The 72,089-nt window shown below is 34.6% G+C and overlaps 4 protein-coding genes and 1 pseudogene across 4 annotated transcripts; 1 reads left to right on the plus strand and 4 right to left on the minus strand.

Moving 5' to 3' along the window:
• Window positions 1–6,652: 6,652 nt before the first annotated feature.
• LOC134248312 (probable E3 ubiquitin-protein ligase HECTD4) lies at window positions 6,653–8,243 on the minus strand. The gene is made up of 3 exons (XM_062730721.1): window positions 7,753–8,243; window positions 7,439–7,580; window positions 6,653–7,279 (listed from the first exon to the last, which is right to left on the minus strand). Exons 1-3 carry the CDS (start codon window positions 7,953–7,955, stop codon window positions 7,265–7,267), a joined length of 360 nt encoding a protein of 119 aa, XP_062586705.1. The 5' UTR covers window positions 7,956–8,243; the 3' UTR covers window positions 6,653–7,264.
• Window positions 7,969–10,733, minus strand: LOC134248311 (uncharacterized). The gene is made up of 2 exons (XM_062730720.1): window positions 10,486–10,733; window positions 7,969–8,550 (listed from the first exon to the last, which is right to left on the minus strand). Exon 2 carries the CDS (start codon window positions 8,425–8,427, stop codon window positions 7,969–7,971), a length of 459 nt encoding a protein of 152 aa, XP_062586704.1. The 5' UTR covers window positions 8,428–8,550; window positions 10,486–10,733.
• A 3,437-nt stretch (window positions 10,734–14,170) lies between these two features.
• On the minus strand, window positions 14,171–20,632 carry LOC134248308 (acetyl-CoA carboxylase-like). The gene is made up of 11 exons (XM_062730717.1): window positions 20,520–20,632; window positions 20,358–20,414; window positions 20,008–20,049; window positions 19,733–19,893; window positions 19,278–19,355; window positions 18,873–18,962; window positions 18,473–18,544; window positions 18,083–18,174; window positions 17,847–17,958; window positions 14,437–14,584; window positions 14,171–14,301 (listed from the first exon to the last, which is right to left on the minus strand). Exons 4-11 carry the CDS (start codon window positions 19,757–19,759, stop codon window positions 14,171–14,173), a joined length of 750 nt encoding a protein of 249 aa, XP_062586701.1. The 5' UTR covers window positions 19,760–19,893; window positions 20,008–20,049; window positions 20,358–20,414; window positions 20,520–20,632.
• Window positions 20,633–20,866: 234 nt separating this feature from the next.
• On the minus strand, window positions 20,867–28,495 carry LOC134248309 (acetyl-CoA carboxylase-like; annotated as a pseudogene).
• A 30,488-nt stretch (window positions 28,496–58,983) lies between these two features.
• Window positions 58,984–60,300, plus strand: LOC134248310 (uncharacterized). Its single transcript, XM_062730719.1, has one exon. It carries the CDS (start codon window positions 58,984–58,986, stop codon window positions 60,298–60,300), a length of 1,317 nt encoding a protein of 438 aa, XP_062586703.1.
• Window positions 60,301–72,089: the final 11,789 nt, after the last annotated feature.

Below are 72,089 nucleotides of genomic sequence, written 5' to 3' on the forward strand. Positions count from 1 at the left end.
TTATAACTGGAAAATTATTAAAGGGAAATGCAGTATTTAATGCTAAAACACTTGGTACAGATAGAACTTGACACTGAAAAAAAGTTGGTCACTACCCCCCCCCCCCCCCCCCCCGAAACTTTGGGCATATTCCTTTTATTTTTGCAGATGAGTGAAAAAATTCTCTAGCTGTCCGCCACTCCCCACTTTCAAAAACGAGGCTCTCCATATTGCTTTCATAAGTAGCAAACAACTTAAAATTAATGTTTAAATTTGTTCGACGTCTTCATAATTTACTCTAATGAAATAATTACCCCTCACCCAAATGTAAAAATGTAAACATTTATATATATAACTTATCATGATTATAGGTTCTATAGATATTGATTGCATTAGTCAGGCAAGCTTTTTTGAAAAGCTATTACTTATCTCTCTTAACAACAGGTGCCCCTACAGATTCACAAAGTCCTACATCGTCTCAAGCCGTGGTTCGGAGTCCGCTCTCTCCTAGACGGTCAGACTGGGAGAGGATCATACATTTTGGCCGTGGTTTGCGACGATGTGTAGCCTATAGGACATCTTCTTGTGGAAATAGTTCTTTTATTTCATAAATTACAATACGATCCCTGAAAGCAATCATTTATTACATGTATCTTGAGATCAAAAGGGTAAAAAGGGGTAAAAACTATTTATTTTGAGATTTTCAATCTTTTTCATGCAAAATGTTGTTTGGGCAAATTCATTAATTTTTTTTTATTCTTCAAGGTTTTTACACAGCAGTCAGATTTACACTAAAAGTGGCTGTGATCACTGCAGCTCACTAAATGATATACTAGTACATGTATATCCCCACCTCCAATATAAGGCAAAATCCATGTATTGTTCTCAGAGTGAACCCTTGGAGGGATCCCTCGTATTATATTCTGAACCAGAAGTCTCTGTCGAGACTGTAGCTCTTCTGGTTTGTACTTATAACAAAGGATGAGAAAAGAGGCCATCAGAACACACAACTGTAGAAGGAGTAGCTTTTTAAAGGAATTTCACAGATATTTTATATTTTTAGTAACCATGGCAACACCGTTCATCAAAATCAAAATCTGATGCACTATTCTATGTATCTTAATGTAGACTACTTGTGTGCCAAGTTATATTGAAATCAGACCAAAACTATAGGAGGAGTAGCGTTTAAAAGGAATTTCACAGAAAATTCTATTTTTAGTAACCATGGCAACACTTCATCGAAATCAAAAACCGATGCACTATTTTATGTATCTTTGTGTAGTCTACTAGTGTGCCGAGTTATATTGAAATCAGATCATAACTGTAGGAGGAATAGCATTTTAAAAGAATTTCACAGAAATTCTAAACTGTACTAGGAGGAGTAGCATTTTGAAAAATTGTTTACAGACAGACGGACAGACAGACGGACGGACGACGGACACCTTTCTATCGCATAAGCTTTTCTGGTCTCTGACCAATAGAGCTAAAAATTAAGCTTTAGAAGTTTTGTTGGAATGGCCTGTGTGTCATAGACATATTCTTATCAAGAAACCGATGAACTTCTAATGGATTCATGAGTTTTATTCAACAACGAATGACTTTTTTATAAAAGTTTAAGAAATATTGAATATTTAATGACAAATTTGGTGTAGACAAATGTAAAAGATAAACCAAATGAATGCTCTTTAATATTAAATGCTTTTTTAGCGGACAGTATATAGGGAACTTATACTGCCTCGCTAATGAGTTAGCTTTTCGAGTGATGCGGTAGAGTTTCTCTCTATTTCAGGCAAGTTTTAAAGCAGTGGCGAGTCTGTTTAACCCTTGGATGGGTGACCGCTTCACGTTACACTTTTGTCTAAATTCTCATGTAACTAGTTTGTTGGAGTGCACCAACACAGTTTTTTGGGGTGGGTGGGGTGTTTTTTTTTGTTTGTTTGTGTTGCCATGACAACAGGTGCATAGCTATCCCCCCGCACACACACTTTTATTGCAAAGATAGACATAATATAGGCATTGAAAACTATGGCTGACCTTTTTTGTTGGTTAAGCCCCACCCCTCCCCCCAAGTTCAATATGCCCCTTTCAATCTGCCTCCTATGCGGGATAATGCCTATATATTTTGTCAGAAAATTCCTTTAAATATTATTGTTTGAAATTTTTTTAGATATAGAAGCTTTTCTCTTATCTTACTGTGATTTCCATGGTGACTCGTAATTTGAGTAAAAATAATAGTTTTGTTGGTCAAATATCATTTTCATATAACCATGTAAACAAGTGTAAAGGGTTTTTTAAAGTGGCAATAACTTGTTACCAATCCCTTTGTATGAAATATACAATAAAATAAAACAACAATCCTCTTCTATTTCATTTACAGATTTTTTCCTTCAATCTCCAATCTGGAATGCCAGGGACGTAGCATCCAGGGGGCGGGGGGCTGGCCCCCCACTTTTTTCCCCAACATAACCTTTACTATAGTAAATGTTCATAGATGAGATGGTTGCCCCCCCTCCCCACTTCATAACCATAGTATAGTGAAAGCAAGGATTGTAAGGAAAAAAATTGAGGTGATAGTAAGTTGGCTTTGAAAAAGTTGCAATAACTTGTTACCAATCCCTTTGTATGAAATATACAATAAAATAAAACAACAATCCTCTTCTATTTCATTTACAGATTTTTTCCTTCAATCTCCAATCTGGAATGCCAGGGACGTAGCATCCAGGGGGCGGGGGGCTGGCCCACTTTTTTCCCCAACATAACCTTTACTATAGTAAATGTTCATAGATGAGATGGTTGCCCCCCCTCCCCACTTCATAACCATAGTATAGTGAAAGCAAGGATTGTAAGGAAAAAAATTGAGGTGATAGTAAGTTGGCTTTGAAAAAGTTGCAATCCCCCCCCCCCCCCACGAAATAGGATTTTCGAGTTTGGGCAACTTTTATGTTTGTTTTTTGTTTGTTTTTTTTTTTTGCTTGTCAATTTTTCCAGGTAAGTGAAAAAAACTCAGGTTGCCCCCCCCCAACTTCAAAAACGATGCTACTTGTCTGAATGCTAATTTAAGAATTTCAACAAGGTTCCAACTTTCTATTTTTTTTAGATTCGAGAATTTTTTTCTTTTTTACATTTTCATTAAGATTATTCTATTAGTATTTTATAACGCCTTGAAGACTATAAACGGAGATCAGAATTACTATGTTTATTAATGACTAGATTTCTTTTTTCCAACCATATGAATCAAAAAGTTGTACATTTGTCTGATGTTAAAGGATAAATATTTCCATTTCTACATTTTCTCTCTGTGATAAATCTTTAAAAGTTACTGGAGTTAATTTCTTGATAATTCTACCAGAATATAAATTAGGCAGGTCAGTATGTCATGAGCTAAAAGGCCTACTATGCTTGCAAATCTCGTGCGCATCTGTTTCTGAGTCTGACACTACACAGCAAACTTTTAACTCGAAAACAACTTATTTGGATATAAATAATTTTTTTCATTTTCTTCAAAAAATACAAAAATAAAAATCATATAAAATAATTAAGAGCTAATGTTGACCTTTCAATGCTGAAACCAATGTTAAAAAAGGTTGTCTCAGAAACCTATAAGAAATGTTGTGGCATTCCTCCTTAAATTAGAAACTTTTTTTCTATTTCAAAAATTAGATGCATATCAAATTAAAAGAATTTATAATATGAAATTCATTTAAAGTCTGTTCTCTTTAATAGCCATTAGACTTTGAATTACAATCAGAACATTGTACATCTTGATCCAATTCAGCTCTGATACAAATAGGTCCACGATATTGAGATACTGGTATATCACCACTTGACGTTGGAGGACTACAAATTTGAACTTCATTATACTGGGCACCCAGTGCCTGGCCTGAAGGACTGTTCTTTAATATACCGGTATGTCTCTTGGGGGATACCCCAGATTTAAACCTGAGATATTTTTAGGAACAAGTCCTAGTACTCAGACATTACTCTACAACAAATGATCCAACCACTGTGCCATGCTGCTCCTATGTATAAAGGCCTATTAGTTTCTAAGGCATTTCATGATAGACAAGAAATGTCCATAAAAATTTATAGAACTAATAACAAATTCATCAACATATTTATTTACATAAAAAATTGCAACAGATAATTACAGCTCTGACATATAAATGATGGAAATAAATTGAACATACACAAAACCCTGGAATACCAGAGCATCTGAAAACAAAGCCTACGGTGGATGTACCCCATGAGCAAGGCTGATTATTGACTTGCAACAAAAGCAAGTTATGATGAAATAGTGTAGATATAGGTCAGATGCAGTAAACAAAGCATAAGACTACCAACATATAAAGCATAAGGCTACCAACATACAAAGCACAAGATTACCAGCATACAAAGCATAAGGCACAAGTGTAAAAAGCATAAGGCTAACAGTATTCAAAGCATAAGGCTACCAGTATACACATCATCTCAAGCCATGGTCCGGAGTCCGCTTATATAGCTCTCTCCTACCCGTGGCTGCTTGATCACAAAAAGTGTCGTTACCTTGAATATTCACGCCTCTCTATTGTGACGTCATATTCAGTCAGTGGAAAGTTTTGTTTCCATCGCAATCGAAATCAACAACTGACGTCAACAGTATACAAGAAATATTTCCTATACTGCGACATTGGATATTGAAAGGTCGCGATAACGTTCATCATCCGACTATGCTTTACTCGCATTGGTCAATATTTTAATGAGCTACGAAGAATTCTCTCCTCGTTGAACCACGGCCAGAATGGGAGAGGAGCGTACATGTTGGCCGTGGTTTGCGACGATGCAGCATACAAAGCATTAAGATTACCAGTATACAAAGCATAAGATTACCAGCATACAAAGCATAAGGCTATCAGCATACAAAGCATAAGGCTACCAGTATACAAAGCATAAGGCTTCCAGCATACAAAGCATAAAGATACTAGTATACAAAGCATAAGATTACCAGCATACAAAGCATAAGGCTACCACCATACAAAGCATAAGGCTACCAGTATACAAAGAAATTAAAGCTACCAGCATCAATATGTGTAGGTGAACATATGCAAGTATGATTTCTAGAATATCAGGTACATTAAAGCAGCCTGCACTGTACTATAGTCTTTGTCAAGAGCACACTTATAGATATTAAGAGTGTCAAATGTAAGCATCCAAATATGCATTGTAAAGTGCTCTGCATAACCAATTTAAAAACAGTTCTAAGCCCTGAAAAGAATTAATTAATTCTTTTCAGCAAATGCATACCTAAAACAAGTTGGTCAATATTTTTTTTCTTTTATCCTACTTTAGGAAATACTTGGGGTACGTGTAAAGAGACCATGACAAACATTATTGACAATTTCATGTTTGCCTGCAAAATTCATTACTGTTACTATCTATACATACATGTATGTCAACAAAATGAAAAGAAATTAACAAAGCAAAATCTTTAATACTTATATTTAGATAATTTCAAAATAACATATTGCTATGGTTCACTTGCCACCCACTACCCCCCCCCCCCCCTCTTTCACAGCCACCTCCTTCAAAATAAGCAAATAACATCGGACACCTATAATGCATCCAGAAAAGTGTTAGAAACAACAACTGTAATCTCCTTACAAGAGATATTAGCTAGAAAAAATAAGTGTGTATATAATAATACTGCTAAGAATTTCCAAAGCTAGTCATATAATCCCAGATCACTTATGGAAAATGTCATGGGCACAATACAAAAATCTTTAAAATATGTCAAAGATAAATCAGAGAAATGATATTTGTGTTAAATAATGCAATAAATCCATAACCCTAAACAAAGTCGCATATTATATCCTTAATAATGTATGACAAACATTACTCAAAAGCCTACTTTGAAAAGTTTGCTTACTTATAAAGTTAAGTAAAATTCATTAGAAAATAAACAGAGCAACCTCACTGTTAAACTATTTCCATGCAAGTATCAGGAGAACTGGATTATAGAAACTACATGTACTGTATACAGGGCTATTTTCACCCCGTCTTATTTTTGCCCTCAAACGCTTGAAAACAATTTCGTCCCATTTTAAACACGCCCAGCCAATTTTTTTTTAAAGAAATTATACTGTATTTTTTGAATTTGCTCCATTTTAAACTCGCCCAAAGGAGGATAGGGCGAAAGGGGCGAAAACAAAATGGGGTGAAAATTTCCCTGTATACAGTATTAAGTATACAGTTCTATATTTAAATCTATCACCTCTTTAACCCAAGATATATGACACAGAGAGTAAAAAGTAAACTACATGTATACAAAACTGCATGAAAAATCCCTATATAAACCCGTGTAACAAAAGATTATGTTAATCATAGATACATAATCAACACTGCATGTATGAAATTCCCATTTATACTTCAATTAACTCAGGTATATATAATTCTGAAACTATACAGACTATGCAAAATTATATGAAATTTCTAATATCCCTAATAACCCCTGATATACCATTGAAACTGTAAAGCATACAATACACATACATGTATTACATGAAAATTCTCATAGCCCCAATAGCACCCCAGAGGTACCATAAAAGCTATTAAGTTAATACCTTATACTAAACATATATACAGTAATTCCCATATCCTCAATTACCCCCAACCCACCCCATTCCCTAAATGGACCCGGACCACAATTAGCTTACATATAGACTTATATAGTAAAAAAATGTGTTTTATTTTCTTTGTAACTTTTTAAAAAGTCTTTGCTTCCAAAATATCTTTGACATGATAGAGCAATGTGTCAGATAAATATTCACATCCAGAAATAGGGGCGTTGAATGTGGAATTCCCTTGTTATTAATAAACTTCTGACATCATGACCTCAGGATAGCTTTCACTCGGCAAAAAGAGTGTAAACAAACCAAATGAATGCTCTTTTCAATTCATATTTCTAGGCATAATTTTCGCTTGAAATGCACCTTGCTTAATATCATTGTAAACTATAGACACTATACTTTTATTCTATACCCAAAAAGTATCTAAAACATGTGAGCTATTTTCATCTTTATCATTGAAAGGGAGGCATATGAATTTCCTACATGTGTTACATTTTAGCAATTTGACCTTCACCCTTTAATTGTGGCCTGGATCCAAATACCATGGAAACAATAGAGTAAACATTACTACACAAAGTTCCTAATTGCCATAAATAAAATATCTTTACTTTTCTACAACTCCCCAAACCACTTTCTCTTTGGAGACCCTTGGAGACTTTTTAGGTTTCCCTTTTCCAGGCTCATCAGCATTTGGTGACCTGAAAATTATATATACAGACATTAGACTATGTTTAAAAGAATAGTCACTGTAGTGCTTATTTTTCTTTTTGAATGAATTCCAAATATTACCAGGTAATACATAATGTTTTATCTTTCAAATTTCTTTTAAAAAAAACATGAGGATCAGAGTATTTTACTGTGTTGAGGGAGGTACTCGGAGGAATTCCTGTGATCACCAGCATACGACTGGACACAGAGGGGGTACTCAGAGTAGTGGCTGCTTCTGATACAGTGTCATTCAGAAAACGTCTCCCATGCTTCTCCTTGAATCCCAAGCACCTGTAAAAACACACTTAGGTTTACTGAAAAGGAATATATTTTTCAACTTTTGATTTAACTTCATGAGAAAATCGAATCCATAATTTTGAAAATGCATATTTTTCCTTTAATTTTAACCTGAATCAACAAAACTATTTTAAACTATTTTAAACACAAGCTTTAAAATAGCTACCTGAGGATTTTGGATACAGTGACAGCTCTGTGTAACCACAGCATATCCTCCATTTTGACATTAGTTCCACTAGGATCCCCCTTTCCAGGATCACTCCCGGCAGTGGCCATGGAAGTCCCAGAGGTGGAAGGGGAAGCAGAGGCCGCTGAGGCCGAGGAAGAAGACGGAGTCAAATCCGAGGAAGACGCGGGGCTCAGAGACATGGAGGAGTCGCTCTCACTTGTACGCTGAGCAGTGGTGGATCTCTTGGGCACGGCTCCTCCGCTGAGCAGTGGTGGATCTCTTGGGCACGGCTCCTCCTCTGAGCAGTGGTGGATCTCTTGGGCACGGCTCCTCCGTTGAGCAGTGGTGGATCTCTTGGGCACGGCTCCTCCGCTGAGCAGTGGTGGATCTCTTGGGCTCCTCCGCTGAGCAGTGGTGGATCTCTTGGGCACGGCTCCTCCGCTGAGCAGTGGTGGATCTATTTGGCACGGCTCTTCCGCTGAGCAGTGGTGGATCTCTTTGGCACGGCTCCTCCTCTCTCTTTATCTCTTTTTGCTTTGAGTTTCTTCCTCTTGGCAGAAGATGTGGGACTGCTGAGGGGATATAGAGAAGAAGAGGATGCAGTCTCCAGAGTTGAGGATGAGGAGGAGGACTGAGTTCTGAGACTGGGAGGAGGTTTGAAGTAATCCTCATATCGCAACTCTGCCATCGCCAAATTAACCTCCATCAGAGCTTGGAAATATGTGGAGAATCTACCTTTGTCTGATACACCAATAACAATTCCTGTTCCACTCACTAAAGTACCGGACTGCCGTCCTAGAAAAATAAACAAATCTTCTTTCCTATGTGATATGAATAGTCCTCATATGTATCTTCATATCAAAAAAGTTTTAGATTTTTTACAAACAGCCATGACAACATAAAATATACAGTATAATCGAAAATTTTCATATGTACACAATTATGATTCATAAAAGTCAGCCATTTTGGCCCCACCCTAGCCCTGGGGGTCATGATTTGAAAAAACCTAAATCTAAATCTACCTGAGGATGATTTCACATCAGTTTCATCTTTCCTGGCCCAGTGGTTCTTGAAAAGAAGATTTTTAAAGATTTTTCTAATATATTCCTATGTAAAACTTTGATCGGCCATTTTGGCCCCACCCTAGCCCCGGGGGTCATGATTTGAACAAACTTGAATCTACACTACCTGAGGATAATATTACATGAGTTTCATCTTTCCTGGCATAGTGGTTCTTGAGAAGATTTTTTATAAATGCCATTAATTTTTCTCTAATTCTGCTTGGAAAATGATGTGGACCTTTATTTGAACAAACTTGAATCCCCTTTACCCAATGATACTTTGTAGCAAGTTTGGTTGAAATTGGCCCAGTGGTTCTTGAGAAGAAGATGAAAATGTGAAAAGTTTACAATGATGACAACGACGACGACATAATGACAACAGACGATGGACAAATTTCGATCAGAAAAGCTCACTTAAGGGGGCCGACTATAGTTTTTATTGCGCAATATTTCGCGCATCATAGTAAAATGAAGCGTCTTTACTATTTTAATGCAACTTTTTTCACTTAATTATTAAAATTAAACAAAATTAAGAAATTATAGGTATAAAAATGTAATTACAATTTGATATAACTGATTTTTAACCGATTTTGCAATTGATAGGTAGCTTGACGTCGTTGCAGTGTGTTTTTGACGTTATGATAATCTGTAGCGCTTAAAGAAAGGGGTAATAAAAATATTATTAAAGAAAAAGTAATTAACATACGCTCTTGAAATTTAAAACATAGAAATTTGAGGATATCTCTAATATTTTTATTATGTTTTCATGTGAATCCATTGTGTACGTCATATTTTGTAATACTGTATAAAATAGTAAAATTTGCTAATTTTTTGCATTTTGAGATGCCCCTCTCTGGTAACAAGACGGTAGAATTTAGTGTTTCTTACATATATTTAAGAAATAAGATATCATTTTTAGAGTTGCATTGGGGTATGACATGAAGTCGGTCACGTGATCAAATTCTATAACGCCCGAAGGGCGCTATAGTAAATTTGATCACATACCGACTTCATGTCATACCCCAATGAAACTCTAAAAATGATATTTTATTTCTTATATTTATATTTTACGTTTTCATTCATTTTACAAACAAATATAGGCATTATTTAGATTTAGATTTTGAAATGCAACGTAACGTTACTATGACGTTATGTGACGTCACAGTCTGAACTTTCCAAATCGCACGTGCAGTTTGTTTTCCATACGTAAGAAAGTCTGATCATGTGACCGACTGCATGTCATCGAAAATTGAATTTCATTTTTTTAGTATTGTCATATAAGGAAAGACATTGGCAAATGTAAATATTGTAAAATATAGTATTACTTATCAAATATTATAGTTTGAACAAAATTTCTATTGTAGCATTTGTATAATTTGCTCTAAAGTGCTAAAAATTGGCATTTTCCTATATGCTATAGTAAATGTACCTGTATTTTGAGACGGTCCCTTAAAAATACCTGGATGGTAGATTTCCCTCAAACTTTGCATGTACACTGAAGTTAATGTAAGTTATATATGGTATAAAAATGAAGAGTTTCGCTATTGTACAGTAGTTTTCACACAATAAAACTATAGTCGGCCCCCTTAAGTCTTTGGCTCAGATGAGCTAAAAAGTCATTCAATTCATTGAAGAAAATAAGATGTAGCAATAGCGAAAATGTGCCTACTCTTTCTTTGTAACCTTGGAGTCCGTTTTACAGGACACCACCAGACACCGGGCTGCACTGGAAAGTGGAGGTCTGTGTTAACCTTGACCTCTGTTACAGGAAATTATTCATAGGGAAACATCACAGGGGCAGTCTGAAATAAAAGCAAACAAGAATCTGTAACAAATTATACTATCTTTTTTAAAAAGTATCAGCATTATGTGCTCTTTCACCTCCATATTTCACCTGGACCTGTCCTGAAGTTTTGTCATTGACCTTCAGTTTGCACAAAATAAAAGGCTCTGTGAAAAAAATATGAATTCATGAATTTCTTTTAGACTATGAAATATGTTTACAATTTAGATTTCCTTAATGAAATACATTAAAGGTGTTTAAAAAAAAACCTGGAAGCATAATTATGCAGATCTGGGTTGTCAATTCAATCAAATAATCCTCTCCTTGACTGGCAGTTCTAGCAATGGCGACAGCCAGCTCTCTCTTTCAATATAGGGAAAAGAGTAACAATTATTTTCCCATAGAACTCTATACAAATCTTAGGCCCTCTCAGTACTTTACTTTGACAATTTCAGAAAAATCCTAAATCTTAGCATCATTTCAAACTTTGTTCTAAGCCCTAACAAAAAATACTGAAAAAAATTTATGGTCCCATGGCGTTTATAGGTCAAAATTGCAATTATTTTCAACTTATAGAGATCCGCAGTAAATAACACATAGCATAAAAAATCAACACCCACTCCTAAAATCTTCCCTGGTAATTCTATACTTTCTGTAATATTCCCTCATCCCATCATTTATTTCAAACGTCATTAATTTTACTTTAAAATGAAAAACAATTAAATACCTGATTTCAGCCAATGGCGTAACGCCTACCCCTTCAGTATTCGGTTTAATGTTCCATAACAAACAAAGCCATGTGTGCATCCGGGGATTTGGTGCTCTCATTCCTATACTTACATACTTACCTGTCCCAGAATTAGTCAATTGTGGTTATTTCAAAGACTATACACATACCTTTGAACATGTATGAAATTTGAGTCCTGTGACTTCAGTGTATTGGATACTGTGTCCATCTCAATAGGTCACACCTTACTGCTTCCACCACAGTTCAACAGAGTGAATGACTTTCTGACCGGTGATGATATTTGGATATATTTATGACTGTAATAAATAAAATATTTGTTTAATGAAATGTTTGTGTTTTATGTTATTAATAAAGTGATATTAAGTCAAATTGAGTCAATTTTTTCTGGATTCTACCCAGAATTTGAAAATTGCATGAAAACCTAGCAAAAAAGGCAATATACAAAGTTTTCAAAAGGTCACAAATTAGCAAACTCTTTGTTGATTATTAAAAGTTAATCATTATTGACTCTGATAAACAAAAAGATTCTTATCTGTTCCCCTCTGCTGATTAAGTATGTTCGAAAAGTTTCACCTCCCCATCTAATGAAGCTTTAAGAGAAATAGCAGGTGCCCCCTATATCATCTTTGTTTACAATTAATTTAGACAAAAGACCCCCCCCTTCCCATTTTGATAAAACGGTAGACTTCAGTCACTGTAGCCTTAAACAGCATTAATTACTATTTGTCAAGTTTTTGGAATTATAAGCCTAAACAAGGAGAATTTAAAGCAATGCCAAAATTCAAAAAGGGCATAATCATGGTTACAAGCCCGAAAATGTCACATATAATAAGGGGGTGAAAAGTAAAGAGAAGGAAAACTTAATTACACGCATCATACAGTAGACTGTCCAAGGAGATGAATAAGATGGTTTCAGACATTCGAGTGCGGAAAAAGAGGAAATGCTTGTGCAGGGAATGTGCCACCCTCCTCTGAGTTTGCCCAAGGAAGCTGAGAGATGAAACCCCATCACAGTGCTTAAATGAAAAGGTTTCAGTGCAGTAACTAACAGTAAGTCAAATTTTGTATTAAATAATAATAATAATGCAATATTTTTCAAATATTCTTACAGATTAAGCATTTATATATCAGATATCAAGTTAAAAATGTAAACAAGATGTGTTTGTGAAACACTATGCGCCCGGCGGTAACAAAGTTCAAAAAATCTATTTTTAGCATATTGGTCACAGTCAAGGTCATTGACCATGGTGTCATTTGAAAGCACTTAATGGGTGGAGTATGCATCCCAAATATGAAGTCCCTAAGTTCTCCTATGGTTCAAAAGTTATGGCAAACCTCTAAACCGTGCTTAATAAATGCGAAAGTGTAAAAAGCTATTTTTAGCATATAGGTCACAATCAAGGTCACAAGATCATTGACCTTGTCGTCGTTTGAAAGGACTTTATTAGTGGAGTATGAATATCAAATATGAAGTCCCTATCTCCTATGGTTAAAAAGTTATGACAGACAGTGTAAAAGGCTATTTTTAGCATATAGGTCACACACAAGGTCATTGACCTTGGTGTCATTTGAAAGCACTTTATTAGTGGAGTATGCATACCAAATATGAAGTCCCTATCTCCTATTGTTAAAAAGTTATGACAAACAGTAGAAAAAGCTATTTTTAGCATATAGGTCACAGTCAAGGTCACAAGGTCATTGACCTTGATTTCATTTGAAAGGACTTTGTTAGAGAAGTACGCATACCAAATATGAAGTCTCTGTCTCTTACGGTTTAAAAGTTTTGGCGAAGGTTAAAGTTGACAACAGACAAACAGATAAACAGACAAACATGATGAAATCAATATTTTGGAGTCTAGAAATTTTAAAATAATCTCTTATGACTTACTGTAGTCACGAAGTTTGAAAGTCGGGTGAAAATTTTACAGACACGCAAATATATCTCTTAAAAACAACAATTATTTACGATGTGTTAATTATTAGATTGAACTTTTAATTTTTATTTAAAAATTTACGTTCTCTCCCCAGGTTTTGTTGAAATGCGTAGGACAAAAACAATATGCGCCCCGAAAAAATTCGGGCGCATAAAAAATTAAGTTTCTAAGGGGGGATTACATGTTATACACAATTACATGTAGATACATGTAAATACATGCAAAGTAAAATGTGATACATGCAGCTGAACTACATTTTAACATTTACAAACAAATCATAAGACTTTAGTGTTAAGTTGAAACAATTAAAATTACATGATGCTGAATTTAAGTTCTGTATGTCTAGTCAGTAGGTCTAAGGGAAATAACTCTAATAAGTACTCTCATGCTCTTCTACCCGTTGACTGTTTCACGCAAATAAACTATTGTGACCTTACCTAGGCTGGCTAACCAAAATTCCCACAGACTTCTACACTTGGGGAAAACAGCTGAGATGTGGAATGAAGTTGTCTCACTGCACCAGCTACAGACATCCAGCTGTGATGGACCCCTCACGTGGGACTTGGCATCTGAGGATAGGCGTGGTCTCGCAAGTAGAATGGGCCTCCACTGCACAAAATGTCTGTTTGTGTCCCAGCGGTACAAGTTATACGAGGAGGTTGAGACCAGATCCCCGGGTAGGAAAGCTGCCACATTGAATCACGTCCTACAAAGTGGCCTCAGTCAAACTCCTATAGGTATAATGATGGGATGAGGAAAATTCTTCTTTCGACCAACACTCCCCCTCCTACTCGAAATTCCCTACAAAAAATGTCAAATAAAATTATGCCCATGATTGAAAATATAAATGAGGGTGACATGAGTAACCGGTGTCGCCAGCTGGTGGATGTCAATACTCTAAGGGAAGTGACTCCCCACATGCCATCCCCGTACAGTGAGATGGCATGTACAATAATGCCCTGTACTCGGGGGTGGGTGAGACACCCTTCCTGCCGGCGACACATACAGAGAACTCATTTGCTGAAAATGTTACATCAAAACATCAAATAGTTAAAATGGTTAGTAAAAATAAAATTTGCTCAAAACATGGCCACTTACTTGATGAGGGCACTGCTCACCATCAGTGTAGTCCTGGGGTGTGTGGGGCAAATCTACCAATGTCCCGTACATGTGCCATTGGGGATGAGTTCATTTGGGCTAGGGAGGGGATGGCGGAACTCCTCTGCAAAGATGGCCTCGAGGTAAGGGAGGTAACCACTGACCCGGATAGCTCAGCTGGTCGAGCTGCAGATTCCCTCCAGCTCTACAAGGACAGTCTGCTACAAAATAAACAAGTTTACTACATTGACACTCGATCAACACTTGTCCAAGTCAATCAGAAAGGCAATTAAACAAGAGGCCCAAGGGCCACATCGCTCACCTGAGCAATGTGGCTTGGAAAAAAGCAGAAATCAATTTATTATTGAAAAGTTTAAACCTCATACTGGTCCAAACCAATCCTTAAAAGGGAGAGGGTATGATATGAACAAACTTGAATCTACACGTCTAACTAAGTATGTTTGCATATAGCTGCAGAACTGTAGCTCTCTGTTTGAGAAAATTAAGAGAGATAAAGCAGAGAGCTACAGATCCAAGCGTTGTAAAAACCTTTGATTTAAGCTGACGATTTTTCGTCGCTCACTACTGTTATATTTTCTTGTATTTTATAATTTCCACAGCTTTGATATTAATTTTAAATTGTACTTAATAATTAATCATACATTAAACTTCAATTCCTGATGATTCACTTACCTCTAAACAAATGCTAAACGCTAAAAAATGGCTGTTTGTGGTCATGGACGTCGAAAGGAAACTCTTAAACCGACATTACAAAACTATATACAGGACTGTTCGGACCGTTAAAAGGCAAATAAAGTGTGAAATATAAGAGTTAAATATATGAATTATTATAGAATACCATTCTAAAAGCCAGAGAAAGCTTAAACTACACGAAATAAATACCTAAGGTAGCGACGAAAAATCGTCGGTGTAAATCGAATGTTTGTACAACGCTTGGATCTGTAGCTCTCTGCTTTTTCTCTCCGAATTTTCTCAAGCAGAGAGCTACAGTTCTGCAGCTAGTTTGCATATTTCTTTGACTACCTGTGGCTTTATTGCCTTTAAATTTAAACTTACAATGAAGTCCTGCCCTACCTCCAGGGGTCATGACTTGAACAAAATTGAATCTACACTACCTGAGAATGCTTCCATATGAATAGGACTAATCATTGAAAAGAAGATTTTTAAAGATGTTCCATGTTATGGCCCCGCCCTACCCCAAAGGGTCATGATTTGAACAAAATTGAATGTCAACTACCTGAGGATGCTTTCATATAAATATTATCATTCATGCCTTTGCTATTCTTGAGAAGATTTTTAAAGAATTTCCCTATATATTTCTATGTAAAACTTTGATTGGCCATTGTGGCCCCACCCTATCCATGGGGACATAATTTGAACAAACTTGAATCTACACTACCTGAGGATGCTTCCCTATAAGTTTCAGCTTTACAGGCACAGTGGCTCTTGATAAGAAGAATTTTAAAGAATTTTCCTTTATAATTCTATGTAAAAATTTGATTACCCATTGTGGCCCCGCCCTACCCCCGGGGGTCATGATTCGAACAAACCTGAATCTTCACTACCTTGGGATGCTTCCTTATAAGTTTCAGCTTTCATGGCACAGTGATTCTTGAGAACAAGATTTTAAAATCATACCATCAAATTTTCACTATTTCTGAATTTTCTCCCCTTGAACAAGGGCGTGGCCCTTCATTTGAAGAAACTTGAATCCCCTTCACTTAAATTACTTTGTATCAAGTTTGGTTGAAATTGGCCCAGTGGTTCTTGAGAAGAGGACGAAAATGTGAAAAGTTATCGACGACAACGACGACAGAAAAACGGACAAAGAGCAAGAGCCATGTTATACATAAAATGGCCCTGTACTTATATCAATTAATTAAATATCACCCTCTTTCCCATTTCATATATCAAAATAAAATAGACACTTGGTGCTTTAATTTTCTATAATAAAATTTTGTTTTCAAGAATCCACAAATTGGAAAACAGGTTTGAGAAATTGCAATGTTCTTGAAATTTGCAGAAAACATGCGTATTTGACTACATGTACCTTCAGCAAAGAAATAAAATATGAGCACAGTCCACGATCCAAAAAATAAAACATGTTTTATGATCTTCAGAAATAGGCCTTTCATTATGTATTTGCATATTTTGGATCAGAGGTTGTGCTCTCTATGAAATATTGTAACAAGAGGCCCATTGGCCACATCGCTCATCTGAGCACTGTGGCTAGGAAAAAGTAGAAATTGGTTTATAATTAAATACTTTAAATCCAAAAGTAGTCCAATAACCAATCATGGATTTGCTATTCTTGGTAAGATGATTTTTTAAGAATTTTCCTATATATGCCTATGTTAAACTTTGATTGGCCATTGTGGCCCCACACCAGGGCTCATAATTTGAACAAAGGTGAATCTACACTACCTAAAGATGCTTCCATATAAATATGATCAATTATGGCTTTGTAAGTCTTGAGAAGAAGATTTTTAAAGAATTTTCCTATATATTTCTATGTAAAACTTTGGTCAGCCATTGTGGTCCCGCCCTATCCCCCTGGGTCATGATTTGAACAAACTTGAATCTACACTACCAAAAGATGCTTCCATATAACTATAATCAATTATGGCTTTGTTATTCTTTAGAAGAAGACTTTTAAAGAATTTTCCTATCTATTTCTATGTAAAACTTTGGTCGGCCATTGTGGCCCCGCCCTACCCCCGAGGGTCTTGATTTGAACAAACTTGAATCTTCACTACCTGGGATGCTTCCAAATAAATATGATCAATTATGGCTTTGTTATCCTTTAGAAGAAGATTTTTAAAGAATTTTCCTATCTATTTCTATGTAAAACTTTGGTCGGCCATTGTGGCCCCACCCTACCCCCGAGGGTCATAATTTGAACAAAGGTGAATCTACACTACCTAATGATGCTTCCATATAAATATGATCAAATATGGCTTTGTTATTCTTGAAAAGAAGATTTTTAAAGAATTTTCCTATCTATTTCTATGTAAAACTTTGGTCGGCCATTGTGGCCCCGCCCTACCCCCGGGGTCATGATTTAAACAAACTTGAATCTAAACTTCCTGAGGATATTTCCCATAAGTTTCATCTTTCCTGGCACAGTGGTTCTTGAGAAGAAGATTTTTAAAACATATTGCAGGTATGCCATATTCTTTTGACATGGTTCATATTAATTGTCAATACAATAATTATTTAGATGTAGAAAATGTAGCTGGTAGGCAAAAAATACTAAAAAGAATTGCTCTTAACTTAATTCCTATACCAAATAGTAACAGCCATCTAATCTACATATCCTATCCTTACTCAGATTTAAGTTAATATCTTCAGATTTAATTTTGGTACAAATTAACATACAATGAACATATAGAACATGTCATTGAAATGAAAGCAAAATCAGATTGGAAAAAATTGAAATGACATACTTGTCCCATATTTGGATCTGTGACCTCCCTATATATGCTCATGTCCAAGTAATATCCACTCTCATTGGTCAAGAACAGACGAATAGGAATGCTTGTATCACTGCATGCAAACCTAAAAACATTACAAAATACTTGATATATGCCTAATGTCTTTTCACAATTTTCATCACCAAAGTAAAATATCCATTGTATGTAGCTGATAGAAAGTTTGATGGAAGGTCAAGAAGTAGTCTTACTTTATAGTGAATTTGAGCTCTGCAATGAGAACTCTAATCTTCATGAGACGACTGCCGTATCTCATCGCCATGGCTCTGACTGTCTCCTCCAGCTATTGAGATATAATTACACATGGTAATGGTGAATTGACAATGGTAATAACCAGAAATGGCAAGAAAACCAGTGATATATACATACAGACCATGTTTGGACCAACTTAATAATCAAAACTTTGAGATATCAATGTATTGAAGATATCTAGGGTGAAACAGCTCAAGAATCAGTGTTTAGGACTTCCACATCACTTCAAATTTTCCATGGTATTTGAGATATATATCAGTGTTCAAAGTTCAACTGTATAATTATCAAAATATGAGTATAAATTATATGTATACTGCTGTTGATTTTACCTTGCCTGGTTCTGGAATGGTCAGAGTTGGTGCAAAATTCAGGAATATATGGTTACAGTCAGTCTTCTTGGACTGGAATTATAACACAAGATATATTTAGTATCATGAATGTTTATTCCGATACAAACTGAAAGCATCATTATGGTCAAATTTGAAATACTCTGAAATTGCTAATTCCTATAGGGAAGAGAGGGTAGGGGTTGTCTTTTTAAGGTACAAGGAGATTTTTTTCTTAAATTGTTGTCCTCCAGAAAATTGAACCTTTCAAACTTCAGTACCATATTTGTTTACTTTAACCATGGAATTTAATCCCCATGAACCAATAATTTTTCTGCATACCAATAAAATTTAAATCAATGAAAATAAGCGAATTTACAGGACTTTATCAACCCTAACTCACCAGTGGATGGGAGAATGCCACTTCTAATGAATCCAAAGTCTCCAGGAGGGTTCTCTCTGCTTCATTTTGTAGGTACTCAAAAGAGGCCTCCTAATGAAAAAAAACATCAAATTTTATCTAAAGGCCTGTCTTTGTTTGAAAAAGAGTATAAATAGTTCAGATGATGCCATATACAAACACATAAATATAGGAAAACTTTGACAAGGAACACTTTGCTTCACTGGATTTTTTGCTTATTGTAGAATTTAGAATATAGGGGAGAAAAATAAAGAAGTGCAAGACACAAGTACACAAGATGGTACAATCAGACAATATCTTGTAACTGTTTTTGCATCCAAACAAAATTTTTTTTGGTTTTTTTTTAGAAGAATAAATCTTGTACCTATTCATTGTGTGCAATGTTACCTTGGTGACGAGGTCGGAGTGCCTGATGATGACTCTCACAAAGAATCTGTAATCCGTCACTTCCTGTCCTGTTGCCACCTGTTAGACAGTAAACAAATAAGTTTATGATGCAGGTAACCCTGAAAAACGCCAATTTAAGATTGTCCAGACACTAAACAAGAACATTTAGAGGACAATTTACAGAGTTATGTCCCTTTTAAGATTGTTGGACACAATCAACTTTGTTCAGAGTCTGCAACGTTATTAAATTTTTCAATCAACTTTTAACTTTTCACAAATTTCTGTAAAGCAATAAGCTTAAAATAACGTGATTTCAAGAAGATAAGACATATTTATTAACTTATTTTCAGAACATTTGAATTGTTCAGTAATATATAACAGGAAGGCTTTTATATGAATTACATCTTATACTATAAGAGTTCTCTCCCTTTAATCAGAACTGAGTTAAATTCTACCTTAGCTTTTCCCAGGTATAGATGCATCTTGTAGTTGTTGGTCTGAATTGCCTCCAGGTCAAAGTTCCTCAGTCTGTTGATCTCCAGCTGGAAGGCCAGGGCGGGCTCTAAATGTCGGTAAATCCTGTCCTCACCAATTGTGATTTTTAAAATATCACAGTCTGAAGCATTAAAGGGAACTATATATAGACATTTCCTGGAACACATTTACTTGTTTTCATGTACGTGTTTTATTTATATCAATAATGTTAATTACCATGTTGTCATTTACTTACATCAAATTTGGCACGATATGTGAAATATTTTGGGGAACTTCTCTGAAAGAGAAAATAAAATCCAAGTTAATAATAAAATTTAATGTAAAATACACATATCAACATTCACTTCTGTACACATACAAAATTAAACTTGTAAAACATTATTTTTTAAGTTCAATCACAGTGAAAGCATCATTCTAGACCTACTCAACAGCCATCATTTTGAAACCAACCCTACAGAAATAACAACGAAAAAGTTGGTTTGAACATATTTTATTGTTTTGATGTTATAACAAAAGGATTGGACACAAGTTCTTAAAAACTTATAACGTCCTCTCCTTAACGAAAAAGCTCATTTTGAGACTTACCCTACAGTAGACTAAGAATGTGATTCTTCTGATGGCCTTCTCACACAAGTACTGCTCCTAAAAATATCACAAAACATGACTTTCAATGATCTCAAACTATAGCCATAACAGATGTATAATGGAGAATTGCAGCTTTAAAATTTTTTTGATTTGAGTCCATACCCTCTCTTTACAAAAATCCTGGAACTTGACAGCAAGAGCGTTGTCGTCATACTTCTCCTTTTTGCTGAATTTAATTCCCACGTTGATGATCGATATGAATAGGTTCATCTGGATCTGAGGAACTTTGTAGAGAAAATTTATTGACATTGGTTCTCTGGCACCTTTATTTGATAATTAATTTTCATCATTTATTGGACACACTATGAAGGATTTCATAGAGCATGATATTGTACTGAAACATACGCAACAGGTAATGGCAACTCAGTAATTTGTTTTAAGCTTTTTTAAATTATTTTCTTTTCTACTTTTTTTTCTTATCAGAAGGTACATTAAGTAACACTGACATGAAGAGAGATGGAGTCTTCGTTGCCGGCGGGACTCTTGGCCAGTATAGTGGGACTGCTAGGTGGGCTGTCTGACTCCACTGTAAAGCACTCCAACACCTGCTGAAAGTGGCTACAAATAGGAAATTAAAAAAATAATAACCTTAAATCAAAATCAAACAAAGATCTAATTTTTTTTTTTTAAAGATGCTGATTTATCAGCTCACAAACTCTAAATTCATATATTTTTGTGGAGGCACACATTAGTAATTGGAGGAAAAAATATGGATTCATGGGGGTTTAATTTCATGGATGAAGATAACTGGAATGGATGATTAGTTGATTAGTTAAATGAAATTTTTATAAAGGAGACATGAACTCTCTTCATACCTCCAAAACAATGATTGAATATTAAACCGTCCACAAAACTGAGGATGAAGAGTAAGATTTTCTTTCATTCTTCGGTATTTAGTCAAAGACTACTCACATTTCGAATTCATCCATGGAGTTAAATGAGGCCATGATGCCCATTTAGGCCTATGCTCGGCACTTACGACCTTAGAGCAGGGAGGGATCTTTATCTTGCCACAACTGCTGTGGTACGGGTCTCGGTTGATATGGTCTCATCCGAAGGACCGCCCCATTAAGTTGCCTTTTACGACAAGCAAGGGGGTACTGAGGACCTATTCTAACCCGGATCCCCACGGGGATTATGAAGTTTAAATTCTTGGCAAATTTAAGAAGGTAGCACAATCATGAAGTTTGTTTGCTGTAAATATTTTTAATTTTCACAATTCTTTTTTGGTTGTCTTTCTTTAAACAGAGAGAAGAATTGGTAAGCATAATCTCTCTTTAATTCTTAAATTCGTTAAGAAAAATCTCCATCACTGATTTTTACCTGTTGATTGGAGAACTGACTGAGTACAGAGGTGATATTACTGGAGTATGACTGAAGCTGTTTTTTGATGGCTTTCTCCACTTGTAGGGGAACTCTCCCAGAAATCATGGCAACAAGATCCTGAAAAATAAAATTAATGTCTCACTCACAATTGCCAAAGACTTTAAGCTGAGAAACACATTCAATCTCTAACTACAACAAATTTAGTGTTTGAAAATATTTACAGTCTATAAACCATCGTCGGAAACCCACGGGTGATCTCGAGCGTGTTTACTTATCACCCGTGGGCAAATTCCCCGAAAAATCATCGTATGTTATTAAATATGCATGGGTCATTTGATTGGCTGCATTACAGGGTTGCGATGCGTAACAAAGAATCACAGTTCACGTTACGTATGCAAGTTCGGTATTGTTAAAAACTCATTCCATAGTTAACACAGCTGATAAATCCCCTGACAGGTGCATTTTGCAGTTAGAAAGAGGTACTCCTTCATAATATCTGACGGACATTAATGTCAGTGACCTGTACGAATTTCATTGTTTTGATTCAAACTTCCCACGTTTTAACGAGCGTCAAAATATTTACCATAAATAGCAAAGTAATAAACGTATTTTTCAAAATTGAAAAGAGTTCCTACTTTCTGATTGGTTGACTAAAAACAACAAATTAGCATATTTTACGGCGATATTTCAGCGAGTTTGCCCACGGGTGATAAGTAAAGACGAAATCACTAGTGGGTTTCCGACGATGTCGATAAACAAGCCATCATCAATTACTTGAAAATCAGAATTCATGATGATGGGAGATTGACCAGAAAAATCCGTAATTTTTGATGATTTATAAGGACAAAAGAAAGCCAGAAATGTAAATTCACATAACAGTCCCAACATGAAAATCTTACCTAACTGCTATCATTATAGCGAGCGCAGCGAGCTCAATAGACTAACGTTTATGAACAGAGGAAATTCGGATTGAAATCTGTACATACGTCAGCCAAATTTCTCTGTGCAACATTCCCAGAATTCCTGCGCTACCCAATGTCCTTTGCGCGAATAAATAAAAAATAGGAAAAAAAATAAAAGGAACATTGTTTCTTACCGAAATCTTAACGAAATGATGCCTTACCTTATTCAAAAAATATCCCCATGCCACAACACCGGCCTTCACCTTGCCCTTCGGAAATGATGCAAATGACGTCACCGGAAACATACAAATTTTGACGAAGTTATGTCAGTTGCTTCCGTGAAACTTGGCTAAAACATAGCAACAACTGACATGAAAAGAACGATTTAATGCAATCTCTTTTCCATAAAACTAGAGTTTGCGTTCTATGTCAACAGAACTTTTTATCTCATTCTGACGTCAGACTTTCGTTACTTCAACGGTTCGGGTATTTCTGATTTCGTCAGAAACTTCCGAGAATTTTCGAATCTTGATCCCGATGCTTGGGAAATGATTTCTTTTTGTTGTTTTGTTTTATTAGGTCTTTCCACCTTTCTGTGGAGAAACCTCTTGAAATGCTTCTGTTTTTTATCTTACAGTCAATTCTCGAATTATCGCCATTCGATTCATCGCCATTTTCGCAATACCGCCATGATTTCCCAAGAACGTTTTTCCTGCTATATAAAATTCTCTTTATAACGCCAAAACACAACAAACGTCCATTTTTAAGTGTCAATTATCTTATAAATGCGTGCTAATTGAAGCGCGGCTAATTGACTGACACTATCCCTGTTGTAAAGTATGCAAAGCAGACAAGGTACATGCAATTTTAAAGTAATTAAAGAAGAACAAAATAAACAATAATTTTAACATGAACTGTTTTCATAATTTTGTTTTCTGTTTAAAAAAAATCATTTAGTCACGGCTTTAAAGTATGCCGATAACTATAACTATATTATTTAGATGATCTCTGATTTAAACAATGCAAAGGTTGCTGAAAAAATAATTATACAGTATATATTGTGAACGTTTAATTAACAATGTTGCCATAAACAATAAATTTATTAAGAATTTAATTTACTTATTATCGGCAATACATCACGACGATCGACCCAGCATTTTTTTTTTTCAGTAGAATACCTGCAGATTAAATGCACACACCTGTACTTGTCTTTATTTCATAACTGCACACTTCGTTTTAAATAGCGAATTTTAACATTCAAAAAATAACTTGAAGTTTTTCAATCAGTAATAGGTTTTTATATACATGTACATGTAATAATAAGAATAGAAACGCTAAAAGGTATTTCTAAGAACGGTAACTCTACTTCTTGTTTTCCAGAAGATGGGAAATTCAATTCATCGCCAAATTCGTTATACCGCCATGATTTCTAAATTACAAAAGGTGGCGGTTTATCGAGAATTAACTGTATTTCTCACCTTATGTTTTGACACCTTAAGACTTAATCTTAAACTTTATAGTTCATGATACTGTATATATAAAGTTATTCCAAAAAATGACCCCCATGATTAAACTTAAACCCATTATGCAGTTATTGCCCCTTTCACCGTAAGGCTTGTTATGGCTACTCCTCCGAAACCATAAATAATAGAGATGCAGAACGTTCACTAGCGTCTTCAACTAATTTAGGAGACTTTTCAATCTATTCATTGCAAAAGTTTTCTTTCACCCCTTCAATGAGTAACTGCCCCTGAAAGTTTATAAATTTTATAAAAAAACAAAAAAATTTCAAAACGAGGAGTCGTAGAGACATGAAACCAACTGCATTAGTTTCATTGACCTTTGGCCTTTAAATTCATTTCAAGGTCGAAGGTAAAGGTCATTCCAAATATGAGGAATAAATTTCTTTTAATAGCTCCTATATCCTTAAACATATAATATCTATCTTCTGTCTGTAATATGCACTCTTCATACTCTTTCGAAGATAACATTCTTGTCCCCTAAGATTGACCCTTTTAAAAGTTATTGCCCCTTGTGTGAATAACCTTGTTATCGCTACTCCTCCGAAACCATAGACACTATAAACACCAAATCTTCACTAATGTCTTAAGGGTCTTCAGGCCAAACTTCAGTGTATAAGTGCAAAAGGATCTGGTGACTCCTTATATGAATTATTGCCCTATAACATCTTTGTACTTACTATTAAACGTTATTACTTGAAAAGTATAAGTCGATGAGGCATGGGGTCAATTGCATTGTGACCCTTGACCTTTGACCTTGAAGATTTTTTCAAAGTCAAAGGTCAAAGTCACTTCATTTTTTTTTTAATTGTCATTTCTTTTTTATTTATCTTTTTAAGACAAATTTTGTTTTCTTATTCATGGAATTTAATTTTAAGGAGTCAGATATAAAACAGAATTGCAATTCAAAGAAGGTGGAAAGACTTCTTATTGTTCTTTGAACAACAAGTCTCCTAGTTCTTTTTGCTTTCTTTTTTTTGAATGATAGACAGTACATGTGTAGGTTTATGATAATAAATAAACTGCGCTCGTCCCAACGGTCACACCGTAAAACATATTAATGATATTAAAAAATGATATCATAATATATTTTTTAATTAAATCTGAAATTAAAATAAATGTACTGCCAGTCCTTTCTTCTTAAATTGAATTTCCCTATTTTTACCTGGAGTTCCAGCAGAGGCAGTGACGGATCCCTTAGGCACTTCATCAGTGTCTCTATGGAGGTCTGTAGTTTAGGTTTGAAGTAAGGATGGGGCAGCGTGTACCCGGCCAGGATGTTCTCTAGCTCCGGCGAGGCCTGGGGCTGGGGGAGTGTCCCTTTGAAGCTCTGGGCCTGCTGGACACGACTGGGGTCATCCAGGTCAAGATGAGCCACGATACTGCCCCCCTCCAACACCGCTCCCGACCTCTTAACGTAATGAACACTGTAACATGGAGAAAGTTGCGTGAAAATTGTGAAACTTATTTACTTTCAAGGAAAAGCCAGATATATTGGAAAAATAAAGCTATAAGGCAACAAATCCATGGACATAAATACATACCATGGTACAGATGTACATGTACTTCAATTCAGGCATCATCTTTTATGTGACATTTAAGTTATTTAATCATTTCATATTCAATTTTTTAAATTTCAAAATACAGATTTCCAATCTCTCTTTCTTTTTCTTTATTTTATTCATCACTTAGAGTCATTCAATAATCCAAATCCTCTAAATTCCTAATTTCTATTCTTTACCATCCATTCTCTTTGACCCTGAGTTCCATGACCATCTTCAGCACTGCTATCTCAGCATACACATCCCCGGCAAACACATGGCCTCCATCATCTATCATGTAATTCAACAGCTTACCAGCAGAGAGGGATCTTCATAGAAAACAGACAGAAATTTTACAAACTTTAGGATACATGCAGGAATATAAAGACTACAGTAAAACTCATTTACTCCGAACACAGATATTGTAAATTCACGGATATGGTGAACTCATCTTGCATCCCCAGCTATATGAATTTAATGAATTTCGTATACGGTTATAAGGAATTACGAATATAGCGAAATAATTTCATAGGTCCCAGCAACTTCATTATAACCGAGTTTTGCTGTATCTACTAAAGGGAAATTTTCACTCCAATTTTATTTGTGTCATCTTTGAATTTAACAAGAGTTATCTGTCTTTTAACACATCTGTGTCTGGGGAGTTTAAAATTGAGCCAAAATATTTGGATGCAGTCACAAAAAAAAACACCTTGTATCAATTTAATCTTTTTAATATTTTATATTTGATAGTATCAGTTCTAAATATGTATGCATTTCATAATTATCCCAGTTTCTGTGATGTTACATTTCTTAAAGTAATATAAGCCGTATGGATGCCGATTTGTATGTGAAACAAAATGATTAAATGATTTGAAACACATAAAGTGTAATGAAAAAATAATATTTCCACAAAATTTAACTATAAAACTCGTTGTAATAACAGAACAATAAAGCAATATCTGCAATCAAGAATTCAGTCTTTTCATGAATATTGATAAAGTAAGTGCATAAACAGTAGGTCTAAATATAGACACTTATGTCCACGGGAAATTATAAACAACGAAGCACGTTGCATTTTGACAACGACTATTAATAAAAGGTTAATATGCGTCATAACAGAGTATAGATGGTTGATACTGATTACATTTAAAGATAATTTATATTAATAGTAACACGCCATCAATGTCAAAAGTGAGTTGTATCTCAAAGGGCTTACCTCGTTTTCTTAACGCCGTGTTTGTTTATCAATCTAAAAGTAGCGACGGCGTCACGTGGTGGATTTACTTAAAAATAGACATTATTCTCCTTGCAGGATAATAAAAAATCATAATTTGATAACTTTATAACAAATTTTATTTAAATGATTTAATTTACAGCATTTTCGTAACTTTTATTGGTAAACAAAATATATAAATTTCCAGCCGTATTTTAAAATGGCGCACATTATAGCGTATATTACTTTAACTAAAGCACAATGTCTTTGGAAGTTTTTGATTTTGTACCAGAGTTTTCTCCCTTTATACAGTTTCCTATTATACCTGAGTTTGGTAGGATCATTCTCCTTACGAAGAAAACAGGTCTTGTTTCCTATAGTAATCCTGTAACTGTTTTATACAATACCTGAGTTTGGTGGGGTCGTTCTCCTTATGAAGTACACAGGTCTTGTTTCCTATCGTAATCCTGTAGCTGCTAACTTGGTCCTTCATGTAAGTAGTGAAGCTGGCTCCATCAAACGAGATTAACAAACCCACATCACTTAATCTGTAAACAAAAGTAATTAAAATCAACTTTTATTAGTGTAGGAGAAATTTTCGTGAAAGCCTCGTCATTGGGAATATTTCTCACCATCAAGCGGTCCTTAAATAAAGTCTCTGTGTCTATTAACAATGGATCAAAAAAAGATTTGATCGCAAAAAATAATTGTCCCAAACTAGTTTATCCCCAGTATATAGCGAAATAAAGTCGTCACAAGTAATCTTACAATTTATATATAAAGTTTCTGTAACTTTAATTTTCTTAATTTGCCTAAATACAGGTACATTATTCTTGATACATGCATCAATCATGGTTGAAATTTCACACATTTGTCACTGAATAATCAAACTGATCTGTATATCACCTGTGTGCCTCCACTTCCAGCATGGAGTCATTCATACAAATAAAGTAGTTGTTTGTCCCCGTCTTTACCACCTAGAAAAACACAACAAAAAATGTATTCATGGGAATTTAATAAAAAAAAATTGTAAAAAGCATTACTTTTTACACTTACTGAACTTACTGAATTTATTTGATGTACATTTTTTTCTATTGTACAGTATTTATACACATACAACCTTACATTCAAGAAATCCAAATTTCCCATCCACAGAAAATTAAACTTGGTAAAAAGGATCAAACATGTTCTGACCTTGACCCTTACCTTGACATTATACTTGATGCCCACGCTGATGAACTCCACGTCCACGTGGTTCTTGAGTGACGTTGCCAGCAGGATCTGTCCACGCTCCAGCGAGGTCTGGAACATCTGGAAGCACTCCAATCTGGTGGTCCCCGATGTAGAGCGCTCCGGATATCACTCCCAGCATGACGTCTGGCTCCTCCGCCTGGACGTTCTCAGATATCAGCTTGTCCAGCCAGCCAGTCGTTATCTTGTTGTTCTGGTATTCCTCCGTCTCAAAGAGTTTAATGAGCTCCGTCTCAAAGAGTTTAATGAGGTATTCCACCGTGGTTCAGAAGTCTCCACGGATCGAGAGCTCCTTCGATGCCACCACTTGATTCCTGTAATTCATTAGAAATGAATTTTAAAAACCTGTGCGGATTCCGTGTCTTAGCTGTGCCCAAACCGTGCCTATTCCGCCTTGAACTTTGGTACAGGATGATAGATGAATACCGATCCCAATCAGAATTAAGACGAAGAAAAACAGAAATAAAAAAAATCGAGGCGGGGGTTTAAAATCGGGGCGGGAGGGGATGAGAATCTAGGAATATTTTTATTATGGCCTTATTATATATAAATATATTTTCGAGGCATTTATGCAATAGAAATTAGCTTTTACAGTATTTAAATTCCCACTTTGCAGAGGAAATTTTTTTAAAATTTTAAATTCAATATAATTATAATGGCATTCTGTGAGTTGTAATATAGTTGAGTGTACATGAATATAAAAATTTAATGACTTCTATGAAAGAAAATTTTTCCTGGTAGTGCTCTACCTGTTGTGGAACTGGTTGGTTGGCATAGATCATCATCAGGTGCCCCTGGGTAATCCACTTCCTGTGCTGGGGTCACCAAGGAAGGTCACTCCAGTCATGGTATTCCTAAGAATACTGAGGCACGGACTGGGGGGGGGGGGAGGAGGGGGGGACTGACTGGCATCCAGCAACATTTAATTCTGTACAAAACACAGTTTACAATTTTTAACTTGACAAAGTATTATACTATATATTTAATAAACACTCATTTTTTCAGATTCACAAACATTTTACCTCACTTATTTAATGATGCTGCATTTGAGTTTAAGATTGAGTTCTTTGTAAACAAAGCTTTACTTTAATTTTGCTTAATCCAGAAATTTTTCATTTTTACTCATTACAACTTACTCACAGCCCGACTATCAAGCTTGCTGGGTAGAGATAGAGGTTTAGCAAAATCCTTGTGTAGTAGCCTAAGTCTGTTGCAGTCGACTTCCACAACAGCTACTCTACCTCCTGTAATATAAAAATACAATTTTTAGTACATGTAAAATGTCTCAGCTAATCATTTGTTAATAAAGATAAGTGAAAAAAAAATGAGTAACAAGATTTGACAGAACTGACTTACAATCCTTTGCCATGGACTTAAGAATATCAATAGTGGATACACAATGCTGAATGAACTCCTTAGTGAACTCGATGTCCTGTAGATACTGAGGGAGCATTGTACAAGCTTGGGTCTGTAGCTCGGCCACCACACGACACACCTGATTACTGAGACTGTTACCATCCCCTGTCACGGGCAAAGTCTGTTGGAGGGGGCAAGTCCCGTCATCCTGGGGGAGCAGAATGGCTTTGATGGCCGTCACCAGGGACTCTCTCACTGGCACATTGACACACTGGCAGACTTGTAGATCTGGACTAAAATAAAAAAAGAGGCCTTAAACATTTAGCTTTATAATGTATTCAAAATTGTCCACTTTCCCTCTTCTTGCATTATATAAAAGTAAATCTCTAGTATTTATCAAATACAATAATGCTGTCAACCCTTTCTCTACCGGCTCATTAAATTTTCTTAAGCTTTCAGATATAAGTGAAAATTTCATATTTTATGGAACAATGGTGTTCTGACACATACCTGAAGTAACAGAATTTTCAAATGTTTTAAATGATCGTATCAAAAGAGTTTTTCTCATTAGCACATGCATGGGTCGATCACAAAAACGTTGTTTTCGAGGTTGCGCAACCTGGACATACAATTGCTTATAAATACATTACTAATTTATTATAAAATAAAATTTATTATTTATGGTTTATACTTAAGATAGAAAAGATGATGCTAACTTGTTATTTTAAAATTCGTTGATTTGCCTAAAACGGTTTTAATTTTATGAAATTTAGTCCACGAACTTTTTGATTATCCCTCTTATTCTATCAATTACTTGCCCGTGGGCAAGTGACTCAAAAAATCAATTATCAAAAATAAAATCAATATGTGTGCCAATATTCTACTTAGTATTTTTTATATATATTTATAAATACAACTTATAAGTTAATGGTAGGGCAGGCAAAAATTCAGGTAGGGCAAGTGAATTTTGACCATGTACTTGCCCTTGGGCAAGTGCCTATAAAATCTATTTGTCAGCCCCTGCAATTTTTCTATATTCTAATATTCTATGTTATCATATTCATAAATGTAATTCAGTTGTAATTTTTCATGCCTTTATTTACAGGTTAAACTTCAAGACTATGACATTGTTTTATATAGCATTTTTATCATTAGTAGATTCGCTTTCCCGTATGAAAGTTCGAGGCGGAATAGGCACGGCTTGGGCACAGCTAAGACACGGAATCCGTACGGGTTTTTAAAAAGCTGCACAGGTTCTGCATGTCCAAGACACGGACACGGCTTCCGTGTCTGAAAGTGAGGAATCCTCACTCACAGAAACCTGTGTGGAGACACGGACTCCGTGTCCCAGGGAGACGGTTTTTAACTGAGGCGGGTTTTGCTTCAAACTATTTTTTTTATATCTCACGGCTTTTTACTGAGCATGCTCAATCATAACTTCCTTTATTTGAAAATTAAATTGGAGGGATTCTTGGTCATGAGCTAAGTCAGTGTGTTTTTTTGCTCTATTTAAAGGATATTTAACCAATAGATGTCAGTTGGAATTGTATTTATGACAGTCAGAGATAATTTCTTCACTTTTTAACTAAATGCAGAAAGTGTAATCTATAAATTAGTCATTTTTTCAATTTTCATGATCTTCCTGTATTGCAATGTTGACAATGAACATGATGAAATAGTTTAGGCTTATTTGAATGACTTTAGTTGGAATTTCACTAATGTGACATCACTGTGCTATAGAGTGAAAGTTTTATTTATACTAAATTCTTTCTCAGATTGTGCAAACTTATAGCTCCTAGATTAAATAACAATTGAATTGAATATTGTACATTATCATTAAAATCTTAATTAAAATCTAGCATGAACTTTAACTGATAAAGTTAATCTTTAACAGAAAGTAAATGTACACATTCATATAAGATTTAGAAATTCTAATTAAAACTTAGCATAAATGTAAAGCAATGTGAAGTTAGTTTGGTTTCAGTCACTATTTTGGCATTCACAGTTACATCAGGACATTCTATAAAGGTCATGACCTAGATCTAGACGAATGCACAGATCCCGTGACTCCTTATATGGTAAAAGGCACGGCTTTTTTGATACGGGTTTAAAAAAAACCGTGTCTCCATATATGGAAAAGGACACGGGTTTCAGACACGGGTTTACAGAATCCGTGAGTCCATATATGGAAACAAGCACGGCTTTCTGACACGGGTTTCGTAAAATCGTGTGATCTCATTTAAATAATTCGGCCAATATCCCGTGCCGTGTCCATGCCTCGACCACTTTTAGGCACGGCTTTCCATAAATGTTTTACATAGGAGCACGGAATGCTAAAGCACGGGTTTCAGGAGACGGAATCCGTGCCTGAGCCGTGTCTAAGCCGCCCGGACTGTTTCGTACGGGTTGCTTCATTTTAATATTGTTTAAATACCTTTTCCAAATAGATTTGAAATCATAATTCACTTCCTGAGATGTCCAGTGTCATTTTCTTTAATTAGGCCCTTGAAGATTGGTTGTTTCTTTGCTTTTAATCCTTTTGTTGGGACAACATTTGAACATTTTCCCATTGCTCCAAATTTAGACGTACTATGCATCATTAAATAGTGGCATCTCTTTTCAGACAGCATCTTCTGCGACACTGGCCAAAAGTTTTTATTGTCCCTTTTGAAGGAGCGTTTTCAACGTTCCTCGTTGGTATCTAAACCTGCGACTTAAAATTAGCCACTTACGTCTCAACTCCAAAGCAATATGCTCTAGAACCACTGCAAATCTAATGGCCCTCAAAAAAGTACAATCACTGTCTATAAGCACTGGAGGATGATTAAAGGTTTGAAAAAATATACTCGGATGTCCAGTCTTTGCGTATTTGAGAATCTTGTCTTTTTTATTTGATTTATATAAATGTACTCTGGCGTGAGGTATTTCAAAATTCATCTAAATCACAGTCGTGAATAAAGAAGTCGGTTCATGTTATGCATAAAATGGCCCTGTAGAAATACCAATTAATTGATCAACACTTGATTTTCTATTTTAAGCATTAAAATAAAATAGAGACTTGGTTCTTTCATATCCTATTAAAAAAATTCTCCACTAAGTCCAGGTCTTGGAGAACTGGCTTTATGAAATTGCAATGTTTTTGAATCTTTAGGAAAACATGTATAATTGAGTACTTTCAGTGAAGAAAAATAATATGAGCGCACCCTCTGATCTAAAAAATAAAACATGTCCATGAATCTTCAGAAACAGTTCTATCATTTACTAGTTGCATATTTTAGATCAGAGGTTGCGCTCCATATCAAATATCAAAAAATAACTTTAAAAAGAAGAAGGTACAGTTTGAGCTTTATTGTGCCCTAAAAATTTAATGTTCTCAAAAGGTTATGAAATTGGCTTTAACAATAGTTGAGTAGTTTAATATGATAAATCATGAAAGAATATGGAATAAAGGAGGACCTTTCTGGAAGTATGACGTCATTAATTTGGTGCATTTCTATGTTTAATGCAGAAAAGCCTCAAAATGACTCATTTCTGTGCGAATTTTCCTTTAGAAAATAGTGTCTGCCACCGTCGCCCACTTTAATTTTTGGATATTTTATGTAAACTCCTATGAAAAATCACATATCTCAAAATCATTCCGGGCGACGGTGGCAGAGTATGTTTTCTTGAAGAAAATTCCACTGAAAATTGATGTCTTCTACAACTTTTTAAGAAAATACGGGAAAATGCACAAATTAATGACGTCACAATTAGCATTAAGGAGGTTATATGAGAAAAACGACTTGTATATTCTTACTGCAGGTAATTCCTATGATTAAGAAAGAATGAATTTTGATTTCTTATATCAGTTTCATATTTTAGAAAAATATCGGGCTTGATTTGTATTGAAACTGTACCTTCTTCTTGGCCGTTTTTGTAGACTTTTTCTGAATATGAGGAAATTGACGCATTTCGTGACGTCATAATGCATTGACTAGCCAGATAATGACGTCATTCTTTATAGGATCGGAGTCACCAAATATCTAAGTGACATTTTAATGCATTGTTAACTAAAAGTATGCGGTTTCAGTTTTTCAGAAATTCACAGGGCCAAATAAGGCAAAAGTGAACCTTATTCTTAATCATGAAGTTTGCTTTTAAACTGCATATGTATGATACTCAGCATTGTGTTCACAAATCACTTTCTTTTGTACTTTTCTTATTTATAAATGTAATTTTCCATTAAATTTTAGAATATATTTTCAAAGCTGCTGTCAGAAAATAAAATTGTTTACCTACCTACCGACCCAACTTGAGAATTTAGGGTCGGGTTAGGGGAAACAAAGATATTTTTAATTCCGGCCTAGATATACATGCCATATACAGAATATCACACTGCTGTTTTGATCTCTACCCGGGTATCAGTCCGAGGGTCAAGGGTATCTTTCTTTACTTCGATGCTCCTGAAGATGTTGCTTGACGATAAATAATCATTGCCTGGTGAGTGGTCTGGTTATCAGACCTGCCAACCAAAATTGATGCTGTGGGGGGTCATGACCCAACATTCAGAAATGAAATGTTGGGTCATAGCGCGTGACGACATTTTTCGAGGGTTGAGTAACAATATAGTCCCCAAATTTTTAGACATCGATGTGAACACACACATGTATTCATTACATTTTATTTCAGGCTTAAATTATAATCTTTACATGCCAGTTTTGCTGCTTTAAGCACACTTTCAGATGGAAAGTATTCATAACAGTCATGGTCTTTGTTCTGTTTTGTACATAGCAATGAGCAAACTGTGTCATTTTTGAGTTCAGATCTGCATTCTGTGACAATTTTTCTCATTATGGAGAACATTCTCTCAGAATCTGCATTAGAGATGGGGATTACAATACACATTAAAGCAAGTTTGCTCAAACAAGGAAATCTTTTCTGTTTTGTGAATATGTCCTGCATTTTAGCTATTTCACCCCAATAGCTCTCCACTGATGTTCTATCTGGCAGTTCATCATCTGAATTGACCTAGTTGCATGGCGTTTCACATCGTACAATGCACCAGAAGCAATTGAAAAATTAATCTGACAGAGCTTGCAATAAGCCCAATCTTCTCCTAGATTGCACTTTTGAATCCATTGGAATGTACTTTGGTATTTACAACTGTATTTTTTACGTTTAGTAGGAGTCAGTGTACATGGCCCTGACATCGATCGTTTCCTTACCGAAGACATTTTCAAACTGATTGTGAACTCTTTATCAAAATAATTACCTGTTTTCTGATGATCACAGCTCATACATCGTTAAAAAAACATAGCCGCTGGCATTATTCATGGTCTTGTTTACACTTCCGTTTCCATTATCAAAGGCGCCGTCTGGTGTCGAAAATTTAAAATAAATTAGAGTTATCTCTCTTCGGATTATTTACCGAAAATTGGGTTAAAAAATGGGGACAATCGATTTTGCGGGTGAAAATGATGACCCGCCGCGGGTCATTACGAGTGGGGGGGTGAGAGGTCAGTTTTGCGGGTGTGACCCACCGAATGCGGGTCACTTGGCAGGTCTGGGTTATGAAAAAGAATAGTCCTGGTGTTTTGAAACATTTCATTTCAAAGCACATTAGATAACAAAGATTTATTAGGTCCCAAACTTAGAAATATTCTACTTTAAAGAGGACGGAGGTCAAGGTCACAGGAATGTGCAAGGTGAAGTTTTTGATGCAATTGAATAGCTCCCACTAAGTTGTAATACACATCAGGAATATTATTAGATTTGATAAAAATATCTTGAATGATTTATAATGAAACTTAGCTTAACACTTTTTTTACGAAAAAGAGAGGTGAAAAGAAAGGTTGGGGTCAAAATATTGTTGCGGTTGAAAAGTTGACATCAATATGAATTTCTTTTAAACAAATGAATTTTGATAAAAGTATAATTAATGGTTTATTTAAAACTTAGATAAACACTAATTTAATAAAAAAAACAAGAGGCCCATGGGCCACATCGCTCACCTGAGAAGCTTTGATCATTCTGTTCTTTACCAGATTTCCCCCTTGTTATACATAATGCATCCCCACCCTACCCCACTGATAAATCATAATTTAGACATTTTGAAATCTACACTACCCCATGATCCTTCCATTGGCACATATGTTTTAGCTTTTTTTGCACATTGGTTCCTGAGAAGAAGATTTTCAAAGATTTTCCCTATATATTTTGTGTAAAACTTTGATTCCCCTATAATGGCACCGCCCTTCCCCCGGGTGTCATGATTCCTACAATTTAGAATTTACACTACCAAGAATGCTTCCACATAAGCTTCACTTTTTCTGGCCCAGTGGTTCTTGAGAAGATTTTCAAAGATTTTTCCTATATATTTCTATATAAAACTTTGATTACCCATTGTGGCCCCGTCCTTCCCCCGGGGGTCATTATTTGAACAATTTAGAATCTACATTATACCAGGATGCTTCCACATAAGTTTCAGCTTTTCTGGCCCAGTGGTTCTTGAGAAGAAGATTTTCAAAGATTTTTCCTAAATATTTCTATGTAAAACTTTGATACCCCATTGTGGCCCCGCCCTTCCCCCGGGGGTCATGTTTTGAACAATTTAGAATCTACACTACCCCAGGATGCTTCCACATATGTTTCAGCTTTTCTGGCCCAGTAGTTCTTGAGAAGAAGATTTTCAAAGATTTTTCCTATATATTTCTATATAAAACTTTGATTCCCCATTGTGGCCCCCCCCCCTTCCCCCCGGGGGTCATTATTTGAACAATTTAGAATCTACAATATACCAGGATGCTTCCACATAAGTTTCAGCTTTTCTGGCCCAGTGGTTCTTGAGAAGAAGATTTTCAAAGATTTTTCCTAAATATTTCTATGTAAAACTTTGATACCCCATTGTGGCCCCGCCCTTCCACCGGGGGTCATGATTTGAACAATTTAGAATCTACACTACACCAGGATGCTTCCACATAAGTTTAAGCTTTTCTGGCCCAGTGGTTCTTGAGAAGAAGATTTTCAAAGATTTTTCCTAAATATTTCTATATAAAACTTTGATTCCCCATTGTGGCCCCACCCTTTCCCCGGGGGTCATGATTTGAACAATTTAGAATCTACATTATATACCAGGATGCTTCCATATAAGTTTCAGTTTTTCTGGCCCAGTGGTTCTTCAGAAGAAGATTTTCAAAGATTTTTCCTAAATATTTCTATGTAAAACTTTGATACCCCATTGTGGCCCCGCCTTTCCCCCGGGGGTCATGATTAGAACAAATTAGAATCTACATTATACCAGGATGCTTCCACATAAGTTTCAGCTTTTCTGGCCCAGTAGTTCTTGAGAAGAAGATTTTCAAAGATTTTTCCTATATATTTCTATATAAAACTTTGATTCACCATTGTGGCCCCGCCCTTCCCCCGGGGGTCATGATTTGAACAATTTAGAATCTACACTACCCCAGGATGCTTCCACATAAGTTTCAGCTTTACTGGCCCAGTGGTTCTTGAGAAGAAAATTTTTTAATGACCCAACCCTATTTTTCTCTTTTCTTGATTATCTCCCCTTGCAAGGGGATATGTCCCTTCATTTTAACAATTTAAATTCCCCATTCACCAAAGAATACTTTGTACCAAGTATGGTCAAAATTGGCCCAGTGGTTCTTGAGAAGAAGTCGAAAATGTGAAAAGTTTACGGACGGACAGACGGACGGACAGACGGAGGGACGGACAGACGGACGGACGGACGACGGACACAATGTGATCAGAAAAGCTCACTTGAGCCTTCGGCTCAGGTGAGCTAAAAAAGGTGAGGTAAAGGTCAAAGTAAATGTCAAGGTCAAAACAAGTTGATGCATTAATAGCTCTTAGCAGTATGTATCAGCATATGAAGTTTGATAAACAAATCTTGAATTATTTATTCAAAACTGATCTATACATTAATTTTAGAAAAGTGGGGTCAAGATCACAGGAAAGGTCAAGGTAAAAAAGAGTGAAACATTGTAAAGCTTACATCAGTATTTCATCATGTGAAGTTTCAATACACACCTTGAATGGTTTCTTTAAATCAAACTAAACAGTCTAATTTAACAGTTTAAACATTGTTAAAAGAAAGTTAAATGAAATAATTTTTTTTTTAGGAAAGTAGGTAAAACTTTATGGTCAAGATCTCACTTGGGTTAAAAATTCATAGTATATTTAGAAAGTTTTGTGATAATAAATGCATGTGAAATATGAAAGCCCTATCTCTTATTATCCAAAATCTATGACCAAGGTTAAATGCATTGTGACAGATGCACATACTGTCAATAAGATGGACAGACTGACAGACAAATGAGATTTAATGTCCCCTCCCTTTCCCAAAAACGAGGGAAAATAATGCTTCTGCTGTTCTTGAGAAGAAGATTTATGATGGAGAAAATCCCATTCATAACGTAAATCAATATTGTGTTTTTCATGTCATATATGTTCCTTCTCCCTGAATTTTTCACTCAGGCCAAAAGAAAATATTCTCTTGTTTCCTGTCCCCTGACCAAAATAATTAGGGTAGGTAGGTAGGGGAAAAATTTTATTTTGAAAACTCATTGAATGCAGAACATATATCATGTAATAACAAGAAAATTATATGTTTCACTTAACAGTTTACAGACGAGTTTGTTAATCAAGATTTATAAAGTAAAGGTATCCTGTAACAGTATTCACTTTTGATGTATTAGTTCTGTAAATATTTTTGGTTGACTTAACCCTCTGGCTGCGACGTCAGTGTACAGAAATATATAACGTCACTGCGAGAAAAAACGACGTCACAATTCCGTTGTTATTATTTTGCGGGCTTTTCAATATTTCGAGTTAACGCGAAGTGCGCGTCTTTTACAGGAATGTGTACAGGGGGGAGGGGGTATTCATTTGCGATATATGAACAAAACTAAGAAGAAGTTCTTTATTTACACAATTTGCGCAAATTCTAATTATTATATTTAAGATTTTTTCAATTAGTTTTTTAATGTCATTCAATTTTAAAAAAAAAATTGTTAAAACGAACGCGAGAAATAAATAAACATCAAATTCAGACGCAAAATCAAAACAGTTTGATATACAATGATTATCATTATTTCTAAACTTTTAAAAGTGATTGTAAGTATAATTAAGTAAAGATGAAAAAAATATATAGACCAATAATAGTATTTTATATTCTTTATTTTACATGTATTCTTCATCTGCATGCATTGATATTTCTCATGTTGTGCGGTCTGAAAAAAATAATAGAAATTTGAATATTTGATTCTGTCTCTCGGCGCACGGATTGATCGCTTTCTTCGAAAATTAACTAAAATCCAAAATTGACTTATCCAAAAACAAAAAAGATTTTATTTTTAAAGAAAAATTTCCTAACATAACAATTTTGACCAGTGAATTTAAATTAAATTTTATTGAAAATAATTCTATAATTTTTTTTAAATGATTTAGAAATAAAAGTGTTTTGTATATTGGGAGCAAAATTCAACAGTGAATACTTAATGAGGATTTCCTTTCTTTTCCGGGCTTTATTTTTCGGGACAAGTTGACACGGCTTATCATTGACATAAGGGACATTTTTTCTACATCTTTTCATTTTGATTTAAATAAAAATCAATTTTTAGTTGAGTATAAATGATGATGTAAAAAAAACATGCACACAAATACAATCCTCTGTTATTAGAGAAAGTGACAGTATTATGATAATTCAAAACGTAATTTAAAACATCTGACGATCTAAGAAGATAAGTAATCATAATGAATGGGAAAAAAAAAGAAACTTAGAAAGCTACTATTCGTAGTGTCTTGTAAAGAGAGAATTCATTTGACAAGCGCATCTTTAGTCTTTCTACAAAATATCGTATTGTTTCTAACATCGAATCGAATAAATGTTTTGATCGTGTTTTTAATTTCAAGTAGGCATAACAGAATAAAATATGCATTGGATATGCATTGGATAAAGACCCAGATTAAAACTTGTATTAAACCGTGTTATTGTTGCAGATAACAGTTCCCCGAAGTATATTCATATTTTACAGAATATCTAGCGTTTGTTGACACGATGTTCAAATCGTATATACAAGGTTAATCTAAAATTGAAAAAAAAGTTGAAAAAATAAACGCACATATTTAGAACACAGTGCGAACAATTACCATGCACATCCAATTTTATAATCCCACTCCCCAAACCCAACCCCGGGGTCTTATTTACAAATCAATCACTTGATTGCAATTGCAGTGTTTCATTTTTATAATATATTAAAATGGATTGGTATCCCCTCTTACCACCCGCACCTAAAATATATATTTGCGTATGTTTTGTTTACATGAAAATAAAAATCATAGTCGTTTAAATAGCTTTTTAAAACAATTTGTATCAATTTGGAATTTCTCAATCTATCTTTAGATCAATGTAGAGGAAATAAATCCTTGTATTGACCTGAAACGTCACGTGCAGGTCAATACAACGTAATATTTTTCTAACATAGTTGGATCTCAGCCAATCAGCGAGATGGAAATTATTCAATCATATGATATTAAAACAATTATTGCTGTTTTTTCGGGTTCGGTGAATATTGTACTCCTCAGATGGCTAAATCATTGCATTGACCTAAAAAAACAGCAATAATTGTATAATATAAATTGGATCTCAATTAATTTTTATAGTAGAATTGCTGGTAAAGTTGGGGTGCATGGGTTACGTGAATTATGAAAGCATAGATACTGACAATACATAAAAACTTTGTGTGGTTATGTTAGTGATATATCAATGGCTTCAGAAGTTTAATTTACATTACGAAAACAAGAGAGTTTTTTTTTAATTTGACAAGTTAGTAAAAAAAAGTTCATGCCTTGAAATTTACATTTATCTTTCGACAACGATGAAAAGGAGAAAAAGGGGGGGGGGGGGGGGGCGACCGGCAGCCGAATAGACAGGATACCATAGCAAAAATGCAATATATATTCAGACAAAAACAGGGGGGGGGCAACATTGTATCCTTTTTCAGGATCGCCTAAAACGAGTGCATATTCATTACGATGCTAACTCCGATATTTAAAAGATTTTTATAGCGTAGACGAAGTAGAAATGTAGAATAATTTTTTATTTATAAACAAAATCTAATGGACTGGTGCGTTTGGACATGCCCAGGGGTCTCGCACTGAGTCATTGCAATGGAGAAACGCTACTTGAATTGAGTCTGGGTTCATGTTGCGAAAGTAGAACCTGCTCAGCTCTGCAAAGGACTTGCATGTTTCCTTTTTCCAAGAAAGTCTTTAAAGCTTTTAAATTGTTCAGATACAGATAATCTATTAATTATTGGAAGATTTGACTGGAATACTTTGATGAAATTTGGGTTTAACAGAGTCCTAGGTCGATCGATCGATCGAGAAAATTGTTTGCTGGAGTGTGAGTTATTATTCAAATGTCCTAGCTTCTTCTTCAAAATTGATCTAAAGTTTCATTTTTAGAGTCTTTTTTTAATGTTCGAAAAGATGTGTAAATAAATAAAAATGTAATATTCTAAATTTTTTGGAAAATTATGTTTCTAAATTATACACTAACGTGCTTTTACCCCCATTTAGGAGAGAAGGAATACGTTTTATTATCATTTTGTTTACTCTTAAAAATTTTAGTATATCCTTTTTTTTCTCATATGCAATTATAATTTTTCCTCAACAAAATTTACTGTCACCCTTGATTTAAGATTATAGATGCATTTATTACCAATATTTGGTTAGAACTGAATTTCAAAAACGTATTCACTATCAGAAAGACCTAGTGAATTTATCTAGTGAACATCGTAAATCGTTTGTCATGAATAGTAAGCTTTCAGTTAATGGTTAATAGAAAGTGAGCTAGGGTCGTACTGATACTTAGATACCGGCCTAGTGAAAGTTGCTTATAAATCAAGATTCACTTACCTGTATTTTATCAGGTACATATATCCAATACCTAGTATTAAACTACTTTTAAGGTAGTGATTATATGGACAGAAAATTTATTAGCTTTTTTAATGACTCTAAATCAATGCATAAAAAAAATTACAGGAATAATTATTATAAACTAATTTTTTCTAAGCTTTAAATTCAGCAAAAATTGCAGTCAAATTTGATTATAAAAATAATATATAAATTTCGATTATATGTCCAACTAGCAACCAGTGGTAAAAGTGCATATATGTCCTTCCCGCAGGCAGATTTTAAAATCTTTATTTATTTGAAAATACTTTCTCATTTAATTATTTTCTCATACGGAAAAGCGTAGTGAAATTAATTTTTATTTTTTGAAACATGTTGGGTTATTCAGGTTTTAAAAAATTAAAATTAAACTTTTATTGTTAATTTTTTTTTTGCATTTTGAATTGTATAACAATTTTAATCGACGCAAGAAAATGCCCCCCCCCCAATCAAAACATTAAATAAAATCATTCGGTATACTTGTAAATAAAATAATTTTGAAATCAGAATAACACCACCACCAACCCCCCCACCCCCCCAAAAAAATTATAGGCAAAAAAGAAAATGATTTATATTTTAACATTTTAAAATAAGTTTTAAAAGTGAAAATACTACCGAGTCTTATTTCACAATGCTTAGTGTAAGATCTGGTGTAAGATAAGAGTATCATTGCGATAACATACTTGATGATTTATCATCTTTAGAAAAATACATAAAAACAAACAAAACATCCTTCAAATAAAATTACAATTATTCTGATTTTTTACAGAACCCTCGAAATGGAAATCCAAAAAAATCAATATGGTATAACGCGATTAAAGTTTTGACATCGTAAAGGACATATATGTCCTTCCCGTAGTCAGCGGCAAAAGGACATAAATGTCCAACGCCGCAGCCAGAGGGTTAAGCAATTGTTAAGTATTTTAGGAAAATAGCCACCCCAAAAAATGAAAATGTAATAAAAACTTTTAGGGTCGGAGGGTAAAATATAGGGTAGGTCGGGTGACAGGAAACAATAAGACTATTTTTTATTTTGGCCTTATATGGAGACACCACCACTTGAAAAATAATAAGGACAAGGCAGATTTGAGGTCAACATTCATTTTAGGAGTTTCAACCATTTAGACTTAAAGATTGAGATATCAACTCAATCATTCCCCCCGCCCCCTCCCAGGCCCCTATTTGTTCATGTATGCAAACTAGTAATTGTTTGTACATTTTGAAAAAAAATATTATACAAATAGTTTAATGTTGTTCTCTTTGAATGATTTTCATTCCTAATTCTAGAAGAATTCATGAATAAAATGTCAAGCAATTCTTATCATTGATGCACTTTTATTTAATTTATGCATGTCATATTGTGAACATTGCCAGTCAATAGGAGAGTGGGGATGACCTCTAGGGGTTCATAACCTTTATACCATTAAATTTATATAACATAATAACACAAGAAACAAAATTATGTACAGTCAAATGGAAATTTTTAAAAATTTCTTATAACTTAGGAGTCACATGCCATTTGTCATTACAGGGACAGGGGTTGGATAGGGAGTCCCCCTCCCAGGTATTTGCAGGACAATAATATATACTGAAGCAAATAAAAATAAAATGACTTTGGATGCCCTCCACCCTAGAAAACAGACCCCACCATAACTTCTTTTTTTTCTTTCTCAGAAAATTCTGGTCTGGAAATACCCCCTCCCTCCAAGAAAAACTGAATGTAAGGTCCAGAAAGGGGGATAACTCTTCTGAATGTGAAATATCGTCTGTTGTAGCATCCAATGACATTTGATCATTTAAACTTTAACTTGACCATTTGTATTATATCTATAGACTATTTTACCCAAATCTATACCAAAACTTGTGCTTACCGAGCTGTCATATACGTCCTTTCAACTTCATGAACAACAATATACTGGCATTTCAGCTACGAACTTCAGTGAGGAAGGAGTCATTCTAACCACGTACCATCCAGGAGCATGAGGAGTGGAATGCCCTACCCACCTCTATCGTGATGGCACCGAGCCTTGACTGCTTCAAGGCTCGCCTCCGTCGACAGGTCACCAGCCAAAAAAAATTATTCTTTTAAATTCACTTGTTATTAGACTGTCACAATTGTTACATTTTTGTTTTCTTTTAAGGGGGATGTACGGCCACCTTTAGTGCAGTGAGAACAAAATGTAAACATTTCTTCAAATGGCTAAAGTACATTATATTTTGATCAAATTTTAAACCCTTACGATAAAGATACAATAAATATGCATAACTGAATGCATGTTGTGCATATATAATCTATACTTTTGCAGAAAAATGCTTTTGATATGCTCCTTAGAACTGCGCAGCTACAGAATTCAGAAGAGCCTTAAAAAATCCAAAAAAATACGCAAACTGTGCATTAATGTTCTCTCTACAACCATTTGTTTAGAAAATGTCTAAATTTTGCACTTTTATATGATAATTTTAAGTTCAAAACAAGGTATCGTTGTCTTCAAAAAGAGTGTAAAGAACCCTGAAAGTAGTTCATTGATAGCAGCACGTGGTCTATTTTTAGCACAGAATTTTGTTTTCCAGACCTCTTCTTAATATGGAGGTACATAACAATCTTTAAATGTAGAAGAGAATTAGAGTTGCAAAATATTTCAAATAATATGAACACTTTTAAAAGAGGAATTGTATTATAGTGTGGCTTGAAGTAATTTATTTAGTATTATTATCGAACAGTTGTTAAATAGTGTACGTATTGAAATAGACTCTTTAAGATAAGATAGGATAAGATAATATTTATTTAAAGTCGGGTATATCAACAAAGAACATTAGCTCTGAAGAGCTATTTTCCGACTTCTTTGATTCCAGGTAAGGAAAAATGAGCACCATCAAAGTTTAAAATTAAGAGTTTGTAAGTTTGCCACAGATAACTTATAATATCTATCAAAAGTTTAATTATCACCAATGAAACACAAAGAAATTAAACACATAAAATCGATATGAAAAACCTTGTGTTAGTATCTACTAGTACGAAGGGTGATCAAAAAGTTCTCGAACTATCTCTATATCTACAAAACCACAATTTAGATAGGAAACACATTTGGTGCACACTCAAGTTCTATAAATAGCATATGCTGAATAAAGTTTTGCTTACCATGTGAAAATGGAGGTACTAATGTGACGAAAAATGGTTGTCTCAGTGGAACTCATTCAACAAACGACTAAAATATTTATGGTATATCTTTAAAATGCCTTTGAAGTAACATATAAGAATTTGTTCATAGTTTATTAAGACAAATGACTTCCTAATAATTCAATCAATGATTGGATAGATCGTTTTAGTGGAGGAAGGCAGATGGTTGAATATGATACTTGTTATGTTGCCCGGTGAAAGCCAGTCTGAAAAGGGGTTTGTTTTTAATTAAGCAATATGCTATCAAAGATCACCAATTTACACTTTGAAAAATACTTGAATATTTCAACAATAATATAACTATCAAATACCTAAGATATCGTTTACTTTTGAACCCCCCCCCCCCCCCCGTATACTGTATCAAATAAACATTTACAATTTTCATTACACGGAGCAACAATTGAAAAGGAATACATGTAAAATAAGTGGGTTAAGAGATTTAATAAATAATTTTTTTCTATTTGTCCATTTTGTCAAAATTACAATTTTACAGAGTAAAGAAAAAAACAACATAATTAAATATTTTTTACCATCTTTAAAATGACGTTTGGTGGACCTCCCAACACAGGGAAAATTATTGGGTCCGTATTTATGTTGAGAAAAAAAATTCCTTAAAATTTAAAGATATTTGTTGACGGAAGAAAAAAAATATCCTGTAATTGGAGTCGGGCCATTTCTAGGCACTAGATCGGGAGAGAGGGCAACCAAATATTTTCATAACAAATGGTCTAATAAGGCTAGCACATGTTCCATCACATACTTAGTAATGCAATTTTTAAAAATCTTTGGCACTATTTTGAAAAAAGAACATAGGATTGTCGGAAGGGGGGGGGGGGGTGGGCTTTTGCGATGATAGACATATCATATGCAATGTATCTTTGTTTGCAAACATTGTGATTGCTTCTAAATTTCAAAGAAACAACTCAATATATTTTACCAAGCTTCGTATGTTCAATGAGCGAGACCTTACAATGTAGTCAACATAATGAGACATGATGCGTTTTTATGTCCAAACATTACTCCATACAATGTGTTGGTCATTGCAAACAATCAAGCTATTTATGTGAGGTGCCTGAAGGAAATCTTTTAACTGCCTATTTTTTCTATCTAATTTCTAAACAAAATAGACATATGTACCAACTTTTCGAATGTAAGACATGTAATTACAATTTATTTTTCATTCACTGCATATTGTTTAACATTTTCAAATTAAATGCTAAGCATCCTCCTTGCAGTGCCCCATTTGAAAATAACTTCTATCGCCACAGAAAAAAGACCCACCGAAAACACATATGTTTAGGACATTTTTATCTTTTTTTCTTGAGTTTTAAAGAAACAAACAAATTATCAAGACTTGTTCCATAAAAATTAAATATAATCATGGTAATAAACGGATTTATCCACAGCAGATATATGCACATGCCAACCATGTGCTTAGTGGACTAATATTAACGAGGAATTTCGAGTTGAAAATAGAACAGTTTTTCCCGATTTGCTGGAGTGAGGTTAAAATCGCGTTTTTTCATTAATCAGACGATGCGATGCAACAAATAAAAGTAGTAAGTAATACAACCTAAGGATTATTACTTAATAATTTCTTGTCTTGATGTTATTATGGTCGCATTTATTCTAAAATCATTGTTATTCGAGCTCTGTGTGACAGAGGAATGGCGGACCAAAATAAACACATGGCCTCAGCAAGACACCCATATAAAAAATCAATTTTTCAAGAATTATGGATAATGACAAGAAAAAAACGAAACAAATGGTTGTAGCCATATTATCAATGAATCAAACTAACTCCATTTTCAATGCATTTTTCATCTCATGAATGCTGTACCTGCGCAGTTCTAACATGATTAATTTTCTTCTAATTAAGACAAAATAAACTTAATTTTTTACTAATTTTGGTCTCTAACAGTAGGTAATTAGTGCATTAGCACTTTGAGTAACTTTGGGCTAGTTTAGTAAAGTATTAAGCGCATTCTTGGTATTTCTTAGTTTACACCAGACTAGATCCAATATGGCTTGTACATCCCCCTTAATCATGCGCACACCTGGTGGCATAATAGTCAACAGATTGACGGAGGCCACGTACTGGTAGAAGTAGAAGTAGAAGAAATACCCTGGTATAATCCAGCTAAAACACAAAATGTGAAATAATTCCTTCAGATATACACCATGCATACAACGTTCACCACACTACACGTGCAGACTGCAGTGCAATCTAAAAGCGATAATGGTAAAACTAGTACTTAAGTTGGGTACGTGACGCAAACCCACTGTAATGCAGGTGAGGTATACGTGTTCAGATACATGTATGGCACTAAAAGTCGTCTTCATTCGAAAAAATTCTAATGGGTCCGGCAATGTCGGGACGCTTACTAAATAAGCATTATGTTACAGTTATTGAACAAATATTTTCAATTAATTTCTTGATAATTCTACCAGAATGTAAATTAGGCAGGTCAATAGGTCAATAGGAGCTGAGGAGGTCTAATATGCATGCAGATCTCGTGTGCATTTGTCTCTGAGTCTGACAATAAGGAGGCCTGTTACAACGCACTTTGAAAAATTACGCACTTTGAAAAAAATTTTCAAAGTGCGTTAAATTTTGGGACCAAGTCCACGCACTTTGAAAAAATAATTTTTTTTCAAAGTGTGTTAATATGGACCATATTAACGCACTTTGAAAAACTGTGTATGGATTTGTCAATATTCCTGCAAATCTTAGATATGATATAAATAATTGAACCTGTTTGATATTTCTTCTGTGAAGAGGTCACATCAGGATATGAAAGTGACGCAGAGCGATTTTGATTTTTCAATACTTAGAAAATTCTTTATCGCTTAAATGCTTTACTGTACTAATTTTTTTCAAGTTTGCATGCATTTTATGTAAACTTAAATTTATTGAAAGTTTTTAACGTCATACCAGTTATGTAAACACATATACATGTATTTGGGTGTAGCATAGGCATCAGTACCGGAAAGGGGGATTACATGTAGGCACATAAATATTTTGCAAAAATATACATAATATATACATGTATGCATTAAGAATTGGGGCATACCTGTTGGGTCAACTTTCAATATGCTACCGACGGCTATGTACAATGTTTAAGAAAAAAAAAAAGAGTTGGGATGAGGGACCTTCTACTCGTCTTCTCCTTGTTATGTTCCCCAAACGAAGTTGGGGAACATATTGTTTTTACTCTGTTTCTTATTATTATGTCGCCCCGAACGAAGTCGGGGACGACATATTGATATTGTACGCATGTTTTTTTTATCCAGGCTGTTTCTCGGAGATGGCTGGGACATTCTTCCTGAAACTTTCCTCAAAGGACGATCACTGGTTGTAGTTGTGCAGTGAGGTTGTTCAGTTCCAATATGTCTACCGTTGCCATGGAAACCTGTAAAAAGCGACAAATTTTGTCCGAGAGTGTTCTCTCTGGTCCCTTAAACGTTCGTCATGAAACTTTTCTTATTTTAATGATTAGTATCTGTAGTTATGCAACTCGCATTTAAAATTTTCAAATAATCGATTATTGCCATGGAAACCAGGTGAAAGTTAAAATTCTTTAATTTCAATTTTCTCAATAACTACGCAGGCAATCGTTTTGAAACTTTCAGTGTTTATTCCTTGCAATGTGTCAAAGTGATTTCTACTTTTAAAAAAATTGTAATGAGTCGCTCACAGTTGCCATAGAAACGAAACAGAAAAAAAGATTCAGATGTACACATGTGTTCTCCAAGGTCTAGGTCAAAGGGTCAAAGTTCTTGGTGTCCAATAAAAGTTCTTTTCACAAGGATTACATATTTGAAATACGAAAGCCCTAGCCCTTACCGTTCAAACGTAAGGTACAATTTTCAAGACAACAACCCCCCCCCCTTTTTTGAAGCGCACTGCCAGGTAGAATACACAGATATAACATATACAATTTACAGGTAACGTTTTAAAAGTTTCATTCATAAAATTCAGTTCTCCTGATGTGATTTGATAGTTTGCCAACAGTCATTCTTCTTCTGTCTTGTCTCTAGATTTTATAATTATTTTGTTTTTTTCTATATAAAAAATAACGATTGTCAACTTCATTTATTAGCATTTCGCATTTTTTGGTATATCTATTACTTGTATATTATTTATTTCATTAAATAGTGCAAGAATAAATTAGAAAATTGGTACGTTATTTCCATAGTTTTTATTCATTCATAAATCTTTGGATCCGCTCCTATACAGGTGCGCTAAGCCTTGATCACTACTGTAAACAAAACATTCATCTCGCCGAAAATGTTCATGATTCCGCTAAACTGAGAAAGTTTACACATGATTTATCATCTCATAAGAAACATCAGACCTGTACAATGCAGAAATGCTCGAATTGAAGGGGAAAATTCAGGAGTTATTGATGGGAAAAATTCAGGAGTTATTATGTCGCCCCGAACGAAGTCGGGGACGACATATTGATATTGTACGCATGTTTTTTTTATCCAGGCTGTTTCTCGGAGATGGCTGGGACATTCTTCCTGAAACTTTCCTCAAAGGACGATCACTGGTTGTAGTTGTGCAGTGAGGTGTTCAGTTCCAATATGTCTACCGTTGCCATGGAAACCTGTAAAAAGCGACAAATTTTGTCCGAGAGTGTTCTCTCTGGTCCCTTAAACGTTCGTCATGAAACTTTTCTTATTTTAATGATTAGTATCTGTAGTTATGCAACTCGCATTTAAAATTTTCAAATAATCGATTATTGCCATGGAAACCAGGTGAAAGTTAAAATTCTTTAATTTCAATTTTCTCAATAACTACGCAGGCAATCGTTTTGAAACTTTCAGTGTTTATTCCTTGCAATGTGTCAAAGTGATTTCTACTTTTAAAAAAATTGTAATGAGTCGCTCACAGTTGCCATAGAAACGAAACAGAAAAAAAGATTCAGATGTACACATGTGTTCTCCAAGGTCTAGGTCAAAGGGTCAAAGTTCTTGGTGTCCAATAAAAGTTCTTTTCACAAGGATTACATATTTGAAATACGAAAGCCCTAGCCCTTACCGTTCAAACGTAAGGTACAATTTTCAAGACAACAACCCCCCCCTTTTGAAGCGCACTGCCAGGTAGAATACACAGATATAACATATACAATTTACAGGTAACGTTTTAAAAGTTTCATTCATAAAATTCAGTTCTCCTGATGTGATTTGATAGTTTGCCAACAGTCATTCTTCTTCTGTCTTGTCTCTAGATTTTATAATTATTTTGTTTTTTTCTATATAAAAAATAACGATTGTCAACTTCATTTATTAGCATTTCGCATTTTTTGGTATATCTATTACTTGTATATTATTTATTTCATTAAATAGTGCAAGAATAAATTAGAAAATTGGTACGTTATTTCCATAGTTTTTATTCATTCATAAATCTTTGGATCCGCTCCTATACAGGTGCGCTAAGCCTTGATCACTACTGTAAACAAAACATTCATCTCGCCGAAAATGTTCATGATTCCGCTAAACTGAGAAAGTTTACACATGATTTATCATCTCATAAGAAACATCAGACCTGTACAATGCAGAAATGCTCGAATTGAAGGTGGCATGTCAGATTCGTTTTCCGGCAGAACCTCCAGAAATTAAAGTGAATGTAGGGAATTTTCTGAATTCTCACTGGCGTTTTAATACACAAAATAATTCCGCTGATCTTCTTACTAAATAATATTTGCCAAGCTTTTTTGGTAGGAAAGATACTGCCAATTAACAAGTATGAGGCTCAGTTCAGTACATCTGCCCAATTTCTTGTATGCAAGTCTGCAATTTTTTTCCTGCACTACTTTCTTCTCCTACAGATTCTAAAAATAATGAGTGGGATGTACCCAATTAAGGTCTTCCGTTTCTAACGGAAAGAACTGATCATACGACTGGATGGTTGTCAAAGCTTAGCTAATGGACCATTGTTTTAGTGATGATAAAAATGAAAGTCTTGTCCAATACGGGGCGACATATGCTATTGCTTGCAATAGCAGACTTTCTAGTTATGTCGCCCCGAACGAAGTCGGGGACGACATATTGATATTGTACGCATGTTTTTTTTATCCAGGCTGTTTCTCGGAGATGGCTGGGACAATCTTCCTGAAACTTTCCTCAAAGGACGATCACTGGTTGTAGTTGTGCAGTGAGGTCACTCAGTTCCAATATGTCTACCGTTGCCATGGAAACCTGTAAAAAGCGACAAATTTTGTCCGAGAGTGTTCTCTCTGGTCCCTTAAACGTTCGTCATGAAACTTTTCTTATTTTAATGATTAGTATCTGTAGTTATGCAACTCGCATTTAAAATTTTCAAATAGTCGATTATTGCCATGGAAACCAGGTGAAAGTTAAAATTCTCTAATTTCGATTTTCTCAATAACTACGCAGGCAATCGTTTTCAAACTTTCAGTGTTTATTCCTTGCAATGTGTCAAAGTGATTTCTACTTTTAAAAAAATTGTAATGAGTCGCTCACAGTTGCCATAGAAACGAAAGAGAAAAAAAGATTCAGATGTACACATGTGTTCTCCAAGGTCTAGGTCAAAGGGTCAAAGTTCTTGGTGTCCAATAAAAGTTCTTTTCACAAGGATTACATATTTGAAATACGAAAGCCCTAGCCCTTACCGTTCAAACGTAAGGTACTATGTTCAAGACAACCCCCCCCCTTTTGAAGCGCACTGCCAGGTAGAATACACAGATATAACATACACAATTTACAGGTAACGTTTTAAAAGTTTCATTCATAAAATTCAGTTCTCCTGATGTGATTTGATAGTTTGCCAACAGTCATTCTTCTTCTGTCTTGTCTCTAGATTTTATAATTATTTTGTTTTTTCTATATAAAAAATAACGATTGTCAACTTCATTTATTAGCATTTCGCGTTTCTTGGTATATCTATTACTTGTATATTATTAATTTCATTAAATAGTGCAAGAATAAATTAGAAAATTGGTACGTTATTTCCATAGTTTTTATTCATTCATAAATCTTTGGATCCGCTCCTATACAGGTGCGCTAAGCCTTGATCACTACTGTAAACAAAACATTCATCTCGCCGAAAATGTTCATGATTCCGCTAAACTGAGAAAGTTTACACATGATTTACCATCTCATAAGAAATATCAGACCTGTACAGTGCAGAAATGCTCGAATTGAAGGGGAAAATTCAGGAGTTATTGATGGGAAAAATTCAGGAGTTATTATGTCGCCCCGAACGAAGTCGGGGACGACATATTGATATTGTACGCATGTTTTTTTTTATCCAGGCTGTTTCTCGGAGATGGCTGGGACAATCTTCCTGAAACTTTCCTCAAAGGACGATCACTGGTTGTAGTTGTGCAGTGAGGTCACTCAGTTCCAATATGTCTACCGTTGCCATGGAAACCTGTAAAAAGCGACAAATTTTGTCCGAGAGTGTTCTCTCTGGTCCCTTAAACGTTCGTCATGAAACTTTTCTTATTTTAATGATTAGTATCTGTAGTTATGCAACTCGCATTTAAAATTTTCAAATAGTCGATTATTGCCATGGAAACCAGGTGAAAGTTAAAATTCTCTAATTTCGATTTTCTCAATAACTACACAGGCAATCGTTTTCAAACTTTCAGTGTTTATTCCTTGCAATGTGTCAAAGTGATTTCTACTTTTAAAAAAATTGTAATGAGTCGCTCACAGTTGCCATAGAAACGAAAGAGAAAAAAAGATTCAGATGTACACATGTGTTCTCCAAGGTCTAGGTCAAAGGGTCAAAGTTCTTGGTGTCCAATAAAAGTTCTTTTCACAAGGATTACATATTTGAAATACGAAAGCCCTAGCCCTTACCGTTCAAACGTAAGGTACTATGTTCAAGACAACCCCCCCCCCCTTTTGAAGCGCACTGCCAGGTAGAATTCACAGATATAACATACACAATTTACAGGTAACGTTTTAAAAGTTTCATTCATAAAATTCAGTTCTCCTGATGTGATTTGATAGTTTGCCAACAGTCATTCTTCTTCTGTCTTGTCTCTAGATTTTATAATTATTTTGTTTTTTCTATATAAAAAATAACGATTGTCAACTTCATTTATTAGCATTTCGCGTTTCTTAGTATATCTATTACTTGTATATTATTAATTTCATTAAATAGTGCAAGAATAAATTAGAAAATTGGTACGTTATTTCCATAGTTTTTATTCATTCATAAATCTTTGGATCCGCTCCTATACAGGTGCGCTAAGCCTTGATCACTACTGTAAACAAAACATTCATCTCGCCGAAAATGTTCATGCAGAAATGCTCGAATTGAAGGTGGCATGTCAGATTTGTTTTCCAGCAGAACCTCTACAAATTAAAGTGAAAGTAGGGAATTTTCTGAATTCTCACTGGCGTTTTAATACACAAAATAATTCGGCTGATCTTCTTAATAAATAATATTTGCCAAGCTTTTTTGGCAGGAAAGATACTGCCAATTAACAAGTATGAGGCTCAGTTCAGTACATCTGCCCAATTTCTTGTATGCAAGTCTGCAATTTGGGACTTGTAATTTTTTTTCCTGCACTACTTTCTTCTCCTACAGATTCTAAAAATAATGAGTGGGATGTACCCAATTAAGGTCTTCCGTTTCTAACGGAAAGAACTGATCATACGACTGGATGGTTGTCAAAGCTTAGCTAATGGACCATTGTTTTAGTGATGATAAAAATGAAAGTCTTGTCCAATACGGGGCGACATATGCTATTGCTTGCAATAGCAGACTTTCTAGTTATTATTATTTTTCTTCTCGGGAAAATTTTGTCCGCGAATGATCTTGTAAACTACACATCCGATTTAGGTGAAATGTTTTTAGGGTCAGTAGACATGTTATGTAGATTTGCGGAATCAAGGTCATTTTGCGCGCACGTGCTGGCAAGAGCGCGCACGTGCAAAACTTGAAATTACCAATATATAATGGATAAAACCGTAACTTTTCTTTTTTTTGACAAAATGTTTTGAAACTCATAATGTAAGGATATATTAGTATTATGCACAAGATGACATGGTCAAAATAGCAAGATCGCACGCGCATGCACGTGCGCTTTGCTCTGATTGGCTGAAACTAAAGTCTCAATATCTTTCTTGTTTTTTGATAAAATCATTTGAAATTTTGAACATAGTCATACATTAGGAAGATCTACAGCCTGTAATATAAGAATTATCATGAAAGCATGTGCATGCACGTGTGCTTGCAAGAGCTCGCACGTGCAACATGAGAAATGTCCAACATAATTGATACAGATGTAACTATTTAAATTATTGATGAAATGCTTTGAAACTCATATTATAAGTATATATTAGAAGCATAGACAAGATGACATGGTCAAAAAAGCAAGATCTCACGCGCATGCACGTGCGCTATGCTCTGATTGACTGAAACTAAAGTATCAATATCTTTCTTGTTTGTTGACGAAATCCTTTGAAATTTCAAACATGGGCATGTATTAGGATATCCTACAATAAGATATATAGCAATTATCATGAAAACGCGTGCATGCACATGCGCTGCAATCTGATTGGCTTATGCTTTAAATAGCTATAACTCCCTTGGTTGGGATTTGGAACATAGATAGATATAATGGACTTCTACAAGGTGGTATGGTAATCATGCACATGCATACACGTGCGTGTACGTGCACTGCAATCTGATTGGCTGAAACTTTAAACAGCTATAACTCCCTTGGTTTTCAACCAAACGGGGTGGGATTTAGAACATAGTTAGATGTAATGGACCTCTACAAGAAGGTACTGTCATCATGCTCATGTATGCACGTGCTTCCACGTGAAATGAGTGAAATCAAAAATACAGTTTAATGAGCGTTTTTTTCTTAATACTTTTGGATTAATTACTTTAATATTAAGTATATTAAAATATATAGATTGTATAGACAAGATGACATGGTCATTACGCACATGCATTCACATGCGCACGCGTGGAATTCTAAAATTTGAATGAACTTGGTACTTTCTGGGTAAATGTTGTTAAAGCCTCAAATGCATATTATAGAGTTTGTCTTATTTAATGAAGCTTACAGGGAATGTGGCACCAAAAGGAAGTTGGGGAGCGTTTGGGGAACATCTGTAACGGTCCCCGTTACAATTAGCACTAGTTCTCAATGAGGTTAAATGAGTTCATGTAAATTTAAAAAAGTTTTTCGAAAGATATAATTGATTTCCTCTATTACTAAAATTTAAGTCTAGAATTTTTATTTTCATTCATATCTATTTTTCAAAGTGCGTTAAATGCCTCCATGGTAAAAAATTATTATGTGCATTCAAAATTTTTTTCAAAGTGCGTTGAGTGTGTCGAAAATTTAACACACTTTGAAAAAATTTACGCACTTTGAAAAAATTTTTCAAAGTGCGTAATTTTTTCAAAGTGCGTTGCCACAGAAGCCAAATACTATGCATGGAAATTTCGTGCGGCTGCTGTTGTGTTTGACGTCAGTGGGCGAGGACTATTGAAATTGGGATGGGAGTCATCGTCTAGTTTAATCTATGTCTCCATTTTTAAAGTCAAAATCTACAATTTTAATTCACAATGAATGGAAATATAAGGAATCATTGTCTAGTTAGTACAGTATGCCAGGGACATCAACGATTGTGGGAAACATGGGATAACCATAGGCGTAGTCACAGGGGGGGGGGGCAGCAGGGGCACTAGCCCCCCACTTTCAGATGGGGGGGGGGGCAAGAGTGTGTCTGTGCCCCCCCCTACTTTTTAATGAAGAACAAAATCACAGCTATGTTGAATTGATATTATACCTCATTTTACGGCATTTTTTTTATTTCCAACACCTGAGCAATTTATCTTAAAGTATAATCGTTGTATAATATAGTAATGTAATATTATAGTAATTAAATCTGTCAAGACCTTTGGTGTTCACCAGTTTGGGATAGGGAGTGCGAGTCATGAATTGAAGTTTAGACCTGTCTGTTTCACTCAGCATCTCTTATCTAACAAAATTAAATGAGAATCACAAGCTACCCCTTGTGTTGACATCTGAAAGTCATTATTTATTTGCTGTATCCCATTTTTTGTATAACACATAGGCACAAAGTAAGTTTTGTCAAACAACCGGAATTTTAATTTATCAATATATGTTTTTTCGGAGAGCTGCAGATCTGCTGCTAACCTGTGATGAATGTCAATCAACTCTAAAATACTTTTTGAAATCCTCTCATTCAGCTTAGCCACGGGTTTGATACCACCTTGGCTAGCTGGTTTATTAAGGGGGCGTGAGGGACACACACCCTTAAAATTTTTAAAGTATGAAATGATTTATATTATTAATGCCATACTATGATACATATCTAACCAATGCCACTATTTTTGTTTCCGGTTTTACTATTAAATTTCACGAAATCTCAAGAGCTTCTAGGGGCTTCCTCCCCTAGGCCCACCATTTTAAGTGTGAAAGACTACACTGTAAAAAATAAGTGTTTTATAAATAAACACCATATTGCAACAGATAATAAACACTTCAACACGTTTAGAATTTAAACACCTCAAGAAGTGTTTAAGAAATAAACACGTTAGAATGTTTAAATTCTAAACACATGACGTTTAAATATTCAACACTTCAAAAACACAAAATGTTTAAAGATTAAACACTGAATAAACACTTAGAGTTTACTACATAAACACAGTGAGTGTTTAAAATTTAAACATTTCATGTTTAATAAATAAACGTGTTCAACCTAAACATTTAAACACTTAAACATGTTTATTTGATGCAACAGATAATAATCACTTAAACATGTTTAAAGGTCAAATTTCAAACACTTCAACGTGTTTATTTTACAAAATAAATAAATACTTAAACGTGTTTATAAGTTTTCAACATTTTTATTTGAAACAAATATAAATAAGTACAAAACACACTGTGGTTGATAATGAATATGTTGTACATAAAGCTCTTTTTAATTAATAATTGATTTAATGTTGAGGGTTCAAACTTTATAAACAACTGAAACATTAAATAACACATTTACCAACACATGGATACATTATTCAATTTTGGTTGAAAAAATAGAATTCTCAAAATAAACTAGCATGAAGATGTAAAATCTGCATCTTTAAACTAAACTCCAACTAGAGGTACTGTGAGCGATGAGCTCACTAAATGATACCCCCCGCCTCCCCTATGGTTATAAGTGGTGAAAAAGTCCATGTTTTCCTGTGGCCGGGAAACCTAAAATATGTGTCGGATCAAAAAGTAAAATAGGAGGTGCACAATGGCAATATGTAATAAAGATTCCTTGAAAGTTTCATCAAATTTCATTCAGTGGTATGAGAGGAGTTACGGATAAGAGATGGGTACCCCAAAGCGTAACAGACGGACGGACAGACAGACAGACGGACGGACGGACGTACAGACGGACGGACGGACGGACGGACGGACGGAATTAACGATTACTATATACCCTCCCGCTTTTCAAGCGGGGGGTATAATAAATTGCTTACATTTTTACAGTTTTCTCCCTTGCGGCGGAAGTAGGCGGCGCTGTTGTAGTTGCGGTCCTGGCATCCATATTGGATAATACTACGTCAAGGTTAGATTTTGCTGAATTATCATTTTTAATGCCCTCCTCTGGCTGTTGTGTTCCTGGGTGTTTTAACAGGGGTGGCCATCGTTTCCCAAGGAACGAGCTTATAAGAAAGCAATGGATAATTGCAATAAAAAGGGATGAAAAGCCCGGAAAGCTATGGCAACCAAGTCCATCAAGTGTTGTTTGTGGAAAACACTTCCGGGAGTCAGATTATATACAACTGACTAGTTATGGTATGTTTATACAGTTGATTTATGATATCAAAATTTTATACTAACTTTTTATTATGTTATTATTTGGATTTTTTAAACCATCGGCGTCTTAGTTGCACCATAGGAGTTCTCAATTTCCTCAATAATTTAGTTTATTTACAGAAAGTCAATATTGAAATTGCTCGAGGACCAAGCCATGAGCTTTGATTTAGCATGTTTGCAATGCTAAGGCATACCTCATGTCTTGATCAATCCAGTTATTTACATTGACTTCATTGATGAAATTAAAAACCTCTGTGGTTGCATACAGATTCAATGCAGTGCATCATTTCAGGACCCCCATCATTGTTGGGTTATGAACTGGTATTTTAACGACTTGCCTAGTCTGACTCTGAGGTTTTTAAATCTGCGTTATAGATAAAATTATACAATTATAATAAATAAAATAATTTCTTGAAGTATTTTTCACAAAATAAAATGTATTTATACATGTTATTAACAAAGCCGTTATTTTAGATCTTAAATTTTAATTTTTAAAGTCATTTTTATGCGTGCAACTACTAGGCTGAATAGTAAAAAGAATCCCTATTTACATTAATAGTAATTAATTTTGCATCTGATATTTTTGATGTAGTAAAGACTCATTTATGGTACAATGAAGGCCCAACAGAAGTGCTGAAGAAAACAAACCATATCGATGCTTTGTCCATGGACCTGAGCTGAACAAGGATTACAAGGGAGTTTTTCATAGATTTCATAGATTTCTTATCTTAGATAGAGTACTCTTATCAAAAGTCTGTAGTTATATATTGGCTATACCATAAGTTGAGTTTAATTATTCTTACTTGCTCAGTACTGTACAAAAGTGTTCCTGTTAGTGTGACCATCAAGAATAGAATCAAAATAATTTAAAATCATTCATCAGATACTTTGGTTTGTGGGTTCGAATCCCACCCAGGGCTTAAGTACAAAGTTCATGATCTCATCATGTCATAATGACTCTTATGCAATTTTAAATTTCTTTTTGTATTTGATTGAATTTTGATTTTAAAATTAACAAAATTAAAATTAACAAAATCTGTTTTTTGGTTTAATTTGTATATTTCTTTTTGATTTTAAAAACGTGTACCATTAAAGTCATGCACTTTGTCATTCTTGGTGAGGAGGAAACTGCCCTGTGCCTCCACCAAAGTGTTTATCAATTTACACTATAATATAATTTACAATTTTAAAAGAGTACCTGACAGATTCATAGCTTTATTTTTCAATTATAGTATTATACATGTATATATATCATATAATCTTTTTCTGGTTAACTTTGTCTGTAAAAGAAAGCTTAGATTGATCATAGATTTTTTTTTACATGTTGACAATCTTCCTTTACATACTCATAGTACATGTACTTTAATAAATTTAACTTTCGTAGAAAATATTGTAACAAAATACAGCTCCTAGATAAAGTAAATCCCTAGATATATTGACTTCAAAGAAAATTTGAAAAGTTTATTGACAGAGCAAGAAGTGCGAGGAATGGATGATTTGCTTTTCTGTGATGTCAATATATCTATGGAACAACCTCATGGAAAGTCTTCAATTATATATTGTTTGTTATTGCATGTAGGTACAACACCTCTGAAAAAGCAGCTGAGGGAAAGTGCCGTCCCCAGTTTGTTTTATTGGACTGGGGGCCTTAAGGAATCTACCTCAAAGTCATCAGAACCTGGAACTTTAAGATCTGGCAGGGAATACGTGTCACAACCGGAACAGCCAGAAAGTATAAGTTGTAGTTGTAGTGAAATACCTACCGACTTGGTTTCTCAAGAAGTGATTATCGATACTGATGAATCTCCGACTCAATCACCTACTGGGATCTCATCGGACCAGCCATTGCAGCCTGTCCGTCCATTCACTCCATTGATGAGTACAGCATCACAAACTCCATCAAGACCGATGTTCAGCATCGAGAATTTCATGAACGATAATGCTGGTATTATGTTCTATACTGGGCTGTCATCTTATCAAGATTTTACTTTTGTTTTACAAACTCTCGGTGAAAGTATTTATCATTTGAATTATTTGTACACCCAGGTTGAAAATTTGAACATAGAGGATCAATTTTTCTTGACTCTTATCAAGCTTCGACAGTATAAAACTAACTTTGAACTTAGCCGATTGTTCAGTATTTCAGAATATTCAGTGAGCAACATATGGATCACCTGGGTGAATCTCATGTCCTGCCAATGGAGGGAGATTGATTTATGGCCAGACAGGGACATTGTAAGATTTTTTTGTCCGACAGATTTTTTTCATAAATTTCCAACAACAAGAGTCATAGTTGATGGCACCGAATGTCCAGTGAAGAAGCCAAAACCCCCAATTGCTCAACAGAGTACCTTTTCTACATACAAGAATAGGAACACGATCAAAGTGTTAGCTGGGGCCACATCAGGTGGGTTGATTTCGTATTTGTCCCCTGCGTATGGGGGATCTACATCGGACCGCCAGATTGTTGAAAGATCTAGCTTGATGAATTTGTGTGACAAAGGTGACAGTATTATGGCGGATAAGGGTTTTAATGTGCAAGACCTATTTGCCCCACATGATGTCACTATAAACATCCCTACTTTCTTCAAAAACAGAAATCAAATGTCAAATAAAACTGTTCAAAGAGACAGGAAAATATCAAGCAAGAGAGTTCATATTGAACGTTTAATTGGTTTAGCCAAAACATACAAAATATTAACTCAAGCATTGAATACAACTGAAACAAAACTTGCATCAGAAATAACCTTCTGCTGTTTCATGCTGTGCAATTTTCGTCGATGCATTATTCCAAAACATGCTTAAGAAAAATAAAGCAAAAATTTATGGACATAAATATTTGTGTTTCTTTGTTACAATAACACAAAATCACTTAACGTTTATTTTAATGTGAAATTTACATGTATTTACGTGATTAATACCAAATCGCAAACCATGAAAGTTCAACAGCAATGAGCATAAAAATCTTTCAAAACCAGATGTCTGTGATGAGACTGTAGCTGTACTGATGTACACTTATAAGACAGAAAATATATTATTGTATTCTCTACTATAAAGTACTTATGTTAAAAAATGTTTAACTCTTAAATAGTAGTGTTATAAAAGAAGTTTAAGAAATTTCCATATTTAATGACCATGGCAACACCATTTGTTGAAATCAAAAACTGGTTGATCATTGGAAATATGTATCTCTTACTCTTAGCATAGGCCTCTTCTTTATCAAATGTTTCTGAAATTAGACAAACTGTAGGAGTGATTAGAATAATTGTTTACAGAATGACAGACAGACAGAATCATATGATGCACACCTTACCAATGCATAAGCTCTTCTAGCCTCTGTAAATAGAGCTAAAAACTACAATTGCAGTGATATAGTCATGTACTAGAGGTTCAGAATGAAAAATTGTAATAATGCCTGTAGTAAAATTTTTCCAGAACTGCATTTTTGAAGTATGTTTGATAGAAAGCATCAAGTTTCTTTACCATTGCTTCAATGAACTGCTCATCTCTCTCAATACAAACAATTTTGATGTCTTTAAATGTAAAGACCACAAAGTCACATGCATTTTTCTTACAACAAAATAACTGTCCCTGTACTTGATAAAAATAATCATGCGAAGTGTCTAATGTAAGTCTTCCATCTATTTTTTTTAGATAAGGAACAGTTTGAGGAGTGATATTTTGATTCTTAGCTGAGAAGGGGCATTTTACTTCAACAAGTTTGCCTACATCTTTGACAAAGGCATCAGGTGATGCTGCTATGTATGGGTGAGATTCACTGACAAATATTCCACAGTCTGTGGTAATATTGCCAGTGATCTCTGTGTACTTCTGTAAGGCAACAGATTCATATTGCTGCCCATGTAGTATGGGTGCAGCATGTATCGGATGTGACACAGTCAAAGACTGTGCCAGTTTCATGTGGTCAGTTCTATCTGTGGCCTTACAGATTCGACCAAATCTTGAAGAATGGAGTCTTTTGCACCTCTCTGTCAACCACAGTTTGTTTTTAGACTGACCTTTTGTCTGTTTTTCAATCAGTTCTATTTCATCTGGTGAAATGTTAGAAATGTTCTGTTGTCTTAGCCATATTTCTGAGAGTTTTTCTGATGAGTAATCATGATCTAAGTCTACTCCGTAAGTGTTTGCTGGTGGAAATAATTGTGAAATTGGTAGATTGTTAACTGCTGAATGATTTATGCACATGTTTCTGAAGAAATCGTTGTAACCTTTTGTTTTCCTGAATTTATTTGGGCGAGGATCAAAATTCACATCAATGTCGGATCTTGCTAAAGGAAGGTCTGCAGCTTTTATTGGACTTCCAGAAAATTTTTTGCAGTGGTGAAATGTTTGAATTTGTTGTGTACATGTTTCTTCTGTTAGAATTTCTTAAGAGGAAGAGAATTTGGTAAGTGCAAACAAAAGTGCACACACATGCTTGCAATGGGCTGTTGGACCCATGCCTGCAGCACACTCGCATTGACTTTCAAGCAAACAACCATCTTCATCCACACACACATCAATTTTATAAGAAACACTCTTTTTCATCTGTGCATGACACTCACTACGAAAATAATGTAGGTTTTGAAAATATGCCAAACGAATGTATTTCAAGAATCTGTTTTCATATAAATTTTCAGCATTTTTGTCAATACTTTTGTTCATCTGATTCAGAAAGAACTCTACTGCGGACATTTTTATGTTCACACACACAGTATCTTGATTAATATCTTTGTATAAGGAATGTTCAGGCACACTCATTACAAACTCCTCTCTCTCTACATTCTCGATATCTTTTCCAAAATTTTGGTTTCTATCATAAGCTTCTAACCTACAAAGCAGAAATATGACTAAATACACATTAAACTCTGGCGGAGGCACAGGGCAATTTCCTCCTTTACCATTACAAAGTACATGATTCGATATTTAAAAACTAAAGAAAGTTTACTGATATGCATAACATACTTTATATTATCAGAGAAGACACAAGTTGAAAATTGAAATAAAATTTCATATTTATGAAAAAAGAGTCATGTACTTTGTTAATATTTAAGCCCTGGGTGGGAATCGAACCCACAAGCCAGAGTAACCATACAATTTATTATAATATATACATATACAATACATACATAAAATGTCCAGTACAACATGTACAAGCAGCATGTTTAGTTATGTATTATAAATTATCAGCTGTTGGTTTATTATGCAACTTAAAATACCTTTAATTTAGCTATTTTTGCAACTTTTCACATTAACCTTCTTCAGATATAGGTAAAAGCTATATGTAGTTGTATGTAGATAATTTAGGCAATGTAGAGCTGAAAATAACATGTTTCTTATGTCCCAAACAAACTTACAATCATCTAAACCGATAAATAAACCCAACAAGGACCTTTACGGCTATAAAGTATAGCCGCTTTACTTTGATAGTTGAAGAGAGGCCTGTGAAAATAATCACGATGATAGTGGAACTTTCCGGGGAAATCTTGGATTAACTATCAAACTAAATATGTAGTAGGTCGATATACTTATACATTTTCAATAAAAAAGAAGCTATATATTGTTTCTTGTAATCTGCTTTATACCATTTGTATTTGTTTATCGTAATACTTGTATATACATGAACTTCTCTAGAACGATTTCAGAGGTCATCGTCTTCAAGGACGACATAATGCTTGTATAAGGCTCAAAAGTTATTATTCACCTTTCTATGAGCTCTGCCTTCCTTCCAGAGACCCTAGCTCCTCTTTTTCTTAATTCCCCTCTTAACCTGGGTAGATCCCACGACCCATAACCTTGATTCCTTAAACTAATCATGTGCGACGCCATTGTTCTAGGACCGCAGCGTTCGCTGCGCCACCTGTATTCCGGTGAAGATAACTCTTCCGATACGATGACAAATGTATGCCATTGGTGTGGGGAGGGCGGGGGAGGGTCTTTGAAATATGAAAAAAACATTATCGCTTAATAAAATGAAATGGTTTCATCAGTAAAATTTAAAACATTTTTAAAAAAAAGGTTAAATCATCTTTTTTAATAAATAAAACAAGCAAAATGATGAATAAATATGATACATAAAACTGAAAATGATATTTGTTGTCTGGGTACTGCAGCATGTATAATATGTACTTGTATAACACTAATAAATCTAGTTGTAAATGTTACAAGTTTATACTTTCACAAATATTCAGAGTTTTAACCAAATAAAGAAATTTTTCCAGTTTTGAATTGTAAAGGATTATTGCTACTAAACAAGAGATGCCGGGGTATCACTCACTCAATATCCATATCATATTCTAACCGAGTTAAACAGTCTAGCTCCTCTGGTTGCGGGTAAAATTCAGGTTCTTCTACAACGGATGATGATCTTCAGTTTTCCATTCTCCAAAATTGTATTCACCCCAAGTAGTTGTAACTCCTTCATATCCTGAAAGATGGATGAAAAAAAATTCACTATGCAAATTCAGATAATTATCTGTAAAAGAATACATAAAGACCGAAAAAAATGATTGTTATTGTTCACGCCAATTTAAACTAGTGCTAATTGTAACGGGGACCGTTACAGATGTTCCCCAAACGCTCCCCAACTCCTTTTTGGTGCCATATTCCCTGTAAGCTTCATTAAATAAGACAAACTCTGTGCATTTTGACTTTAACAACGTTTTCTCAGAAGGATACCAATTATATTCAAATTTTAGCATTGCACCCGTGCGCATGTGAATGCATGTCCGTTATGATCATATCATCTTGTCTACACTATCTACAAAATTTAATGTACAATATATTAACGCATTTAGTCCAGAAGTATGAAAAATCACTCTTTCAAGTGTATTTTTCATTTCACTCGTTCCAAATGCACGCACGTGCGTGCACGTGCATGATGACCATACCTTCTTGTAGGAGTCCCTTACATCTATCTATATTCTAATTCCCATCCTATTTGGTTGAAAAACAAGGGAGTTATACCATTTCAAGTTTAAGTCAATCAGATTGCAGCACACGTGCATGCGCGTGATTTCATGATTTTTTTCTATATCATATTGTAGGATATCCTAATGCATGACAATGTTTTAAATTTCAAAGCATTTCGTCAAAAAACAAAGTAGATATAGCCATTTAAAGTTTCAGCCAATCAGATTGCAGCACGCGGGCATGCGCATGCTTTCATGAAAATTCTTATATATCATGCTGTAGATCTTCATAATGTAGGTCTATGTTCAAAATTTCAAAGGATTATGATAAGAAACAAGAAAGATATTGAGACTTTAGTTTCAGCCAATCAGAGCGAAGCACACGTGCATGCGCGTGCGATCTTGCTATTTTGACCATGTCATCTTGTGCATACTGCTAATATATACTTATAAAATGAGTATCAAAGCATTTCATCAATAATTTTAATAGTTACGTTTGTATCAATTATATTGGACTTTCTCGTGTTGCACGTGCGAGCTCTTGCAAGCACATGTGCATGCACATGCTTTCATGAAAAATCTTATATTACAGGCTGTAGATCTCCCTAATGTATGACTATGTTCAAAATTTCAAATGATTTTATCAAAAAACAAAAAAGATATTGAGACTTTAGTTTCAGCCAATCAGAGCGAAGCACACGTGCATGCGCGTGCGATCTTGCTATTTTGACCATGTCATCTTGTGCATACTACTAATATATCCTTACATTAAAAGTTTCAAAACATTTCGTCACAAAATAGAGAAGTTACGGTTATATCCATTATATATTGGTCATTTTAAGTTTTGCACGTGCGCGCTCTTGCAAGCACGTGCGCGCAAAATGACCTTGATTCCGCAAATCTACATAACATGCCTACTTACCCTAAAAAGGTTTCACCTAAGTCGGATGTGTAGTTTACAAGATCACTCGCGGACAAAATTTTCCCAGGAAGAAAAATAAGAATAATAATAACTAGTGCTAATTGTAACGGGAACCGTTACAGATGTTCCCCAAACGCTCCCCAACTCCCTTCTCGTGCCATATTCCCTGCAAGTTTCATTAAAGAAGGCAAAATCTATGCATTTAAGACGTAAACAACGTTTTCCCAAAAGTATACCAAGTATTTCAAATTTAAGCAATGCAGGCGTGCGCATGTGATTGCATGAGCGTAATGACGATATCATCTTGTCTACACTATTTTACTCATATGCACGTGCACGCACGTGCTTGATGACCATACCTTCTTGTAGGAGTCCATTATGTCTGTCTATGTTCTTAATCCCATCCTGTTTGGTTGAAAAACAAGGGAGTTATAGCCATTTAAAGTTTAAGCCAATCAGATTGCAGCGCACATGCATGCGCATGTTTCCATGACAATTATTATATATCATATTGTAGGACATCTTAAAGTATGCCTACGTTTTAAATTTCAAAGCATTTTGTAAAAAAACAGAAAAGATATTGAGATTTTTGTTTCAGCCAATCAGAGCAAAGCGCACGTGCACGCACGTGCATGCATGTGAATGGTGACCATACCGTCTTGTAGGAGTCCTTTATGTCTATCTATGTTCTAAATCCCATGCTGTTTGGTTGAAAACCAAGGGAGTTATAGTCATTTAAAGTTTCAGCCAATCAGATTGCAGCGCACGTGCATGCGCGTGATTTCATGAAAAATTTTATATATCATATTGTAGTACATCCTAATACATGTCTATGTTATAAGTTTCAAAGCATTTCATCATAAAACAAAAAAGATATTAAGATTTCTGTTTCAGCCAATCAGAGCAAAGCGCACGTGCATGCGCGTGAGTTCATGCAAATTTGACCATGTCATCTTATGTACACATCTTATATATCTTTATATAATGAGTTTCAAAACATTTTATCAAAAAATATAAAAGTTACAACCATATTAAATATATCAGTCAGTTTACTCATTGCACGCGCCCGCACGTGCATGCGAATGCGCGCAAAATGACCTTCGTTCGGCACATCTACACAACATGCCTACTTACCCTAAAAAGGTTTTAACTTAGTTTGGTGAACAGTTTCTGAGAACACTTCCGGACAAAAAAGTACTGGAGAAGAAATAAGAAGAAAAAAGAATAATAATAATAATAATAATAACTAGTGCTAATTGTAACGGGGACCGTTACAGATGTTCCCCAAACGCTCCCCAAGTCCCTTTTGGTGCCATATTCCCTGTAATCTCTATTAGATAAGAAATACTTTATAAAATTTAGACTTAATCAAGGTCTTCCCAGAAAAATACAAAATATATATAAAAATAGGCATTGCACGCGTGTTCATGTGCGTAACGACCATATTATCTTGTCTACACTATCTCAAATTTTAATATACTTAAAATCAAAGCATTTAATCCAAAAGTATTAAAAAATACACTCATTCGAGTGTATTTATAATTTTACTCATTTCACGTGCACGCACGCGCAAGCACGTGCATAATGACTACACCTTCTTCTTGTAGGAGTCCCTTATATTTATCTATGTTCTAAATCAAATCCTGTTTGGTTGAAAAACGAGGTAGTTATAGCCATTTGAAGTTTCAGCCAATCGGATTACAGCACACATGCATGCGTGTGATTTCATAAATTTTTATCTTTATCGTATTGAAGGATATCTAAATGAATGACTATATTTTAAAATTCGAAACATTTCGTCAAAAAACAAAGGAGATATTGCCATATAAAGTTTCAGCCAATCAGATTGCAGCACACGCGCATGCGCGTGATTTCATGATTTTTTTTTGTATATCATATTTTAGGATATCCTAATGCATGACTATGTTTTAAATTTCAAAGCATTTCGTCAAAAAACAAAGGAGATATAGCCATTTAAAGTTTCAGCCAATCAGATTGCAGCACGCGCGCATGCGCATGCTTTTATGAATATTTTTATATATCATGCTGTAGACCTTCATAATGTAGGACTATGTTCAAAATTTCAAAAGATTATGACAAGAAACAAGAAAGATATTGAGGTTTTAGTTTCAGCCAATCAGAGCGAAGCGCACGTGCATGCGCGTGAGATCTTGCTATTTTGACCATGCCATCTTGTCTATACTACTAATGTGTCCTTACATTATGAGTTTCAAAAAAATTCATCAAGAAAAAGAAAAGTTACAGCAATATCCATTATATTGGTCATTTTTCGTGTTGCACGTGCGCGCGCTTGCAAGCACGTGCGCGCAAAATGACCTTCGTTCGGCAAATCTACATTACATGTCTACTGACCCTAAAAACATTTTACCTTAGTCGGATGTGTAGTTTACAAGATCACTCGTGGACAAAATTTTCCCAGGAAGAAGAAAAATAATAATAATAATAATAATAATAATAATAATAAGAAACAGAGTAAAAACAATATGTTCCCCAACTTCGTTTGGGGAACATAATAAGAACTAGAAAAGAAACTCGTTGCGAGCAACGAGAGGTCTTCCGTCTGATTCTGAAAAAAAACCCCGCAAAATCGAGCTGAAAAAGGTGATTAAACTTTTTATGGAAACTAAGGAAATTGAACCCGGGTCGCCAGCGTGAATATCCAACTCGCTTACTATTACGCTATTGGACCACATCTCTAAATGTATTTGTATATACTTCTGCACATTACATCTGTCTTAGAATAATGAAAGGCTGGTCACTATTCATAATTTTGCATCAAACGCCACGAGTAAATATTAGCGCCTTTTTTTGGAATGTTTCATTAAATGGGTGTGAATGTTTCAATGTAAATTAAAAAAAAAAGTTCTTATAGCTTAAATTTCGAGGTGAAAAAAGTATATTTAACACATTTACACATTTCATGTAGTATAAAGGTAAGTTACACTAAATCAGTGAAACTGCTATGATTTTTAACTTTTTTCTTTAGATATTCTGTTTATCCCCATATTGAACTATCCCGGTTAGTTAAACTTTCATGAAAAGGTTGAAATGTTCCGCCGAAAAACAAGTGTCGCCCTACAAAGGTCGAGGAATAAAAAACATTTATGTTCAAAAACTTAAATCAGATATTTGAGACAAGAATGTTAATATAAACTTCATTCAACGACAAAAAAAGGTTTACTTGTTTTTGTCTTTTCTATTAGTTTAATATGACACAAGTGTGCATGAGCAAAACATTGGTTACGTTTAATACTTACTATATCCATCAATATTGTTTCTTATAAACTATTACTTAAAACTATGATTTAAGATATGGTTTTCCGAGGTGCACAAAAGATATTAAGTATCGGATTTCATTTGCACATTTAGTCTTTTCTTTTTCTACTTTGGGAGCCAGCCAAAACCAATTATAGAAGACAAAAGCTTGACACAGAACTGCAACGTAATTACGATGTGACAATCCAAGTATTCCTTTACATTTCATTTATCCATATGCTACCATCGTTCAAGCAAACGCTCGGCTGCCTCCGTAAACCCCTATTGCGAAATGTCGCAGTTCACAGAGACAGCCGCCATTTTGGACCCGCTTCAGATTTTTGAATGCTAATATCTAGAGTTTAGATTTATCAATATTTAAACAAATTATATAGTAAGCCTTATGAGAAGGGTCTCTATAAGCATTCCAAAAATAAATGAAAAAAATTGAAAAACAAAAAAGTTGGAAAATACGATTTTTTTAATTCGCAGCTCGCAACGACCGGAAGTTCTGACGACGCATAAAAAGGTGATTCTGCAAACCAGAAAGTCATGAGCTATTGTCTCCAATAAGTCTCCAATTCATATCTTTAGCCATTTTCGAGAGAAAGGGGCGACAAAATTGCTATTTAAAATCAGGAAAATGGACATAACTTGGCACTAGAAGCGAATTTTCAAATTTCCTCCAAAATGTATCAAGTTCATATTGATGCGCATAATTTCTGAAAATTTCATCGAAATCCACTGAGTAGTTGCTGAGAAATCGCGTGCACAAAATTTTGGGAAAAAAAATAAGAATAATAATAATAAGAAACAATAGAATAACTATAAGGTCTTCCGTGAAGACGGAAGACCTTAATAATAATAATAAGAAACAGAGTAAAAACAATATGTTCCCCAACTTCGTTTGGGGAACATAATCATATTATACATACTGAGAAACAAGTTTGGAATAAAAATCTGCAATTCAAATACCTGTAAATTATACATGTATAAGCGTACATGTACAGTCTGTACACTAAAAAAAAAAATAAATGTTCGTTTACCTGTAGGAGCAACCCAACAGCAAAAATTAAGAGAAGGGGGGGGGGCTACCTTATCCCAAGGCATTTTCTATCATGTATCACACTCCCTCAAAAAAAGTAAAGTTACCTTAAAGATTACATGTAAGTGCACGGGCTGGAGATGAAATTATTGTTGGTAGATGCGCTAGCTGCAGATCTGTAGCGTAATAGTTTTATGTTTTAGTTATGGTCAAAGTCAAATACATAAAAACTATAATGCTACAGATCTGCAGCTAGTACATGTGCGAATGTGGTATTGTTGCATGTTAAGGAGCATAAATATTAGCAAGGGTAGGTACCTAATTGGATTATTTTCATTTATCAGGACCCAATGGTGTGTGTGTGGGGGGGCTTTTTCTTTTAAGACTCACCTCTCACGGTTAAGTATGATCTTCGTTCTCAGGACTCACAGTAATAGATGAATGTCCCTGCAAATTTTAAAATTAGATATTAGATATCAAGACTACGTATGCATTTATTTGTCTACCTCTGGCTCTGCGCATGGCCGGATTGCACTCAGACGATTATTAACTATAAGAAACAATCCTGCATTTCATAAATGAAAAGCATTTTAGATCTCTAATGTATTCAACATTCTTTTTTAAAAGATTTTACGTAAAGAAATGTATAAATATACCTCTTATTTCCTTGCTAGATATGGTGTTTCTTTTCAGTATGTGTGTGATTCTGCATCTTCTGCGTTCAAATGGCATATCATAACGTTTTAAACACTGGTGTTTAATTTGCAATTTCAATATAAATACCATGTGTTTAATTTATAAATATATATGATTAAGAAATGAACACTCGTGTTAAACACCGGTGATTAAAATATCGATACAATTATAGAAAATACCATAATATTTGTTTCTATTTCCTCTTTAGCAGTTTCTGAAAATTTTGAAATTTTGGCACAAAATTACTACCAATTAATGTTAATTGTGAATGCGTTTGGTAGAATCTAAAGTCAACATATTGCCTTGCTATTCGTATTTTCTTCTGTGTCGATAAACATCTAATATTATGTGCGGAATAACTTCGTAAATTAAGACACTATAAAAATGACAAATTCATACAGCAAATACTAAGAAGCAACACTTAATTTATTTTTTGATTTGATGCATACGAATATTACGTTTTTAAGACGGATGATTAAACACCCTACTTATTGAACACCAATTTAAACATCAGTGTTTATGTCTAAAACGCTAGTGTTTTGTATTTAAACCTACTATGTTTAATTGTAAAACACGACTGTTTAAAAATTAAACACAAGTTAAACATCATTTTTTACAGTGTAATATATATTATTTCATGTCATACCCCCGTATTACATATCCTGTATTCGCCCGTGGATATTACATGTTGTACATCTTATAATATTTCTTTATTTAACACATGACCTTAGTTATTATTTTCTCTATAATATTACAGCTTATATATGCTATTAAAATATTTCGTGATATTATACAGAAAAAATGAGAAAATATTAACTTCAAATCTGTGTCCAAGTATACCTTTAAGACTTTGGAATTGGGAAAATTGGAGGATTAACAAGATATAGAATACTACTTTTTTTTTGCGTAAAATATTTCGGATTCGTGTATTTTTCGTTATGTTCGTGTTAAAACAAACTACATTTTGTATGTGCATTTTTTACGTATACGTGCATTTTTATTTTACTGTGTATATTTTTCATCTAGATCGTGTATAAAATCTTGATCGTTGTGCAGAAAATACTTTTGAACCAATTGGCGTGCCATACCCCCTCCCTGGAAAAAAAATTTGGAATCGCGCCTGAATTGGTTGCTATGGACACAATATATGCCCTCATCCCATTAGCTTTATACGACAGGAATGCATTATAAGGAAAAAACGATGCAGAGAGGGTATCGAAGAAATATTTTATCTCCCAGGATAAAAATCACATAAGTTGAAACTCCCCTCCAAAAGTTTTTTAATGTGATTTTTATTTTTAATGTAAATAAGACTATTTTATCATTAGGATTTTGTCATCAGCATCCTTAGCTTATTGCAGATTTTATATAAAAAGGCTTAAAAGTATACACGCTATAACTTGCGCCAGTTAAAATAGGATTGGAAATTGATACAATTTGTTTATCAATAAAAGTTACGAAAATACTGTAAATTACACCATTAAAATTAAACGCGTTACACAGTTATCAAATTATAATTATTTATTATCATGCAAGGAAAGAAAAACAGCAATTTTTAAATAAATCAATCAGGTGACGCCGTCGCTACTTTATTATTTATTATCCTGCATAAAAAAGAAAAACAGCATTTTTTAAATAAATCCATCACGTGACGCCGTCGCTACTTTTAAATTGATAAACACATTTGGCGTAATGAAAACAAGGTCTATCCGTTTGAGATACTACTCACTTTTGACGTGGATAC

The sequence above is a fragment of the Saccostrea cucullata genome, unplaced genomic scaffold (assembly GCF_032062105.1).
Source record: "Saccostrea cucullata isolate Sc308-1 unplaced genomic scaffold, CSIRO_AGI_Scuc_v1 ctg5098, whole genome shotgun sequence".
Classification (NCBI taxonomy): domain Eukaryota; kingdom Metazoa; phylum Mollusca; class Bivalvia; order Ostreida; family Ostreidae; genus Saccostrea; species Saccostrea cuccullata.

Bases quoted from the DNA above. Each gene is read 5' to 3' on its own strand.
- LOC134248308 (XM_062730717.1), bottom strand. From the start codon at position 19,759: ATGCATCTATACCTGGGAAAAGCTAAG. The intron at 19,356-19,732 runs GTAGAATTTAAC...ACTGTCTAACAG, and splicing joins TATACCTGGGAAAAGCTAAG to GTGGCAACAGGACAGGAAGT. The intron at 14,302-14,436 runs GTAGATTTGCCC...TAACATTTTCAG, and splicing joins GGCACATGTACGGGACATTG to CAAATGAGTTCTCTGTATGT.
- LOC134248312 (XM_062730721.1), bottom strand. From the start codon at position 7,955: ATGTCTCTGAGCCCCGCGTCTTCCTCGGATTTGACTCCGTCTTCTTCC. The intron at 7,581-7,752 runs GTAGCTATTTTA...GTGTTTTTACAG, and splicing joins ACTGTATCCAAAATCCTCAG to GTGCTTGGGATTCAAGGAGA.
- LOC134248310 (XM_062730719.1), top strand. From the start codon at position 58,984: ATGGATGATTTGCTTTTCTGTGATGTCAATATATCTATGGAACAACCT.
- LOC134248311 (XM_062730720.1), bottom strand. From the start codon at position 8,427: ATGAGGATTACTTCAAACCTCCTCCCAGTCTCAGAACTCAGTCCTCCT.